The sequence below is a fragment of the Amblyomma americanum genome, chromosome 11 (genome assembly GCF_052857255.1).
Source record: "Amblyomma americanum isolate KBUSLIRL-KWMA chromosome 11, ASM5285725v1, whole genome shotgun sequence".
NCBI classification, from domain to species: Eukaryota; Metazoa; Arthropoda; class Arachnida; order Ixodida; family Ixodidae; genus Amblyomma; species Amblyomma americanum.
In genome coordinates, this window is record NC_135507.1 from 8,766,580 (window position 1) to 8,838,668 (window position 72,089).

The 72,089-nt window shown below is 51.9% G+C and overlaps 1 long non-coding RNA gene across 1 annotated transcript; it reads left to right on the forward strand.

Annotated features, from left to right (window-relative positions):
• The first annotated feature begins 14,278 nt into the window (after window positions 1-14,278).
• On the forward strand, window positions 14,279-51,518 carry LOC144109440 (uncharacterized). Its single transcript, XR_013309599.1, has 5 exons — window positions 14,279-14,819; window positions 18,656-18,772; window positions 35,084-35,182; window positions 37,678-37,836; window positions 51,079-51,518. It is a non-coding gene; the product is annotated as an uncharacterized LOC144109440 (long non-coding RNA).
• The last annotated feature ends 20,571 nt before the right edge of the window (window positions 51,519-72,089 follow it).

A 72,089-nucleotide genomic window follows, 5' to 3' on the forward strand; every position in this document is an offset into this window, starting at 1 on the left:
GTAGCTGTGTAACTGTCCTGAGGCAAGAGAATTCTGGAACACATTGAGGTTTTCCCCTGACCAATAGGTCTTCTGTCCTTGAACACACAACTTTCGTTCTTGCGCACAAAACGAAGCCATAGTTTACCGAGACAGTCATTTGGAGGCCCCGTGGCGCACGCTGCCGCAGACATCGACACAACTGGCGCGGAAACGTACGGCTTTATTACGCATCATTGTCCATATTATTTTGTGGTGCTAATTGGGGACACTAATTAGCTACGTGTTCCTTTAATGCAATTTGCCTACTGTGGGGTCTGAAGTGCTCGTACAAGGCTTCCACTAATACATCTTACGAACGTTCTTCAGTGTTGTAGATGTAACGTGCCGGCCCCCAAATCAAAAATTAACAGTTCTACTTGTCTATTTCTTTTTCTGTTCTGCGAAACTATTTCCTACGTCACTACTCTCACGACCACTTGGCATTTTCCACTTACTTGGAGAGCGACTCAGAAACTGGGCTATCCGCCGATCGAGTCATTTAAAGCTATCGCGTTACTAGAGAGGCGCAAGGTTATGCTTTGGTCAACGGCCAGTGGAACTGTCGCTCGTCGCTGCTGAACGCGGCAGAGTTTGCAGTTGCTCTGAACACTCGCAATATCAATGCGTGGCCAAAATAATATCCTTCGCGACATAGCTGCCACCGCCTAGGCCTCGCTCCCCAGTTCAATCGACGGTCCGCCAGCTTGCCCTGGCAGAAGCGAGGTGGAGGGGCAAGAAACGTCACTGACGTCACGTAAAATGCAGCCAATAGCTGCAATGCGGCGCCGGCCGGACCCGCACAAAAGTTGAAGTTGGCCAACTTTCCATCCGGTCGCCGGACGGGGCGGACGCGCATTGTCTGGACTGTGCACGCGTTCCGTCGTCTGCTCGCCGTGCGGAAGGCGCTAAACAGCGATCGTGCAACGCTCCTTCCTAAAAAATACTCCCATAACCTGCCACCGAAATCTGCTTCTAAGTGAGCAAACTGTAATACGAAAGTGAGAATACGCGCTGCGAGTGTTTCTGCGCGTATATACAGCTGGAGCGAAGCGGTACGGTGGATCGAGTACCCGCAACTCGACACGAATCTCTCCTTTCAGTACGCCCGCTCGTATAGCCCGCTCCAAATGTTAGCTCTCCGGAACCGACAAGCAGATTGTTCTCATTATTTAAATGGTGCAGGTTTGCCTTACGGATACAGCAAATCAAATATTTGCTCTATGACCGGCGGCGATGACCAACATGACGCGCTTGTCGAGGCTTGAGTCGATCTCGGAGGAGAAACTATGTGACAAACCGGAAATTGCTAGTGGGGCTCTGATAGCCTATTCGCGGGGGACTGCTGGGCGACGAGCGAAATTTTCTGTTGGTGCAGATCCGAGCGGCGAGGCCAGCAACACGGCAAAAGTGCTTCTCGCGACGGAGTCGCTCGTCGCATGCCGCCGTCGCATTCGCGTTCGCGTCAGCTTCCGCGTACATGGAGCTCAGCCTTCAGAGCTGGCATGAATGTCTGTAAACGAAAGGGCCCCTCGTAAAACTCTTCGCGTATCCGCATGTTTCCGTTGAAGTGGTATGCGGATACGCTGGCGTGGGAACACCAGACCGGATCGAGCGGCGCCGCCTGTGAGAGCCATGCATGCTTTCTTGGTGTCCTGGCGGATGCGCGCGGTAACCAATGCTAGGAATCCTCGGCCATCATAGCGACGCTGTTATGCCGCCAGTATTTCCGGGCTTTTGTGTATACATGCCGAGCACGTGCGGGCGGGAGCTCCTCGGAGAGTAGACCAGAGTCATACAGTAAACTCCAGCTAAAGTCATTAATATAAATAAACAAGGCCGTAAACGAGGCTTTATCGTCACAGTGAGTGCTGCAAGGAGAGTACTAACCGAGTATATGTGAGAATATATGACCGGGTTGGGAATGGAGTGTGTCTCTAGCCGTCGCCAGGCGACTTCCTGGGCTTTGGTTGGGGATCTGTAGGGGGTGGGTAAACATCCCTGTTGAGGCGAAGTGATGGGTAATCTCCTGAAATGAGATCAGTCTGACCCGCAGACCTCAGGTCGGAAGTGTCTACGGCGTGGCCGACGAATCCGCGGGCGCTAGCGTGGGCGGCCTCGTTCCCCGGGTTGGAGGAGTGGGCTGGGACCCAGATCAGGTTAATCTACAGGAGCGAAGATGGGGTGTGACGAAGGAAGAGGAAGGTGTAGGCGATATGCGGCCGTTCGGAAAGTTATATATGGTGCCTTTTGAGTTCCTGAAAATGGTGTCGGCGCGTTGATGCTGGCTATCACTAGGGCGACCGGTACTTCCTCCGCTGTTTTAGGGAAAGTGAGGAGACGGGTAGCGGAATCTGAACTTCGCAACCTTTAACGCTACAGCCTTATCCAGTGAGGCTATAGCCTAGCTGTGCTGCCCGAAGAATTAGCGGGCATTAAATGGGGTGTCGTAGGGCTTAGTGAAGTCAAGAGGACAAATTAGGCGTATACAGTACTAAAGGGCGGGCACATACTGCGCTATAGCGGTCACGGAGTGCCTGCTGACCTTGGGGACGATGAGCTGCCTTCAGCACTAGCAGCACCAGTGCCCATCCTGGGAGTCCGGCGCGGCCAGAGCACCGCCTTGCAGATCCGCTTTGGGGCGCCAAAGCCACCGTCCCATGTGGCTATCTACAAACTGCGACTGCCAGTGCGGCCAGCCCTGCACCGCCCCATACAGTGCGGCCGCTGTGGCCGCCTTGGCCACGTGACGGCCAGCTGCACCCACCCCAGTCGCTGTCGCCGCTGCGGACGACACCACCGGACTGGTGCCTGTGACGCCTCAGCAACACGGTGCATGAACTGCGGCGGAGGCCACCCATCGGACAACCTGGCCTGCCTCCGTTGGCAGGAAGAACGACGTGTGGCGGCTGCGTTTGCAGCCGCTGCGGAACCAGTGTCAAGGAGGGCCATCCGGTTGGACCACCCGAAAGGGCAGAAATCGTATGCCCAGGCCGTCAAGGCCACAGCGGCTGACCCACCCAGGCCACATCTGCAGGCCCCCCAACATGGCGCAGGACCTACCCATCCCCACGCTGGTACCGTTCCTCTCCTCCTGAGTGGCCAGTTGGAACAGCTGACGCGGAGCTTGGCGGCCACCCTCCAGGCCCGCAGCTCCTGCCAGCAGCCCACCAACCACCACTGGGCATGGCGCAGGCCCAGCAGAATCAGCCTAGCTATCATGGCTAGCACACCGCAGATGGTTCCCAGACCACGGGTCCTCCAGTGGAATTGCCGGGCACTTCGACCCCGTCTCTCCGAGCTACATGACCGCCTCCAGCTGGAGGAGTACGATGTCCTGGCCCTCCAGGAGGTGTACCTGCAGCGGGACAAACTACACCTGCCTGGGTACATCGGCTGTGGATGCAGGACCTCCTGCCAGCAGTCCTCCTGTCAGGCGGACCCATGCTTCGAGGACCGTCATCCCCGGACCTTCCCGCGCAGCCATCTTCATCCGCAGGATTCTGGCCCAGGCGGAGATTTCGGTGAGTGATGCGGTTGTGGCCCCCATGGAGTTCGTCTGTGTGAGGGTCAGGCTGGGTCGAGTTGAAACAGCTGTGGCAAGAGTACATGTGCGCCCCCAGACCCCTTGGGACGCCGAATCCTTGCCACAGCTAGTCAGTCTCATTGGCGGCGACTGTGTGCTCTGTGGGGACTTCAACGCGGCTCAACCGCGGTGGGGATCCTGCAGGACGGATCGTCGCGGCCGGGACCTAGTTGAGGCCCTTCGCCGGTACTAGGCTGCATGTTTTGAACACTGTGGTCCCCACGTTTGTCCGTCGAGAGGGCGTCCGCACATGCATTGACCTCTCCATTGGGACGCCGTGATGTGTTTATGGATACATACATACATACAGGAATTTTATTGCAAGATATGTATATACAGTACATAGCGTGTGCCCGCAGAAGCGCAAGCACTTGTGGGCGGGCCACGGCAGTCACAACAGCATGCGGTCAATACAAAACGCTGAAATTGCACAATTTACAATGCAAAAAGAAGAAAAAAAAATTAGCAATAACACAAAGCCGAAATATTACATATAGTTCAGTCAACAAATTTAGCGATTGATAAATGTAACGCAAAGGAAATCTGGAGTTAATAGAACGCCAACAAGATAGAAATGAGAAAGCAATTCAGTATTTCCTTTCTTTAAAACTTTCAAACCACGCTTGCAGTCCAGATTTAACAGCCGTCAATGAATCACAATCAAACATCTTTGCAGGTAGTTTGTTAAAGTGGTAGGGTATATAGAACTGTCGTGTCCTTTTACCATAATGTGTATAAACCCTTGGAACTTTATAACGCGCTATGTGCCTAAGCGACTCTGGTTTTTTATCTGGCTGTTTAAACTGTGCTGAAAAGTAGTTTCTCAGAACTACCACCTGCAAGTAGAAGTCATGCAGAGGAATAACTCCTGCTTTAACCATTCTGGTGTTATGGTCGGACTTCTCGTAAGCAGTGCCATACAATAAATTAGTGGAGATTCTGCACAGGAAACTATCTACCTTCTTAATCTTACAAGGTGCACAAGAACCATACACTGAAACACCGTATCTAAGGATAGATTCTCCTAAAGATCTATACACAGTCTGACGCAAGTTTATAGGTGTAGTGTATTTGATACGATAAAGCTGCACAGAAAGAGCACGGAGTCGTTTTAATAAATAGTCAATTTGGGAAGACCAACACATGTTGGAATCAAGATATAGGCCAAGATATTTAACACTGCTCGAGTAGGGTAGTGGCGAAAATTCGCATTTGGCACAGTTGCTACCATGCAGAATAACCGACTGGGTAAGATCAACATTCTTGTGCGGATTTCTGAAACACATTAACACAGTTTTGTTTATGTTTATGTATATTTGATTTCCAGATAACCAGTCTACTATTTTATTGATATCGTACTGAAGTAATTTCAGTGCGAGTGGGCTTGATTCATGGGATATCACTAAAGCTGTATCATCAGCATACTGAAATAATTTTGCATTTAATGTTAGATTAACCATATCATTTACATAAACATTAAACAAAAAGGGTCCCAAAACAGAACCTTGTGGAACGCCGTACTGAATATGAGAAAAAGTACTAAATGATTATTTAATTTTCACTACTTGTTTACGGTGCGAAAGGTAACTTGCAAAAAATTGTTGGTATGGACCACGGAATCCAATACTTTACAACTTACGTAACAAAACGGAGTGCTCCACGGTATCGAATGCTTTCGATAAATCCAAAAATAATCCAAAAACACATTGATTAACATCCAAGTTACCATTGATAAAATCACAGCAATCTTCGAGAAGCTCAACCGCACCAATATTACGACGGAAACCATGCTGTGTAGTGCTCAAACAAGAATACTTCTCACAAAAACATGTCATATATTGGTGCACAATTTTTTCCATCAGGATGCTAATGACTGGAAGTATGGCAATTGGTCTGTAATTTGTTTGATCTGTCCTTTTTCCCGATTTGTAGATGGGTCTTAGCACTGAGATCTTCAGACCTGATGGTATTTCTCCGGTCTTGAAACACCCATTAAGTATATGTAAAAGTACATCTTTAAGTTTAGAGTAATTGTTTCGCAAATCACGCAGTCTAATCTTATCGTAGCCTGGTGGTTTGCTGTCTGGTAGCGTCCTAATAAGGTTCCACAACTCATCTTGATCAACAGGAGGAAAAGCAGCAGAATTAATTGTTTTCTTGCCTTGGTATTGAATGGTAGAAACAACAGTTTGTTTTTTAAGTTTTCTAATGGATGATACAAACGCATCATTAAAAGAATTTGTAATGGTCGAAGGATCTGCTTTCAGAAAAGTACAGAGCAACTTCTCATCCAAATTAGATTTCTTCTGTCTACCGCAGAGTCGTGGGAAGGTATCTGTGCTTCCCTGGTGGCTGCCAGAGGGAGTGCCAGGGCGTGGCACCTGTTCCGGTCGCTACTGGAGCCTCCCATCCAGCGGGCCTCTTACCTGGCCATCGCAGTGGCAGGGGGAATCACTTACCAGGAGCTGGCTCACAAGCTAGCAGAGGCCCTCCTCCTACGGGAGCCTCCTCCTGCAGGGCTCTACCCAAGGCGCAACTACATGCAGCCAGCCTGCAGACATTGACATGCTGCGGACATCACGCCCGTCTGCTCCACGGCCCTCACGAGGGGGAACTCTCCTCTGCCCTGTTGCACTCCGAGCGCCGCAGTGCCCCTGGACCAGACGGCGTCACTTATCAGATGCTGCGGAACAAGCCTGCTCCAGACGTACAACGAAGTCTGGTCCACAGGCTGCCTGCCTGAAGCCTGGCGCACAGCCGTGGTGATCCCGGTCCTCAAAGCGGGCAAGCCACCTGCTGACCTGCTGTCGTACAGGCCGGTTTCTCTGACCTCGACCCCAGGGAAGCTCATGGAGACCATGGCCTTGGGGAGGCTGGAGTGGATCGCTGGGGCCACAGGCTTCCTGCCCGAACAGCAGTCTGGGTTCTGGAGGCACCGTTGTACTGCTGGTGCCATAGCAGATATCGTGTCCAGCCTTGAGGATGCATGTCACTCCCGCCACGTCATCTGCCTCACACTCCTGGATGTGAAGGGGGCATTTGACAATGTCTCCCATGAGGCAATCCTCGAGGCTGTGGACTGCCTTGGTGTCACCGCCAACCTCCGGGGGTACATCCGGGGTTTCCTGGAGTACCGCGCGAGATGCGTTCGGGCTGGAGGCGCTACCAGTGCCCCCCAGGCCCTCATTAGAGGGGTTCCCCAGGGCAGCGTGCTGAGCCCCGTGGTCTTCAACTTGGTTATGGCCCAGCTGCCTTCCAGAAGAACTGAAACTTCTTGTCCGCATTGCCATCTACGCGGACGACATTGCTCTTGGTACCGCGAACCACGGCGCCAGAGGGTTCAGGTCATCAGGAACGTACAGCAGGCTATCACCAGGGTCAGCTCCTACCTGGAACGGGTTGGCCTGAAGCTCTCCCCATCAAGTCCGAGGCCATGCTGCTCAACATCCGACCAGGAGCACGCCCGGGGAAGACCTGCGTCAGCGTCGCAGGACGGGAGCTCCCATAGCGGCATTCCTGCCGCTACCTGGGCCTCCTGATTGACCACCACCTCACCTAGCGGCCAGCTGTCAAGGCATTCTGCAGACAGGCAACCAGGGTCTGTGGCGCCATCCAGAGTCTCCTGGCCAGAGTGAACGGCATCACTCCACAAATGGGGCTCCGGTTCTTCTAGGCCATGGCAGGGGCTCAGTTCCTGTATGCCCTTTCGCTGGTCCAGATGACCATACACCAGGAGCTGGCTATCGAGAGCTCCCAGAGGGCTGCAGTCTGTCTGTGCCTGGAACTTCCCCGTGGCTCCCAGGTCCCGGCCACACTTGCAGAAGCCGGGATGTGGCCCATGGGGCTGCAGGCCCAGCGGACGGCACTCCGCCATGTTGAGCGTCTGCACCTCGCCCCGGACGGACGTCCCCTCCTGGAGCGCCTCCTCGGCCATCCTCATTCACGAATGGGGAAGGTTGCCCAGGAGCTCGAGCAGCTGGTGGGAGGGCAGCCAGAGCGCCTTCCTCCCCCTCCCCCTCCACGACCGGACATGGGCCATCTGTTCAAGGTGCTCATGCCACCACGTGGAGCCAAGCCGAAGCGCCTCACCCCTGCAGTTGGCCTTCGGCCGGAGGCAGCAGCGACCCTGGGGGAGGACTTGGCCGGCTGCACGCAGCTATACACGGACGGGTCGGTCCTTATGGGTGCCTGCCCGTCTGCCGCAGCTGCCTGCACTGCACCTTCATTGGAAGAGAGCCGGCAGGCCAGGCTCCCGTTCGTGGCCAGCTCAACCACAGCAGAGCTGGCTGTCGACATTCTGGAGTGCCACCCCGCATTGCAGTCTGCGGCCATTCTGAGTGACTCCAGGGTGGCCCACCAGCTTCGGCAAGAGCAAGGGGGCCGGCTGCCTGTTGTAGGCAAGTTGGCCGCCACACTCAATTGAATTCAATTCAATTCTTTATTTACCAGAAAACCAGAGTACGCTAACTATAATTACCAACACCTCAGTAGCAGAAGGCATCAGGAAATACAGACCTGCTGCATGATTTATCACAACAATAGATTCTTATCAATTACAATTGAGAAAAGTGTACTAGTAGCTCTTTTGGGGATTTGAAGGCTACCTGTTTGTGTTGATTTAATAAGACTGGCATATTGTGTTTTAATGATTGCAATTTGTACTGAGTGCGAAAGTATGGGACTAACCAGGGTTCGGAAATTCGAATTAAAGAAGGAGTAGCTCTAGGTTGCAGCAATGCCATCGAACGAAGGAAACTCTGGCTGTCATGCTGAGAAAAATAGAAAGCATGTAGCAATCGTTGTTCATAGTGATAGTCAAAACTAATAATTTTGTATTTTGCAAAGAGATGCCTTGTCGTAGAGTGATGACCAATATTGGCTAAGAGGTGAAGGCACCTTTTTTGCAGAACTATTATCTTCTCAATATTTGCTCTTGTGGTGCTTGCCCACAACAAACTGCAGTAGCTCACGTGCGGGGCAAATAATGCGTTATATAACTGATGTTTAACTTCTTGCGGCAGAACAGTACGACATCGCGACATAACTCCAGTCACTGAAGAGATTTTCCTTGCAACATAGTTGACATGAGTGTCCCAACTCAAATGGCACGAAAAATAGACACCGAGAATTTTGTGAGTATCGACAAGGTCAATATTTTTATCTTGAATCATTAGAGACTTTTCTGGAATGATTTTATTATTTCTGGCTCGAAATAAAATAGCTTTCGTTTTCTGGGTGTTTATTTCTATGCGATTTAATTGGGACCAGACAGACAATTTTTCAAGTACATCATTACAATGTGACACAAGGGCATTGGGATCATTACCAGAAATAAGCACAGTACTGTCATCAGCATATATAATGAATTGTACACTGTTGTCTATATGAACTATGTCATTTATGTATAAGTTAAACAGAAGCGGGCCTAATACACTCCCCTGTGGTACACCACAAGATATTGGAAGTAAGGATGACTGGTGGTTGCTAATACAGACACACTGGCTTCTATTGCTGAGGTACGAGTTAAGCAAATCATGAGATTTTCCGCGGATGCCATATGAAGTGAGTTTTTTAAGAATAATGTTATATTCGAGACAGTCAAAAGCTTTGCTGAAATCAACAAAAAGACCGAGCGTATATGTTCCCTTTTCAGTGTTCTGTAGTATATTTTCTTTTATTGCAAGCAGCGCCGTTTCCGTAGATTTACCTTTTCTAAATCCAAACTGATAATCGGTCAGCACCCTAGTTCTAAGAAATTTATTAGGCGTGAGTAAATGATCTTTTCTAGTCCTTTGGAGAAAACAGGTAATATAGAAATCGGTCGATAATTAGTTGCTTCATTTCTGTTTCCACCTTTAAAGATTACAGCAACTCTTGCTCGCTTCATGCCCTCAGAAAAGGTACCCGATTCTATTGCTAAATTATATAAGACATTACAATTATATAAGACATAAATATATAAGACAGTACTGGACACAGAAATTCAATCGCGTACTTTATTGGTTTTATTTGTATGTTTTCATAATCAAGGGCCTTGCTATTTTTTAAGCATAAAAATGTCCTGTGTACCTCAGTTTCGTCAGTAGGGCGAATGAAGATGGTTTCAGGGGGTTTCAGGGTTTCAGGGTTTCAGCTGTAGTTGTAATGATTTGAGACATTGGTAAAGTGGTGATTAGAATTATCAGCAAGAGCTTCACCAATTAGGTCGGTGCCGTTGACCGTTAAAGTTTCAGGAGACGAATCGGCTTTACCTCTGCCGAGTACATTATTTATTGTTTTCCAAATAATATCTGGCCGTTTTTTGCCTATGTTGGAAAAAAGATGCTCGTAATAAGCTTTATTTGCCTGCCTAAGCGTAGTATTTAGCTTATTTCTAAAGGTTTTAAATTCTTTAAGGTTTTCCTACGTCCGTGTGCGAAGAAACTGAAAGTACAGACGGTTTTTCTGTTTGATTCGTTTCAGATGCCCGCGTGTCACCCAAGGTTTCTTCGCCTTTTTAGAACGTTTTAGTATTCTAAATGGGAAATGTGCTGTATACACTCTCGTAGTTATTTCTATGAATTCGAAGTATGCTTCGTCAACTTTAGTTGACTTAAACACAGGGCTCCAGTCACACGTACTGATACTGTTTTTAAACGACTCGAGCGAGTCGTTTGAGATATGCTGAGAACTGAATGATTCTTCGAGTTTCTAGCTTAATTTTGTGTTTTTGACATATGTCATAAAAACAGGACAGTGGTCACTGATGTCACTGCTAACAATACATGTGACCGTGATAATTAGAAGGTCAAGGGCAGAGCAGCTTGAAACTGTAATACGGGTTGGCGAGGTGATCAAGTTTGTAAAGCCAGAAGCTTGAATCATATTTCTGAGTTCATTTGCATGATTGCTATCTGATAAAACGTTAATATTAAAGTCACCTCCAACAATTAAGCAAAACTTGTTTCTGCTGGCATATTCCAATAACTCATCAAGTTTATTTAGAAACGGTTTGATATTTCCTTGTGGAGGACGGTACAAGACGGAAACAACTTCATTATAATGACGCAAGGTGACAAGCTCATAGTCATCTGTTGTCACAGTGAAATTGGAGATTATTTCACAAGTTAGGCTATCCTTAGCATAGACTGCGACGCCACCTCCACGCCCACAAGACCGATTTTGAAGAAACCGGTTATAACCAGTAATATCGACTATTTTACTGTCACTGTGGTACCATGTTTCAGACATGAGTATGTAATCAGATTTAAATGAAAAATGATCTAGAAAGTATGATATCTCATCACCCTTGTTAGATGCAGACCGAGCATTGATATGCAGAACTGATGTTTGCGAGGTGTTTTGCAGTTTAAGATTGTGGGGCAACACAAACTCAAAGTATTCCATGTTTGAGGAGCAAGCAGCAATATCGAAAGCGTTCAGCATATTCTGTCAAGCTCATCCTCATGTCTGATTTGAATGATCGGCGCTTCATCGGTCTTCCGGGCAAGAATTTTTTCATTTTGTGTCCATACAGCCTTCCATTTGTGCTCTTTCTTTTTGCTGATAGCCTTTCCCAAAAGCAGTTTAAGCGTGGGGCAAAGGTGTTCATTTATGTATACGCCAGTGGTCCCGTCAAATCCAAGATCAGTGTTTTTAAGCCGAAGCTTCCTAGCCTTTATCAGTGCCCTGTCGCGCTTCGCACGTGATTTGAGCTGAATGATGATGTGGCTTTTATCAACATCTCGCGTAGGCACGCGGTGGCAGGCTTCTAGGTCAGACTCAGATATGCTTTCACTTATGAGCGAGCCGATTTGGGAGACGATGCTGAAAACGCTTTCATCTTCGTGCCTTTCTACTCCACGTACCTCGAGATTGCAGTTTCTTGAATACTGCTCTGAGTTTACCAGCCAGATTTCAAGATCTCGATTTTTGTTTTCAAGGCTAATGCACTTAGCATCTGCACAGCATCTGTTCCCGTGGCTGCTCTATCTCCCTGGCCTGGATTCCCAGCCACGTCGGAGTCTCAGACAATGAGGCAGCAGATGCCCTGGCCAAGGCTGCCCACGGAAGCCGTACCCCTGCTCTACTGCTGCGGCGTCCCTGGATGTTGCCAGAACCATTACGGAGCGGCAGCTGCTAATGAAGCACCCGGACCCCAGGGTTGCCCAAGGGATACCCGCTCAACGCTTGCCAGATAAGGGGATCATAGACGGCAGAGGTCCCTCCTCCTCCGGCTCCGCATCGGATTTTCTTGGACCGGGGCTAGGCTCCATCGCAAGGGTTTGGCCCTCACTGCAGACTGCTCTCGCTGCGGCCATATGGAGGAGACTACAGATCACCTCCTCCTCGATTGCCCCACCTTTGCATCCACAAGGCAAAGCTAGCTGCCTGCTACAGGGGCTTGAGCCTACCATCCGACTCGGCCAATGCCCTCCTCTTCCCCATCGGCCCCAACGCTTCCAAGGCGCTCCGGTCTCTCCTCATCTTCGTGGAAGACACATGGCCTGGACTGCTATTGCTTGGCTAAGGCAGCTGACTGCTACGACTGCGTCTCCCACATCTTTATACTCCCCTTTTCCTCTTCCCTCTGAATCTCTACCTATCCTTCTCCTCCCTATCTGCATGCCGGCAGTGGTGGTGGTGCGATAACATCAGTCACAGGCCCGTGCACTTTCCTTTCCTCTTCCCCTTTTATCCACTAACTACTTACTAACGCTATCGCGGATTAGCGGATAGACGAGAACTAGGCGTGGGAGCAAGCGCAAGTTCGCCGACATAAGGAAATTTGGTAGAGAATCGAGCATGCTCTAAAAAACGGAGGTAGCCTAAAAGCAGCGAAGAGGAAACTAGGCATAGGTAAAAACCAGAGACAAAGAGGGCGACGTCATAAGCAATATGCATATGAAAGATAAATTAACCGAAGATTTCCACGCTAATCTAAACAGTAGCGAATGTAATCAGGACGTTATTGAGGGAGACACTGACGAATATCAATGCGTCATCCCGCCTGTAAAGAAAGAGGAGTTAAAGAAACCCTTAGGAGCAATGCAAACGGGAAAAGCAACTGGTGAGCGTCAGGCAACAGCAGATCTGTTTAAGGACGGAGGGGAGATTGTGCCAGAAAAACTAGCCACTCTGTACGTACAATGCCTTATGACCTGGACTGCACCAGCAGCTAGAAAGAACACTAATATTATCTTAATTTATATGAAAGGAGACGCCAAGGATTTGAAAAACTACAGGCCGATTAGTATACTGTCCACTGCCTACAAGGTATTTACTAACGTAATCGCTAATAGAGTGAGGGAAACCTTGGACTTCTATGAACAAAATGATCAGGCAGTCTTTCGTCAAAGATATTCCACAATAGATCATATTCACACTATAAATAAGATGAGAGAGAAATGCGCAGAATATAACCACAGCCTGTATATATAGCCTTTATTGATTACGAGAAAGCATTTGGCTCCCTGGAAACTTCTGCAACCGTGCAGGAATTGCGCAACCAGGGTGTAGAAGAGCATTATGTGAAAGTACCGGAAGATGTCTATAGAAGCTGCACATCTACGATAGTCCTTTCAAGTCAGCAAAAAAATTCCAATAAGGAAAGGAGTCAGGCAGGGAGACACGATCTCACCAAGGGTATTGACCGCCTTTTTACAGGAGGTATTCCGAGGCCTGAATTAGGAACAGTTAGGAATAAGAGGTAAAGGACAATACCTAAGTAACCTGCGATTCGCTGATAACTGATGAACTGTAAAGCGTGATCGTTGAGTTAGACAGGCAGAACAGAACGATGGGTCTTATAATTAACAAGCAGAAAAACAAAGTAACGTTCAACAGTCTAGCAAGGGAACAGCAGTTCACAATTGATAGTGAGGTGCTAGAAGTGGTAAACGAATATGTCCGCTTAGGGCAGGTAGTGACCGCTAATCCGTATCATGAGAGGGAGGTAACTAAAAGAATAAGAATGGAGTGGAGCGCATGTGGCAAGTTTTCTCAGACCTTGAATAGCAGTTTACACATATCCCTCAAGGGAGAAGTGTACAACAGCTGTATCTTACCAGTACTCAGCTGCGGGGCAGAAACGTAGAGGCTAACGAAAAGGGTTCAGCAAAAGTTAAGGACAACGCAGCCAGCTATGGAAAGAAAAATGATAGTTGCAACGTTAAGAGACAGGTAGCGGGCCGAATGGGTAAGCGGACAAACTCGGGTTAATGACATCCTTGTCGAAATCAAGTGGAAGAAATAGGCTTTGGCAGGGCAGGTACTTACGGAGTGGCAGTGTAACTGAGAGGATTCCAAGAGAAGGCAAGCGTAGCAGGAGGCGGCAGAAGGTTAGGTGGGCGGATGAGATTAAGAAGTTTGCAGGCATAGAGTGGGCGCAGCTTACAAAGGACAGGGTTAATTAGAGACATGGGAGGAGACTTTGCGCTGCTGTGGGTGGATCACTCGTTAAACAAAGCTAACCACGCTGCGAAGTTTTAACGCCATAACGCTAAGGCTCCTGTTTTGCAGAAACGGGGTCGTCGTGGGCGTTGTGAGTGAAAAATCCCCGAAGAAGCAACCAGGAGTGCAACCTAGGTCACATGACCTTGTGACGTAATCATAATCTGCCCACCGGATTGTGGTCGCGCTCACCACAGTGGCAGGTGGCAGTTTTTTTAATTATCGGTCACTCGGGAATAGCAACCTGGGTCGTACAAAAACCACAGGTCACAGCACCTGCCATTGCAGGGCAGCAGTGGAGCATCGCTTAATCGCTGCACCACAACACCAGTAGCGGTATGATGACTCATAGGAATCTATGAATGCAAAGTCGGGAATGACCAATTCTGCATAAATGGATATTAATTGAACCCATTACCTTCTCGCGTCATACAATGAATGCGGAGCTTAAGTGTCCCCTTCAATATTTTATTAAATTTTTCCAGGGCAATGGCATCTCTTCCTCGAGCAGTGGTGGTGGTGGTGGTGGTACATGTGCATTGTCAATTGCGAATTCAGTTTTGGGCCTAGGGCGTGCGCCGACAGAACTGACAACGACATTTCATCACCTGCTGACAAAGACTGTTCATCATCAAGCAGCGTCTCCTGGCTTCGACGGATGACCGGTGCCAGGCTATGAACCAGGCGCCGTGACCATCTTATCATCCGCCTGCAAATACCAGGATTGGTGGGTGGCCTAAAGGAACGTGGAATCCACATGACAAAAGGAATGCTGGTCTTGCAGGTTAGTAACTCCAGCTTGCTTCGATCTTACTCGCAAATTGTTTTGCCGGTTCTACCCCGGGTGTTACTTGCTTGCCTTAGAACTCAGTCGCCGCTCATAGATTGCTTGCGTCGCCGTTTTCGTTTACTGCGTTGTTGTTGTTATATATTTTGCTTCAACTTTTATATTTTTACGTCGAGCTTAGCTCGAGGATATCAAGTTTAGAGATTTTGCTGGGGCTCCCAGTACGAAGAAAAATGTCATTAAGGTGAACCCTAATGTAAAAGAACTGACTGAAGTTGAAAGTAAACGTGCCGTTGATGACTTCAGAGTACGTGTCACGTCACTACAATCAAGAATGTCGAATCCTGACCAAATCGACAGCGCAGATGAATGCAAGAAGCGGTGAAAATAGTTGAAGCGCATGCTGGGTTCAGTGATGGAGAAGTTTGAACATCTGTACACCCAAAAGAACCGTTGCGATATGCTCTTCCGCGGTGCAACAAATACGATCTCAGTGAGACAAGTATCGGGTCGGAAAAATATGTACCCTATGCCCGTAAATCAGACTTGGGTGCTTAATTGGTAAATATGAAGAGTGCTCATAGGCTGGGCCTGTCCAGGTATTACAGGGATTGTCCTTTGCTAGGGAGTTTCGCTTTCTAGAGTGAGAACCACCTTTTACGGAGAACTGATTAATTAAAAGAAAGAAAGGCAAGCATTTCATACGAAGGGGTACGCAAAAAGCACACGCTTATGAAATTTATCGAAATTTAGAAAAACATAGTCAACAAGGTCAATATCAGGTGCTATAATGTTCACAAATAGCGAGAAGTACGTGTACGGTGGTAATACAAGTGTGGTAGCACCTGTCACGTGAGAGATCCAGCCTAATGCAGCGGTGGTTTTCTTTCTCTTATTTAACTGCCGAGACAATGAAAATAATATTAATGAATTTGGAACACTCTTAGATAAGGTTAAGCCTTCCGCTATTCTCAGCACCGATTCATGGTTAGCTAAGGAAGTTGCTGATGAGGTATACTCAGATTGGTTCGGATGTAACAAATAGGACGAACTTGCATAGAAGAGGTGCTTTTATTCTTGTGAGTAAAAGGATTTCTTCCCACCAGGTAAATAAAATACTGTAAATCGTCAAGTTTGGCGTCCCGAAGAGACACACGGGCAATGCGGAACTCTGTAGTGGAGTGCTCCAGGTGAATTTGGACCACCTTGCGTAAATTAACGTGCGCTAACATCGTCCTCTACATAGGAGTTTTCGTATTTACGGCCGGCGCGACCGTAAGAAGCGCTAACTAGGAATAGAATGACAAGCGCCGAAAAACGCATAAAGTTTTTTGACACTATTATTTAGCTGTAGGAATTCAACGATAAAAAAACGTGTATCAAGCTTCTTACAAATCTATCCGTTCTGATCATGATTCTAAGCTTTCTGAATTCGCTATGGAAAAACGCAATTGGTCGAGATGTCTCTACTTTCGAAGGCCATAAGAAAATGGTCTAGATTATGAAGACGTGTTGTGGGTTACGTGAAATGATGCTTTCTTGTCAGTGTTGTGAAATTGCATGCCTCAGTAGTATTTTCCTTGCGTTTCCTGCACCCCTATCATAATACGTTTAGCACGGTGGGTTCGTGGATAAACAAACAAATAAGGAAATAATGAATAATCACTGAATAAAAATAAAGAACACGTCCGACTATACAGCTTAAGTGGTATAAGACCTATGCGAACCAAAAGAAATGATAGACGCCCGACCGTGCACCTTGACGTGTGAGAACAAAAATACGCGGGAAGTGTGCGTAACGCAATTAAAAAAATTATCAATTGCGAAAATTTCTTAGGAGAAATTGAAAGCAAGTCTCGACACTGGTGCCGTCGCCGTCGTTTGTCGCTCCGTTTGCGCAGAAATCAGTCGTGGGGCCTGAATGCCTCGTGGCCGGGCGTGTAAATCGTGACAAACATGGATATAAACGGGATTTTTTCATCCCGCAAAAAGAACGAAAAACATTATCAGTGCAAGCAGTCAGAAAATGTCGAGCTTACACTCACTGGCCGACTGCAAAACATGCTACGTTTCATGTGCTGCGGTGGCGCTGTTATTGCTATGGACGGCATGCGTTTGTCAGGAGGAACGCTTGGATTGAAATTTTCCCCCAAATTTTCGAACATCGCCGCGCTTAGTAAATTCCAAACAGTTTCGTACGTAAACGCCAGCAATGTTTTTTTTTTGCTAGTATCCCGCCTGCAGTGAGAGGTTGTCTTCCCTTTTCTTTTTTTTAAAAAATTGGTTCTACTCAGTCTATTATTAATGCTTTTTGTTTCATAGACAGGTGTCAATGTGGCGATTGGATTAGGGGCATGCACAAAGTAAAAGAGTGTGCCTGCTGTAAACAGCAAGTAAATGTACAAAGTGTCGCTATAAATTATGCGTGTATAACAAAGCACCCTCCGTTCCAGCTGTCCTGCCAGTATCGGACATACTGGAATTTCCTTACTTACAAATTACATATTACTGCCCCTGCAACCTTCAACAGCAGGAAATGTACTAGTATGTTAACCAAGCGAACGGCTAAATTTAGAGCGTACATGTACTTGTTTGTGTGCACGCAAACACTATTACTCGAACGCAGCCACTGTTGCCTCTTCCCTTGCCTGGTTCTTAGGGTCATAAGGAACCAATATTCCATCAGAAAAATCCCACGCAGAGACAAGATATAAGTGGGCAAGGACTGCGCCTAGTAGGTTGTGCGTGATGATTTTTACGCGCTATACTTTACGGGGCGAACAAAGAAAAAAGAACGGACACTGGCATGAGGGAGCGCGGTCCGTTCTGTCAGTGTGTTTCCTTTCATCTGTGTTCGTCCCAAAACGTGCAGCGCATAATAAACATCAAGACATAAGTAGTAAGACCAGTGTTTGCAAAAAAAGAACTATATACTTATTAATTCCAAGCTGTAAACCTATTCTGCCATTAAAATTGCGCAGAGACTACAGCATGTCAAAGCAGGTATGATTTGTTACTCCTTCAGTCCTTCGGTGACTTTTCCGCAAACTCTATCGCCCTCAGAAAATTGAATATAAGAGAAGAAAAGCAGCTCGGAACGTCCAAGCGGTATCCGTGTGGAACTCGCTGGAAGCTGTGGTCCCTGCGTCTCCTGCGCTTCCTGCGGCAAAGAAATCGACGCATGATTGCTGTGGGGTCGGTTGTTCGCCACTATAGAATGAAATAACACGCAATTCTCTCCATCTGTTCTTTTGAAACTCACCGCTGATCCTATCTCGCTTGCACCTTCTTGAGAACATGGAGGCCCAGCATGAAGTTTCAGGCGGTGTCGTTTAATTCGTATCCAGAGGGTCCGTATCAGTGCGAGACTAGTCTTGCAGCCGCTGTCGTTGCAATAGTTCGAGCAGAGAAAATCATTCACGCAAAGTGTCCATGTTAATCGTGGTGGCTGTGCTTCACGAACCCATGTCCTCAGTAGATTGGTATCCTTTGGATAGGCTAGAACGGCTCGTCAGAAGCACAGACGGCGTGTCACAGGGAAGCAAACAGTGGAGGCACACACTATGGGAACTGCTTAGAGCCGAACAGTGTCCTGCTTCGCTGGTCACAAAACTACAAGCGACAGGTTCGAGCGAAGCAGATTTAAGCCACGAGGGTTCGTGTACAGCAAGCGACGATGCTATCCGCTCTTCCACTAGTGAAAAGAAGCGCCGACGCAGCTCTAGTAGGGGCATGGTGTAGCTGGCACCGGCCTAATTGGGTGCAGTAAAAGCGTGCGACGTCTCGACCACCAACTTGCTGCTGTCTTACACCCCCGGAACGAACTTGTGCAGGTCCCGACTGTGCTTCAGCGTGGCGTTCGGTGACTGGAGGTGGAGGACGTGTTGTCCAGGCAGCTCCATGAGAAGCTTTGGTCAACAGAGCTCACCGTTCCCGAGGACAGGCACACGGTGAGCACATCACTCATTTTAATGCACGGGAGAATGCCGCAGAATAAACTAAATGGTCTGTAGCAGCAGCATGGTGACACCACCTTGCTCTTTACCATACCCTTTTCTCGTTGTGGTGGCGCGAGACTTCTGGCTACTAAATCCTGGCAGACACAAATCTAGCCCAACAAATAGACCCCAACTTTGTATCTGTCCTACTTGTAACTTCCGCATGCCACGAAAGTTAAATAGACGTGATCGCAATTGGATGCACCGAATTCGCCTGGACGTCGCCTTCGCTAAATTTTATATTCACGAAATTTGTGCATCAAGTAGCCCTCTGTGCCCGACATGTGGTGTGCGCGAGAATCTTAAGCACTTTGTTTGCCGCTTCCAAATATTTATTAACCCTCGCAAGGCACTGTTAAGTGATTTAAGACTCTGTCAGGACTGCCCTGTGCACCCTGAACCGTGGAGTGGTGCGGCTTCGGCAGCGCGAGGACAAAAACATTATTAGTTTTTCTTAGCGACACGGGTTTGATGGACATGACCCTTTGACAATCATGTGCGTGAGTGTTGACTATGCTTGGTTTCACCTTTCACCCTTCCTTTTTTCAATCTTCCTCTTTTTTCACCCTCTTCTTCCGCTCCTCTTCTTTCACCCTCACCAGGAAGAGCATGCTGGGCTAAAAACCAGGCAGACCTCTCCTGTATTCCATAAAGTATATCGCTCTCTCTAGCAGCAGCACGATCATAGACAACTGGGCGGGATGCAGCAGGACTGCAGAAAGCCATATTTTCTTGGATGTTTAAGGCACGTGCAGTCCCCATACTGTCAGAGATGTGTTGTAGCCTTGAGGCTTATGAACTATTGCGGGCAAATCATTTTTATGCTAACGGCAAATCATGCTTATATGTGTGATCTCCAAAGTAGATTTTTTATGACTGCTGAACTGGGTTTACGATAAAGGCCAATCAATAATGAAACTCGCAGCAACACGATGCGAGGAGATGCGGAAGAGAAAACCAAAACGGAGGAAGCCTCCGTGGCTGTTCAGTGATTGTGGTGCTCGGGTGCCAAGCTTGCATTTTGAGGGTTAGCTTTCCTGAGCCATTAGTTTTTCATCACAGAGTGAACCTCATAATTAGAGTAAAAAAAGAAAGGAACGCGGTTTCCGTGTTGACTACTGGCGATATGCACAGACTTCGCAAATAACCCACAGCTCTATGGGGCGAAAGGTATTTCGGAACTGCTACAAATAACATCATCCACTCTACTAGTGTACTTTCTCAAAGGGCAGTTACAAAACTTAGTTTCTCAGATGTAGAGCGCGAGGTTCGCCATTTCGCCTCCTTGTTTTATCCCCTGCAATTGGTATCTATACTGCTGGATCCCGTCTTTCAGGTTCCGTTACCGTACATCGATTTGTTGGTAGACATCGACGACCCCACGCACACGTTCTTCCCAGTAATCAGGCTCATCTTAAGGTTCTTAGGTGCTTTCCGCGGAGAAAGAACTTCTAGCTGATGGAGGCTAAAAATACTGCATTTGGTAACTACTTACGCCGTGTAGGCACACAATTTCGTTAACTGTTGAGAGGGAACATTTCATAAACGTGCCATTCATTACCTTTGTGGCGCTCGCATGTGTATGTTCCATTTCGTGCTTCTCCCGTCAGGACAGCTGCACTGATGGATGGTGACTTCCACATTGTGTGCTGAAAGCTGATAACAAATCTGCCTCCTAGCGCCCGATGGTGGCTATTAGGGTGGCTCCTGTTTTTGAGGTGGCCTCTGCTGTACACCAGCTATTTCGCATATGATGTTCAATTTTATAAAGCAGGTTTTTTCGCCTAGAAAAATACATTTTGTGGCATATCACTCCGAGCGGTTTAGCGCATTAGGATGCGCTTCAGACGTGCTAATAGGTTATCAATGAATACTGAGTAGTTAATTTATGCAGAATTCTATAACTAAATAATCCCGAAGTCCATTTTGTATTCAGTCTACGTTGATGATATTCCAATAGCCTGCACATCCTCAAACATAGCAACATGCGAGAGGGAATACAACTACAGTAAACAAACTTCCGATATGGGCATATAAAAATGGTTTCAAATTTTCCACGCAAAAAACAGCACCTGTTCTGTTCTCGCCTAGAAGAGGGCTGCACACTGTACCCACCTCTAGCTATTTATTTTACAATACTGTCAAGGCGTGAAGAAATTACAGAGAGGAGCGGCATACAAAATCAGCAGTAGTCTTGAAATTTTCAGCACCGGTGATGGCAGCGATGAAGGCAGGGAGGTGGTTCCAGTCATTTGTAGTTCGTGGAACATATGACTTCAAGCATAGGATTGTTCTGCAGTGCGGGATTCTTACCTTAAAGCTGTGATCAGTGCGTGAGGATATATAAGATGGAAGAAGCAGTAACTGATGTTTGAGAATAGGGTTAGTATAATAAATCCGCTTGAAAAGGCAAGTAAAGATATTTACGGCACAGACTTTATTGGAGATGCGCTTGGTGTTCGTGTGTTATTTCAAAAAAAATGCGGGCGGTTCTGAACGGACTATAAAGAGTTAATTAGAAATATTTTATTAGGATTCCAAATAGAACATGCGTATTCTAGTTTCGGTCTTTTTAACGACCTGTACAGGTGAAGCTTAACGGAACTATTTGCAACAGTGAAATGGCGGCGTAAGAAGCCGAGTATGTGGTTGGCCTGGTTAGTTGCATAGTTCACGTGCACTTTCCAGGAGATATTGTGAGTTGTGTGAGCAGAGAGATATTTTTAGGATGAAACAGGCGAAACGGAGTGTTATTATGTAGATAGAGTGTGGCGTTAGCACGAGATTGGCTAGAAAAGCGCATGTGTTTGCACATTGTAGTGTTGTAACCAGGTCCGTCTGCAAACACGCTTCATCACAGGGACTAGTAATTATACGATATAGTGCAGAATCATCTGCAAAAAAGTTTAATGTGGAAAGAAACACTGTCAGGAAGATCAGTAATATGAATTAGAACCCAGAGTGGACATAACACAGCACCTGGAGGTGCTCCTGAGGTTACGGAAATAAGAGGCGAGTGTTAACCAATAACTAAGACATAAGAATTCTTCTGAATGAAGTCGCACTGCCCACAAAAGATGTGCACAAATTTTTAGGAGAAAGTATCAGCAAAAACTCACATTCCTGCCACGCATAAACATCCTGAAAAACAAAGCTTTTCGATCCCTGAATATACTAAAAGTACTCTCAAGAAAAAACTGAGGTTCCGATAGGACGTCTTTTACGAAATTATCGCCATGTACTACACTCTACCTTAGATTATGGATGTTTAGTTTATGGGTCAGCGAGACCATCGTACCTTAAGCAACTCGATCCAGTGCATAATTTAGGTTTACGTCTTTCCATCGCTGCATACAGGACGTCACCCATAAATAGTCTGTATGTAGAAACGAGCCATCACTTACCGACAGAAGAGGCAGGCTCACATGCTCGTTCATTCCAAAAATCTGCTCACTGCACAAACATGTTTGATATCCCAACGCTACAAAGTGCCCATCTAGAATACACTTTAGGACTAAACCGCAAGACACCCGGCCACTGCTCTTGCACTAGATATACTGCCAAGCATTGCTCGAAGGCGAGGTTCACTGCCGCCAAAATACAATTTTCCTAAAATCTGTGGTTTCAGTCTTACACAGTTTCGCAAAAAAATTACAGAACAAGCTGTAATACAAGAATTTCTTGCAGTGGAGGAAAAATACAGCACTTTCACAGCTTAGTATAAAGATGGTTCAAAACCAGATGTTGACATTGGAAGCACAGTGATTCAAGGAAATTGGGATGAAATAGTAAGACATCCATAGTGTGTATCCACTTCACTGCCGAATGTTACGCCATCTGTGCAGCCATAGAAACAATAGTGAATGAGAACCTCGCATACAGTATTATATACACAGAGTCAATAGGTGGGCTTACAGCCCTTCATTCTAGAAATGCAATCATTCCGCTGCTTTGCGACATCATACACAACATAACAGCAGCCATAGCTCAAAAGAAAAATATCTCAGCTAAGTACCAAGTCATGTCGGTTTAAAAGGCAACGAGAGAGCAGATTTGTGCGCTGCACAAGCTTGTGGCAAGCAAATCAACAAAGTAAATGTGCCCTACAAATATTGCAGTGCAGTTTAACGCAAGAAAAGAATGGCAATCCGCTTGGAACCCCAAAATAATTAACAAATTCTACTTGGTAAAGCCAGTTTAAGGTGAATGAAAATCATCTACCACCAGGAACTTTTCAAGGAAGTCATTAACCGCTGTCTGCATATGGCCACACGCATCTTACAACTTCCTGGTAGCGAAAAAAGACAAACCGGTATGTAAATGTGGAGTAAACATAAAGTAAATAATTATTTAATTTCATGCCCGAAGCTCACCATTCTAAAGAAAAAGTGATTTTCTTCGTTTTATAATTAATGAATCAATGTTTATCCAGCGCTGCTCATAGGTGATAAAGCAATTGTGGGCATGTCTTGTGTCAGAATTTTAACAGAAGCAGGTTTTCTTTAAAAAAATGTAAATCGGGACCCAGTGCATAGCCAGATGAACCTGAGCCACTTGGTCATTCCTGAATTATTGTCGTGAGATCTTTAGTTGATTTGTTGGGAGCATCGAGATCCTTGCCCTGGCAAGTGTTGCCGCCGAGGCTACCCGACCCACTTTAAGCGTTTTAATAGTACCCATTTCTAAACATTCTTTTTCTTTGTCATCGCGAGCAAATGCTCAGATTTTAAGCACTCTACACCAGCGACGATTGTTCACATTTGTATAAAATTGTGCGGAAAATTTCTCCTATACCTAAGTATATGTATGCTTACACAACCCAACACGAATGTTTTCTACAGCCGAGTCAGTGTGAAAGCCCGTATATCTGCCACGTGTAAGAGGACGATGAGCGGGCAGTGGCGCTAGGCCAGCGGCTCGCACGCAAGAGGTGATTTTGTTCGGGCCAGAACCATGGGATTCATCAACATTATCGTCATCGTCAGCACGGATACACACACTGCCGAACAAAGGCATGTCCAGACTCCCATATATCTCCAATTCAACCTGTCCTGGGCCAGCTGCGGCCACCATTTTCCTTTCGGACTTCTCAATCTCGTCCCCCCCCCCCCCAAGTATATTACTGCCACCCCTTGCTACGCCCCCATTCCCTTGGAATCCACTTTGTTGTCCTGAAGGACCATCGGTTGTTTTGATTTCGCATTTAATGTCCCGCCAAAGCCAATTTCTTCATCTTAATTTCGACTAGGATGCCATTAATCCGTGTTTGATCCTCGACCCACTTTGGCCTCTTTCTGTCCCTTAACCTTCCTCCCATCATTTTTCTCTCCATAGCTCACTGCGCTGTCCTGAGCTTAATTTAAACCTCCATGTTTCTTTGCTAGTATGGTAGTTGGTGTTGTAGCGGGAAACGCTGGCGGTCATTTTTATACGGACTAGAAGGACCGCGGTTCTTAATGCAATGTTTTGTTCGAGCCCTAGCGCGATTTTCGACCAGACCATTTCGACTACACTATGGTGCATATATTCTGTGTATAATCTGTTATGAGACCATTTGTGGTAGTTCTCTCTGTATATTTATTTGTTTTGCGTGTGGGCGTGTGATCGCAGTTCGATAGTCTCACCTCCTCGCAAGCACAAATTCTTACTTCTTATAACGATCGTATAGTTCTGATATTCGAAAAATATTTCCGCTGGTAATTTCGTACGCCTGGCTGATGTTGCGATGGTTTTCGAGGCCTTCACGAGAGCGGCTGCAGATTCCAGCTCTGAACACGCGCTCAGACGCGCGCATTCATCCATGTGACGAACGTGTTTGGCGAGTTGTTGAGCGCGGTACGAGTGCGTGGTCTTCGTTGCATTCTGCTCAGTGGAAAGGCGGATAGGCTTTGACAAATGTTTGATTACTTGAAACATGTCCTTCATCTAAAGCCCTCATGAGCGCATTGCTCGACGCATCTGCGCGGACCTACATGTGGCCGCACAGATATCACTTACGGCAGCCGAGGCGAGTGCTGCTTCTGTCGTCCAGTTTGATGCTCGGGACTTCTGCCACAAATGGTTAAAATATCTCAGAACTACCGCACACATCCACATACTCGGGATTGGCTCAGTAAAGAGATGAAGAGAAGAATTTCTCAGCCCGGAGCATCATACAAACACACGCGGTATGTGAGGCGCCGACACGAAAGGATCTATTGTAATGCCTTTCATTCGAGTTGCAGCCTTCTACGGTAAAGCTGTAACATTACAGGTACGAGACGCAGCTAAAATTGTACAGTACACCCAGTTGCTCTACATGAACGTTCATCTAGCTGATATGCACTTTCGTTGAGGTTTGCGTGCATTCCTTGCCGGCAGCAAAAGCCGGGGCCGATGGACTAAAGTCGAACGGAACGTCATCAGTATCATCAGCAACAGCCTGTCTACGCCCATTGCTGGGCAAAAACCTATGCCATCTCTCTCCCATTAACCCTGTTCATTGCCAGCTGACTTCTTTATCTCATCCGCCTACCGCTTGCCTTCTCTTGGAATCTACTCCGTTACCCTTAAGGAGCAGCGGTTACCTTGCCTTCGCGTTGCATACCCTGACCAAGCCCATGTTTTCTTTTTGATTTTTACTAGCATGTGATTAACCCGCCTTTTTTCTCTCACCTACTGTTTCCTGCTCCTGTCCTGTCCTGCTCCAGCTTCGTGTCTCTTAAGGTTGCACCTATCATTCTTCTTTCCATGGCTTGGTGCATTATCCTTAACTTAAGCTTAATCTTTTTCGTTAGCATGCACGGTTCTGCCACGTAGGTGAGTTCTGGCAAGATACAGCTGGTGTATCCTTTTCTCTTGAGGGATACTGTAATTAACTCAAATGGCATAAAAGACATTTCAGCCATATTCTCACCTGTTGTCTTGTGTAGATAGGGAACAGACCTAGATCCCCAATACAAGAAGCTGAGCTTTTACTTAAGACTAAATCTGAAGCTGTAGCAGCCACTCTGCTTACTCACAAAACAATGACAGTGTGTTGTATGTATATCGAACATCACGTTAGAGTGAACGTAGACCTTTTATACCTGCCACCAGTGCTATATTCAGTAGTTAGAAATTTTCACGCTCATTCATATTTTGTGAAGGGTAAAAAATTATTCAAGAGGCCAAACAATACAGGATTCTATTCTTTGTAATAATATTTGCTTGCTGAGCACTGGAAAACCTACATATTGCTCCCCAATCTCGAGGCTGTATGAGCTGTATATATGTATTTTTTAGCTTATCCCTGGGGTTTAGTGATTTCAAATGGGATGTCATTGACAACCATTATGGGATCCATCACCTTCCTGCACTAATCAACCTAAAAGCTGCACCTGAAGTGATTCCAACAAAACCACGACGTTGGAAGCTACATTTAGGAGACAGAGAAAAGGCCAGCCTAGATCAAATGGTTTCGTATAACATAAGTGTAGACGAACATAATTCCTCAGTCATCTCGGGTAGTGAAACAAAAAGTGAAAAAAGAAACTAAACAAAGTGGCAGTGCAAACATACCTTATTATAATTGAGTTACAGTTCAAGAAAATCATGCAGTATTTTCCACTGGTGAACAGACTGCAGCCAGAAAATGCTAGCTAATCTCTCTAAACCTACCGTAGAGGCTCTTCTAAGATATTCTAACCAAATTTGATTATAGGGAGAAATACCCGCAGCGTCCAACAACAGGGCAGCATGAAAGAACAGAACACGACAAAACAGCGGGCGTCAAAACAGCGCTCGAAAAACAGCACAGCGACAACCCAGCCCAGGCAGAAAGCAGCATAGCGACAAAACACCACAGGGAAAAAGCAGCACGCCTCAGAACACCACACCGGACAAAACGGAGTGAGGAAACATCACAGCCAAAAAACAGTACGATGAAAAAGCGCAGGGAAAAACAGCTCGACGACAGGACAACACATTGGAATACGGTGCAGCACTGCTTGAGGGGTGAGCAATCATCGCCATAAACGAACGGTAAATCACAACACATACGGCAGCGACCATTGGAGTTAGCGTGTGCTCGTTTAACAGATGAAGTAAGGAACAGGGTAGGGTAATATTCGCAATCTCAAATATTCACTTTTTCTGGTGGGTAATGGAATGAATAACGCTGAAGAAGTTGTTTTAGGAGCATCAATTCTCCGAGTTGACCATCCTGATGCTGATTTCTGGAAAAAAACGCCCGACGCACGGCTCTAGGTGTACAAAACTTCATATTCAAAGCTCTCGCTGCCGGCAGTTGAATCTTCAGCAATTTTGTTAGGATCGAGCTACAGGGTCTTCATACACTGCAAATATCCAGTATGCGATGCTTATTGTTAAGGACGGCAGTATTGCCCGAGTCGACAGTTTCAGGACGCTGCAGTGTGGTTCTCTGAGACTTGCCGGCGGTTATTTTAATTTGAGAAATGGCCTACACTGCTTACCTGAAAATTCATACATCAGCGTGTATTTATTGAGAGTAATTTTATACTGAAGCTGTTTTTTTTCACTTCGAAGAGGATTATCCCGAAAAATCAATTTTCGCGACGTTTTACCGAAGCTACTATTTTTCCCTTGGAACCCAGTTTTATTAACAGTTTTCGGCAAATGACCCTTTTTTTCAGAAAACACAAGAAAAACACAGGTGGGAGTCTACTCAAGATGAGTTGTAGAATGGATTAAGGAAATTTCGCTTCTCAGAATGTTTATTGTCCAATATGGCTTGAAGATTTGTAGGTTGCAGCAAAAATGAAACAGGAATAACGAATTGGTAATACACTATGTTATGCTTCGGTAAAGACAACATGAAAGGCTGCAAGAAACATACCTAGAAAATAACGCAAGATAAACTATCTGTGAAATTTTACCGCAGAGCAGATTACCGGGCCATTTTATCTCTTATTTGAAAGAGTCTTACATAATACAGAAACCAAATAGATAATTGAAGCCGAGCAATCAAGGACTGCATTGCCACTAGTTTTGTGAGATGCACCGTTGAAGCAACGCTCTGCCATATTGAATGAGCCGGCCCTGTTTCTTAAGGAACCAGCGAAACAAGCACTCGTTAACTCCAAAGGTCTTTGTCATATGTGTTGTGATCGTCCGTTTGTTTATGGTTATGACTGTCCACCCCTCAAGCAGCGCTGCACCGCACCCCGGTGTGCTCTTCGTGCTGTTTTTCCCTGCTTTCTTTGTTCATCGTGCTGCTTTTCTCTGTTCTGTTTCCTCGCTCGGCCGTTTCATCCAGCGTGCTGTTTTGACGCGTGCTGTCTTTTCCCTGAGGTGTTTCGACGCCATACTGTTTTGTCCCTGTGCTTTGTTGTCGCTGTGCTGTTTGTTGTGCTCGGTTCTGATGCATGCTGCTTTGACGTGCGCTGTTCTTTCGCATCCCCATATGCTGTTTTCGTGTCCCTGGAAGAAAGCCATTATAGTTGCATATTTATAAACAGAAAAACCACCTACCTCTGCTAGTAGTTATTGGCACATAGCCCTTACCAGCAGTCTTGATAAATTGTTTGAAAGTGTCCTGAAGAGACGATTACTTTTTGTCTTTCGATCCCGTGCACTTCTTCACTGCGGTTTTAAAAATCAGGCTCCACAACCGACCATCTTGTCGGTCTTGAAAACACAATCCGACAAGCTTTCGTACACAGGAAACACTGTCTTGCTTTTTCCGACTTCGTAAAGGCATATGAAGCAACCTGGATGTTAAGGATTCTTCAAGACCTTGCTGAACCTGGCATCCGAGGCGGCATGTTGAAATCCTTTAAAGAACTTTTGTCTGCTCTTTTCATATCCACCTTGGTTCAACCCTTTCGAGGAATTTCATTCAAGAGATTGGGGTTCCTCAGGTGTGTATTTAAGCACAACACTTTTTATTCTAGAGATCAATTCTTTTTGCAAAAAATTCATAAGGTCCATTATGTACTCAGTCTATGTAGACGATCTTCAGATACGAAGTTTGCATGTCCATCAGCATATCAACATGGAAAATACAGTCAACAATAAATAAACTGGCAACATGGCTCGCCAAAATATTTAGCGCTTTTCTCCACAGAAAACAGTGCCCATCGGTTTCTCACTCAAACGAGGCTGACAGTCAGATCCCACACTAAACCAGAACGAAACCATTTATAACGAATAAAAAATGGATACAAATTTTGTGGCATAAGTTTTGACAAAAAACTTACTTTCCTGCCTCTCATAAAAGCACATAAGAACAAAGCTTCCCAATCTCTGAATATCTCGAACTGCTTTCACGCAAACACTGGGGTTCTGATAGGGCACGCCTTTTGCAAATTTATCGCTTTGTTGTACGTGCCTGTTTACAGTATGATTGGATAGTGTATGGCTCATCGAGACCTTCATATTCTTTGCACTCTCTGCCTTCTGTATGTGACTTCACATTAACATCATTTCAAAATAAACAAACACCAAATGATAAGAAGTTTTGGCGCTGACGGAGAAGTACAGGGAGTACACTGGATTTTATACCGATTTTTCAAAATCTGACCGTTACGTTGGAAATGCACTATTACAAAACAAATTGGAGAAGACACTAAGGCTGCCGAAGTGTGCATCCATTTTCACAGCCCAGTTTTACACAGGATCTTTGCCTGTAGAAGAGAAAATAAATGAGATCATTGTGAACAGCATAATTTACACCGATATTTTAAACATGATACTTCACCGTAGGAATGCAGTTATGCCAATGATCGCCGATATCGTACGCAATATAACAGTAGCCACAACAAAGGGACCAGTCATAAAATTTTACTGGGTTAAGAGCCAGGTCCGAATTAGTGGAACTTAGAAAACGGATACCTGTACTGCACAGGCCCGGCACAAATAAGTAAAGAGTGTAACCATCCTCTAAAAAGATGATGCGAACTTGGTACGATGCAAGCTGGAAGATAAATGGCAGGCTAAATAGAATATTATTTTTTTAATTTTAAATTATAAACTACAGACAGTAAACCCTTCATAGCTGAGTGGAACAAGGCTAAACTCAAGAACATTTTATTGGAGTCATTTCATGTCGCCTCCGTATTAGACACGCACCTTACACACCGTTTTCTTCTTCCAAACCACGAAAATCTACATACGAGTTATGCGGAGAAGAGGTCACCATAACCCACATTTTATGTTCCTGTACACAGTTCGAGAGACTAAGAAAAAACATTTCTCGCAGTTTTAGGAAGAATATTCCATCCGAGATTACTCTTCAGACAAAATTAAGTTTTCTAAATTTTCTGCATTACATCTTTCATAATAAAGCTAAAGCTTTTAAACCAGTGGTGGTACGTTAAAACTTTTGAAGAAAGTGAAAACATCACACAGTACTTCATCGACTTACTGCTATTCGTGTCGCCATTGAGCATATCAGTGAAGAAGCACCCCAGCAATTTTTTGTTTTCACTGATTCAAATGAAGCCCTCCAAGCGTTACAATCTGCTGGGTCCCATGAACAACTTGTCGCCGAAATCCGAGAGTTCCACCACACATCCATCAACAAAGGGCCCGATATTGTTTATCAATGGCTGCCAGGACACAGCGGGATCGCAGGCAACCACCGCGCGGACGAGGCCGCGCGAACTGCTCACCATGAGGGTGATTGTGTGTCCATCCCCATCTCGAGAGCGACGCAGCGGGTAGGCTTAGACCACTATCGCGGGACATCACGTTTTCCGCGTGGAATTCAGGCCAGTTCTCGCAATCGCATTTAAAAACCTTAGACCCAGATCTGAAGTTTTGGCTTCCATCCGGCCTACCACGACGTGAAGCTCTTCTGTCTTTGTTCTGTCGCCTGTGGCTTGTGTAGCTTCCACCAAGCACTACTCCTTCTTAATAGGTATGGCTGACAGCCCTGCATGTGGCATCTGCGGGTGTGATGAGACATTCTTTGTGAATGCCCTGACGGAAGCATAACGATCTGACGGAAACGGAGATTGTCGGCCACTGGCCACGGCGGTCGTCGGCGGTGAAGGCCTCCAAGGCACTGCTCCGCTTTTTGAAGACGTGTGGCCTGCATGATAGGCTGTGACTTTACTGAACTCTGAGTTTACACAGTGACTAATTTCCCACAACTGTCTTTTCTACTTCACCTTTTTCTCCCCTCGCCCCTTTCCCCGCGTGCAGGGTAGCAACCGGCTAACCGGCTATTCGTCCGGTTCACCTCCCTGCCTTTCCTCCTCCTCCTCAGCAGCTTTTTTAACATCACTAGGCCCTATCACATCCTAGTTCCTCGAACAGCACTGCTAGGCCAGCTTGACTGGATAAGTGTCTAGAGTTACACATTGCCAGAATGAGTTTCCAATGGCAGCCTGTCCGGAGCCAGAGATACTTAGTACCATCCTTTTTATCATATGTTTGACCACCGCCTTGGTCAGTTACTCTGTCGTTTATATGTAAGAATGCCATTTAGGCATATTTTGTAAAGAATTGTGGGAATGCTTTGACAGCTACTATTGTAGCTTCAATACTGTCAATATTCTCTTTTCACAGTGTCTGGAGCCAGCTCTTTAAGTGGTGAGATGGAGCTCCCTGTCTTCAAGCCTTGTTCAAAAGACATGTTAACTAGGTTGACTATGGTATAAGCAAATAATATACAGCCTGCAATTAACTTTTCTAGTTTATATGCAGAAACCTTATACAGCTCAGCCTGCTAGCGAAAGCGCGTTCTAAAGAAGGATACCGGCCGACGCTCCGTCGCCCCGCATTTCAGCGCTTGCCCCAAGATGGCGCCCACGAAGGTCGTGTCTCCACCCTGTACGGCGCAGTGCTGGCATCGAGGCACCCTAGTCAACAGCGCGCGCTCCTTGCTCGCCGTGACCAACCAGCACGCTAGGAGCGACGAGCGATGGTTGGCGGTAAGCACACTTTGGCCAAAGTACTGTACGGCGCTTCCTCTCACTATCTGAAGACTGAAGACAAATTGAAAATTGATCTTCTTGCATGTTGGTGCCGGATTTCAAGAGCATACGTAATTTTCTCATTTTTCAGCCTGTGTGTATTAAAAAAAATTCAGCATATACGTTTCTTCCTTTCAGTTCAGTAAGTTTCATTGTGTGTGTGTAAGCATGACATCAATAAATGTATAATTAATATTAAATAAAGTTTGGTTCCTGTTAGGGTGTATAGATGGACAACAAATTATTCTTACCAATGAACCACTGCTGCACAAGGAATGTGAACATGTAGTCGATAATGCGTGGCAATTTGATTGTGCTTAATTAGTTCTGCTGCCTATAACAAATAGCTTTACCTTAGTTCAGTAGCAAGTACTCCAAGTGGTTGTGAGTGGTCGCCTTAGCGACAACCACTCATTGCTGTATTTCTCAGTTTTAGCGAAACCGGAAAACATTCATCATACAGTTGGGATTAGCAGTGAGGATGGACAGGTGGGCACAGCTTTCTATACATTACTTGTTTGTTCGTGCCTGTCTTTTTAGTCAATATCGAGGTACGCATGAAAACTGCATTAATTTTTTGCCAAATGTGTAATCTTGCCAGGTTAACTCGACATTTCGGTGCTTAAATGGTAGCGCAAAGCTGCCCAGAAGTTTTAATATTCATGAAAAAGAAATATATACGTATTGTAAAGTCATCTCAGCCCAGTATGACCAGAGCAGGCCGCAAACTGTGGTAGATTTGAAATAATCGAATAATTACTGATAAGCATATACCAAAGCTCCGCCATACGGATAGAAAGCAAAGCTGTACATATTCATAGCTTTCTTTGTGATGGCATGGCTCTGATAAGCTGTTTCCTAATGAGCAATAAATGCGTTATTTCACTATTAAGAAGCAATTGTACTTAAACAAATGTTATGACGAGTAGCTGGAAGAGCATCGGAACTGGTTGGCGCTCCTGTAGGCAACTTTAATGCAGCCTGAAACACATTTGGGACCAAGTTGTAAAAGAGGCATGCAATGATGCCTCTAGGAGAAAACATTTGCTATTGCAAATTATAAATGGTGTCTACAAACGAATAGCACCTTTACAAGAATGACAGGAAAGCCCCTTTATGTGATTCAGAGATTGGGTCCTCTTTCAGAAAGAAATTAAAGATGGCCAGATGTGACACTTGATGTTAAATGAGCCGCTAATAAACAGTGTGATGTGTGTTCAACATCTTTTGCATAAGTTTGGGCGACATCTAATTTCCTAAACTAGGTTAGCATTTCTGGTATATGTATCACATAGGTGAGATTTTATGATCGAAGTGGATTTTGATTGTTGCAAATTTGCCTGACTCCAGAATTGTTTATTAGAACTGATGCTTTCATCTTTTCAACATCAAGTGCAATGAAATCCGATGACTGTCTAACTATCGGGGACGGAAGTGATAGCAGGAAGGAACCTGATAGGAACGCTTTCAAAGCATTTTCCAAGAGCACAACTGAAGTGCTTCCTGTAAAGAAAGCACTTCAGATAAACAGATAAACAACGCTGTCAGATAAACAAAAACCTCAGTGTGCACTAGAGTGGGAATGCCATTTAGTTTTGCGCATGACAGAGATTCACCGCTGTTATCCAAGCATTACTTGCCAATGTTGGTGAGGCTGTGTCCACAAAACGTCCGCAGCTGTTGTGGTGTTGTGTTCTCAGTAGAAGTGGGATCAAACGAATGGTTTTAATCGATAGAGAATGACGTCAGGATGATGCGCAAAGAAAAATATCGATAAAATGATTAATTATGGGGATTATATCAGATGGAGATTAACCCATTTTATTGTTTCCGATGTACTGAAAGGCGGCATAGGAGAGGCCTTTGCCCTGCAGTGGGTCTAGTTAGGCAGGTTATTGGGGTGATTGAAAGGTGATAAAAATAATGAATTGTTCTATGCAATAGAAGCATAGAAGGTTCTATGGACTAGAAGCAAACGGTACTCTTCCGAGAACACGGCTGGCGTTAGGAGCACAGAGCAGATGAAGAACGGTGAGAGCAATGCATGTGGCTGACTGGCTGGCTGTGGATGTAGACCGGCGGGCAATAGCATTTGTACAGAACCAGAATCAGAAATTTATTTCAACATCACAGGGTGCATGCGCGCGGCTGTCGATGCAGAATAAAGCCTTCTGCAGGCTTGACGACCTGCATCTTATTTTGGTATTTGTTTGCTCACATTCGCATTCTCTGATTGGGTTGGTATAACTAAAGACAATGCAATTTAAGTATGTTCATATTTTTCCGCAAATCTCCAAGGACCGTCTAAATGTGTTCCTAAGTTGGAAACGCGGCTAATGTCTTATCATTATCAGCGCGAGACATGAATTTCAGCACTCTAACATGAGCGTAATGTAGGCGGTTCAGTGGTTTTCTTTCATTTCTCATTTTGGAGAATGACTTAATATTGTTGCGTCGTTGGTTGAGTGCGGGCGCCCGACTTCCTCAGCACACTCATTAAAGCAAGTGAACAGCGCCCCTGCTGAGTTGGCAGATAGTCATAACGTGCACGTAAAAAACTAGAGAACATTTAGTCGAACTAAAAATCAATCATCGAAAAACAGTTCCTGGTTCACTATGTGGAGTCTCGCACAACCGCTCCCCGAGTTCGGCCGCTGTGACGAACAGGATTCTAGGCAGTATTGTTCCTGTATGCACCGACGCGTCAGTATCCTGTACAATCATCCGGCCTACTGCCCACTCCGTAATGACAGCAGTGAGATTATCATTCACTGTTTGACCATTTATGCCGTCCTCCTCAGTACGCACCGAGGCGTCAGTCACTGCACCAGAGCACCTGTGTTAGAATGCCCTACGGCGGTGTCCCCAGCAGAAACTGGCACTATAGTTCAAGGTGGCAATCGAGCGTCTTCGCCAACAACCGGAGACAGAGTGCTCGGAGGAGCCGTCCCATTAAGCTTGCCCACGATGGCCCTTATGGTACACGATCCAAACGCGGCCATCCGGAAGTCTCGTCACTGCTGCAAAGCCTTGGTCCGGCTCCACTGTTGCTGGCACCCGACTGGTCCAGGCAGCAAATTCTGCACGAAAACCCATTCTCCTGGAGCCTGGTTAGCCGCCTTCATCGACATATATGCGAATATTTTTGGAGTCGGGCAGCACGTTCGTTAACACAACTGAGCCGCGCCCTTCTACTGGGTCATGCTTTCTTTTAAATGAAGGATTTCACGGGGCAAAATGTTAGGAATGGCGTCATACAAATCATAATTTTGCAGTTGTTCAGTGAGCCATGCAACCTTTAATAAAAAATATTTACGGCCAAATGATTTTTATACTTCTGCAGGCACCTTCTCGGATTTTCTAAAGGAATGCGGATGCAGCGAAGGAGAGATGGTGAAAAGCCACAAGCTGATGCCGTGATACCTGGACATTCGCGGCTAAAGTAAGTTTCGCATTTAGTGGAATGCTCTTGAGTGCTAGTTAGTTCAATTTGGAGGATTGATAACAAACTTAGCCTAAATGACGAGTACAAGAGGTAAGAGTACGAGTACAAGAGTACAGGGGCATTTTTGCAGCTACTTCCTTCTTGAATTACTTCTTGAGAGTAATTTCGTGCGTAGGTGTTTTATTTGGCGTGCAATTATGTTTGTTGTTATCCATAGCTACGCGGCAAAGGCCAGATGTCTCTCAGCTATCCTTCGCAGAAGCTAGAATAGCAAAAGAAAATTAATATCGATACAAGCTGCCCTTGGCTCACGGTGAAGAATATAATTTAGTGTTGATACTCCGCCCGACGTAGCGACCACATCTTGATCGCCGCTCCTCGTGCTTTATCTGGCGCCACGAAATGTAAGCTTGGCAAGTCTACGAGCAGAGGTCGAACTGCAGGCGTTGCTGAACCATTCAGTGCCTCGATGTGCACGTGCGATTGTTACACAGCAGGATGGAAGCTCATGGAACTGCTTGAATGAGCAGAACCGCTGCGAGGACGTGGCCCTGGGGTCCTTCAGCGCGCGTTATAGATATCGAAGGTTTTTATATTTTTGCACGTGTCTGCCGAAACCGTAGTTAACTATAGTCTTTTGAAGATAAACGGTCGGCCTCAACACGACCGCTCTCATATTTTGGACAGAGAGCCTACGTGCAAATTTATAGATCAGATGAGCAGCGTATTGAGCCGAAGATGACATGATATGAGCCTCTCCGTCCAGAGATCATAGTGAACTTCTGTGATCCGGGGTTTTTTCCCTGAGAAGTTCTCGCGCTAAAACACACTCTCCAACTGCAATTTTTTTTTCTTTGAATGAAGGTGTTCGTGCACACTGCTGTCCAATTAAAAAAAAACCCCAAGCGGCATCTGGGCGGTCTGTCCGTGCCGTCCTTTCCGGTTGTAAGAGTGGCGTGCAGACAGACTGCGTCTGTCTGCACGCCACTCTTACGACTGGAAAGGACGGCACGCACGGACTGCGTCTGTCTGCACGCCACTTCAGGTGCGACTGCACCAGGGAGAAAAAAAAAACGAGCGAAAGCAGAACGGGAGTGCCCTCCGGGAACAATTCCACAGGAAGCAGCGGCAGGCATCCGCCCTTTGGATGCCCGGGGGACAGCGAGAGGAGATGATGTGTCATAAAGACACACCACCTCGCCTTGTCCACCACACAGAGCGGCCGAGTGTACAGCCGGGCGTCAAATCGCCCGGAGCGACCCTAGACGAAATCTCAGTCCCCACAGCGGGTGATGCCAGCGATCGCTCCGCTGCAGACGCTGGGATTCGATCCAGGGTCTTCGCGAATGCGTGAGCAAAGCTCAGGCATGTTACCCACTCGGCTACCCTGCGGCACGGCTTGGTCGTGCTTCCAGCCAGTGCTGGAGCGAGAGGAACAAGCTCGGCTGAAACGGCGCATGCGCAGTGTCGTCACCCTTGGGCGACGGCGATGCAATCGCGAGATATGAAGTTCGACAGCGATAACGGCGAGCATAATGCGCTATTCGCGATATCGTGCAAAACCGTGGCAGGGTCTTTTCCGTTGCAGTCGTGTGGGACGCAAAAACATCGTCATACAATTCACTGCCAGCAGCGGAATCGGATAAGTTGACTGCTGATCTCGCCATGATTGAACGTTTTCAGTGGCAAGGAGATGGTATGAAATGTTTCTCGCCTACCGCAGGCATAGGTACAAGCACAACACGCTGTGGATAGTGGCGGCGGAGATTTATGAAATGTTTTACAAATTCCCCCACACCTTCCAAGCGCCTTCAATTTTTCAGCTGAATTAACACCGAAAACAAAATCGTGTCAAAGAGCGACCACCTCTAGCGAAGTTCCTGTCCTTCCAAGTGAAGGAACATCGCAGAAACTAGAATAGCCCTTTTTAAAATTCTGAACGAAACAGTTACGACCCTTTTGGACGTCCAGACTACCCTTAACTCTTTGCTGTTAATTTGGAGGAGTTCCTATAGGTGCATGCAAATAAGAAAACTTAAGGTCTGCCTGAAGGCCATCACGCCGCTACGTTAACGGTTGTTAGTGACTGTACTGTACGGAGAATTCTATTTATTCTCCTTAAAGTTAATGCGGAGACGCAGACATCAACAAAAGTGCGGAGACATTGCCAAACTACAATAAACCGATATAATCCAACGCATATGTAGTTCCAATTCAGTGCAGGGCCTTTTACATAGATAGAATATCGATCCTTATGCTCCCCTCCCTTCTGGAATCCTTATGCCTCCAAACGAGAACTCACGTTCGCATCCTTATCTACGCGAAAAAGGCGAGGACGGAACAACTAGATGAACACATGCGCTGAATTTCAACAAGAGATTTATTACTAGAGACGCCATTTCGCGCAAAACGAATGCACAAAAAACCCACTGAATCGCATCTTCCCTGGTATTCTTTCTGGAACGACAGTTGGCGTCTCCTCTCCTTTCCAGGCGGGGTTCAGGATCTCATGATTCGTCCATACACCTCTCCCTCAGCGTAGCAGCGCAAACCAGACAGACAGAACATCCCTGGTGGCGTGTACCAGCTGCAGATATGAGATGGAAATCAATATTATTGGAATCCGGAGAGGCCTAGAGGACCAAATCACGGTAGGATTTACCCACCCCACTTTACATCAAAATGTTCAAGCGAGTGTAATACTACTGAAAATCGCTGGCTTACATTGCGGGCATGGGGGTTGCAGTGCGAAGCCTGGTGACGTCTTAGCTTAAATTTCAGCGGGCGAGGAAAAGAGAAGTGTACCCTTTCTGTGAGGTAAAGAATACAGGGCGTTTCTTTCGTATGCCTTGTAAGCTTGTCAGCGCAAAAAATGGACGCACTCCAGCAAGACAACAGCTGTAGAACTTGGCAGAATCTGAATACTCCTCTGCAACTAGCTGAACTTTCTGTTGTTTGAGTTCGAAGCCTCGCTGCGCTTCCACGGATGTTGCAGACTGATGCTTCTTCAGTATGCATATCAACCAACTAGCCCAACTTTCTGCTCTCCTAAGTGCATTCTAACAGCCACACACCCACTATTACCCAAAATACGTCACCCGTCGACGCACGGGAATTGCGAAGATAAAAACAGCCTGCAGACCTTCTTAAACATAAACTTTCATACACTGCTTTTTTACCATTCTTTAATCTGCATTTCCTCCCCCGGCGGAAACCAGTTCCGTCCCAGGTACAAAGCCGCGCCATGTCTCCACGAGAGACACCTCTCCCGCGCCTCATTGGGAAGCACGCAAAATGTGGAAACCCTGAAGACGAAGCCTAAGACCTCCTCCCGAGTCATCGGATTTACTCACACAGGAGACACTAGGTCTGCCGGTACCGAACTGTAAGTAGACGATAGGGACGAATGTTACGGAATCTTTATTGCAATGCAATATGGACGAAAGGTGAGTACAGGTCGCCCGCCTTGCAGCTCGCCTGCAGTATAGGTCTCCCGAAGAACAGGCCACCCCTCGTCCCTACCTGGCTCGCAACAGGTCGGCGTCTATTGTTCGCCCACGAACACGTCGGAAAAAAGGTAGGCCTCCTGACTACGCGTCAGTCGTAGACGGTCATCTGCTCAAAAGGAAAGGTAGCGCTCTCCGTCCCCGCGTCTCCCATGCGTTGCCCGCGCGACAGGTCGGTCCCCGACCATCCGCGCGTCGCCCGCGCAACAGGTAGGTCCACCCGTCTGCGCGTCGCCCGCATGACAGGTCGGTCCCCGACCGTCCGCGCGTCGCCCGCGCAACAGGTAGATCCACCTGTCTGCGCGTCGCCCGCGCGACAGGTCGGTCCCCGACCGTCCGCGCGTCGCCCGGGCAACACGTAGGTCCACCCGCCTTCGCGACTCGTCCGTTCCTACCCCTGTCTCGAAGTCGCCCGCGCGTCACGTACCCTCCCCCGTTTCCGCGTCTCCCCCTTCCTGTCTCGGCGTCGCCCTCGCGAGAGGTCGGTGCAGCGTCTCCGCACGTCGCGCCACCCACCCCGCGCTCCGTGTCCGCGTCCCCCGCGCGCCACGCGCCCCCCTGCCCGTCGGTGCCCCGGCCCGTGTCCGCGCGCACCCCCTTCCCGTCCGTGTCCGCGTCCCCCGCGTGCCCCCCTGCCCGTCGGTGCCCCGGCCCGTGTCCGCGCGCCACGCGCCCCCCTTCCCGTCCGTGCCCCGGCCCGTGTCCGCGTCCCCCGCGCGCCACGCGCCCCCCTGCCCGTCGGTGCCCCGGCCCGTGTCCGCGCGCCCCCCTTCCCGTCCGTGTCCGCGTCCCCCGCGTGCCCCCCTGCCCGTCGGTGCCCCGGCCCGTGTCCGCGCGCCACGCGCCCCCCTTCCCGTCCGTGCCCCGGCCCGTGTCCGCGTCCCCCGCGCGCCACGCGCCCCCCTGCCCGTCGGTGCCCCGGCCCGTGTCCGCGCGCCACGCGCCCCCCTTCCCGTCCGTGCCCCTGCCCGTGTCCGCGCGCCACGCGCCCCCCTTCCCGTCCGTGCCCCGGCCCGTGTCCGCGTCCCCCGCGCGCCACGCGCCCCCCTGCCCGTCCGTGCCCCGGCCCGTGTCCGCGCGCCACGCGCCCCCCTTCCCGTCCGTGCCCCGACCCGTGTCCGCGCGCCACGCGCCCCCCTTCCCGTCCGTGCCCCTGCCCGTGTCCGCGCGCCACGCGCCCCCCTTCCCGTCCGTGCCCCGGCCCGTGTCCGCGTCCCCCGCGCGCCACGCGCCCCCCTCCTCGTTGGTGCCCCGGCCCGTGTCCGCGCGCCACGCGCCCCCCTGCCCGTCGGTGCCCCGGCCCGTGTCCGCGCGCCACGCGCCCCCCTTCCCGTCCGTGCCCCGGCCCGTGTCCGCGTCCCCCGCGCGCCACGCGCCCCCCTGCCCGTCCGTGCCCCGGCCCGTGTCCGCGCGCCACGCGCCCCCCTCCTCGTTGGTGCCCCGGCCCGTGTCCGCGCGCCACGCGCCCCCCTTCCCGTCCGTGCCCCTGCCCGTGTCCGCGCGCCACGCGCCCCCCTGCCCGTCGGTGCCCCGGCCCGTGTCCGCGTCCCCCGCGCGCCACGCGCCCCCCTCCTCGTTGTTGCCCCGGCCCGTGTCCGCGCGCCACGCGCCCCCCTTCCCGTCCGTGCCCCTGCCCGTGTCCGCGCGCCACGCGCCCCCCTGCCCGTCGGTGCCCCGGCCCGTGTCCGCGCGCCACGCGCCCCCCTGCCCGTCGGTGCCCCCTTCCCGTCCGTGCCCCTGCCCGTGTCCGCGCGCCACGCGCCCCCCTTCCCGTGTCCGCGCGCCACGCGCCCCCCTTCCCGTCCGTGCCCGCGTCCCCCGCGCGCCACGCGCCCCCCTGCCCGTCGGTGCCCCGGCCCGTGTCCGCGCGCCACGCGCCCCCCTTCCCGTCCGTGCCCCTGCCCGTGTCCGCGCGCCACGCGCCCCCCTGCCCGTCGGTGCCCCGGCCCGTGTCCGCGCGCCACGCGCCCCCCTGCCCGTCGGTGCCCCCTTCCCGTCCGTGCCCCTGCCCGTGTCCGCGCGCCACGCGCCCCCCTTCCCGTGTCCGCGCGCCACGCGCCCCCCCTTCCCGTCCGTGCCCGCGTCCCCCGCGCGCCACGCGCCCCCCTGCCCGTCGGTGCCCCGGCCCGTGTCCGCGCGCCACGCGCCCCCCTTCCCGTCCGTGCCCCTGCCCGTGTCCGCGTCCCCCGCGCGCCACGCGCCCCCCTCCTCGTTGGTGCCCCGGCCCATGTCCGCGCGCCACGCGCCCCCCTTCCCGTCCGTGTCCGCGTCCCCCGCGCGCCACGCGCCCCCCTGCCCGTCGGTGCCCCGGCCCGTGTCCGCGCGCCACGCGCCCCCCTTTCCGTCCGTGCCCCGGCCCGTGTCCGCGTCCCCCGCGCGCCACGCGCCCCCTGCCCGTCGGTGCCCCTGCCCGTGTCCACGCGCCACGCGCCCCCCTTCCCGTCCGTGCCCCGGCCCGTGTCCGCGCGCCACGCGCCCCCCTTCCCGTCCGTGCCCCGGCCCGTGTCCGCGTCCCCCGCGCGCCACGCGCCCCCTTCCCGTCCGTGCCCCGGCCCGTGTCCGCGCGCCCCCCTCCTCGTCGGTGCCCCGGCCCGTGTCCGCGCGCCACGCGCCCCCCTTCCCGTCCGTGCCCGTGTCCGCGCGCCACGCGCCCCCCTTCCCGTCCGTGCCCCTGCCCGTGTCCGCGTCCCCCGCGCGCCACGCGCCCCCTTCCCGTCCGTGCCCCGGCCCGTGTCCGCGCGCCACGCACCCCCTCCTCGTCGGTGCCCCGGCCCGTGTCCGCGTCCCCCGCGCGCCACGCGCCCCCCTGCCCGTCGGTGCCCCCTTCCCGTCCGTGCCCCTGCCCGTGTCCGCGCGCCACGCGCCCCCTTCCCGTGTCCGCGCGCCACGCGCCCCCTTCCCGTGTCCGCGCGCCACGCGCCCCCCTTCCCGTCCGTGCCCGCGTCCCCCGCGCGCCACGCGCCCCCCTGCCCGTCGGTGCCCCGGCCCGTGTCCGCGCGCCACGCGCCCCCCTTCCCGTCCGTGCCCCTGCCCGTGTCCGCGTCCCCCGCGCGCCACGCGCCCCCCTCCTCGTTGGTGCCCCGGCCCGTGTCCGCGCGCCACGCGCCCCCCTTCCCGTCCGTGCCCCTGCCCGTGTCCGCGCGCCACGCGCCCCCCTTCCCGTCCGTCCCCGCGTCCCCCGCGCGCCACGCGCCCCCCTGCCCGTCGGTGCCCCGGCCCGTGTCCGCGCGCCACGCGCCCCCCTTCCCGTCCGTGCCCCGGCCCGTGTCCGCGTCCCCCGCGCGCCACGCGCCCCCCTGCCCGTCGGTGCCCCGGCCCGTGTCCGCGCGCCACGCGCCCCCCTTCCCGTCCGTGCCCCGGCCCGTGTCCGCGTCCCCCGCGCGCCACGCGCCCCCCTGCCTGTCCGTGCCCCGGCCCGTGTCCGCGCGCCACGCGCCCCCCTTCCCGTCCATGCCCCTGCCCGTGTCCGCGCGCCACGCGCCCCCCTTCCCGTCCGTGCCCCGCCCCGTGTCCGCGTCCCCCGCGCGCCACGCGCCCCCCTCCTCGTTGGTGCCCCGGCCCGTGTCCGCGCGCCACGCGCCCCCCTTCCCGTCCGTGCCTCTGCCCGTGTCCGCGCGCCACGCGCCCCCCTGCCCGTCGGTGCCCCGGCCCGTGTCCGCGTCCCTCGCGCGCCACGCGCCCCCCTGCCCGTCGGTGCCCCGGCCCGTGTCCGCGTCCCCCGCGCGCCACGCGCCCCCCTCCTCGTTGGTGCCCCGGCCCGTGTCCGCGCGCCACGCGCCCCCCCTTCCCGTCCGTGCCCCTGCCCGTGTCCGCGTCCCCCGCGCGCCACGCGCCCCCCTGCCCGTCGGTGCCCCGGCCCGTGTCCGCGCGCCACGCGCCCCCCTTCCCGTCCGTGCCCCGGCCCGTGTCCGCGTCCCCCGCGCGCCACGCGCCCCCCTGCCCGTCGGTGCCCCGGCCCGTGTCCGCGCGCCACGCGCCCCCCTTCCCGTCCGTGCCCCTGCCCGTGTCCGCGCGCCACGCGCCCCCCTTCCCGTCCGTGCCCCTGCCCGTGTCCGCGCGCCACGCGCCCCCCTTCCCGTCCGTGCCCCGGCCCGTGTCCGCGTCCCCCGCGCGCCACGCGCCCCCCTCCTCGTTGGTGCCCCGGCCCGTGTCCGCGCGCCACGCGCCCCCCTGCCCGTCGGTGCCCCGGCCCGTGTCCGCGTCCCCCGCGCGCCACGCGCCCCCCTGCCCGTCCGTGCCCCGGCCCGTGTCCGCGCGCCACGCGCCCCCCTTCCCGTCCGTGCCCCGGCCCGTGTCCGCGTCCCCCGCGCGCCACGCGCCTTCTGCCCGTCCGTGCCCCGGCCCGTGTCCGCGTCCCCCGCGCGCCACGCGCCCCCCTGCCCGTCCGTGCCCCGGCCCGTGTCCGCGCGCCACGCGCCCCCCTTCCCGTCCGTGCCCCGACCCGTGTCCGCGCGCCACGCGCCCCCCTTCCCGTCCGTGCCCCTGCCCGTGTCCGCGCGCCACGCGCCCCCCTTCCCGTCCGTGCCCCGGCCCGTGTCCGCGTCCCCCGCGCGCCACGCGCCCCCCCTCCTCGTTGGTGCCCCGGCCCGTGTCCGCGCGCCACGCGCCCCCCTGCCCGTCGGTGCCCCGGCCCGTGTCCGCGTCCCCCGCGCGCCACGCGCCCCCCTGCCCGTCCGTGCCCCGGCCCGTGTCCGCGCGCCACGCGCCCCCCTTCCCGTCCGTGCCCCGGCCCGTGTCCGCGTCCCCCGCGCGCCACGCGCCCCCCTGCCCGTCCGTGCCCCGGCCCGTGTCCGCGCGCCACGCGCCCCCCTCCTCGTTGGTGCCCCGGCCCGTGTCCGCGCGCCACGCGCCCCCCTTCCCGTCCGTGCCCCTGCCCGTGTCCGCGCGCCACGCGCCCCCTTGCCCGTCGGTGCCCCGGCCCGTGTCCGCGTCCCCCGCGCGCCACGCGCCCCCCTCCTCGTTGTTGCCCCGGCCCGTGTCCGCGCGCCACGCGCCCCCCTTCCCGTCCGTGCCCCTGCCCGTGTCCGCGCGCCACGCGCCCCCCTGCCAGTCGGTGCCCCGGCCCGTGTCCGCGCGCCACGCGCCCCCCTGCCCGTCGGTGCCCCCTTCCCGTCCGTGCCCCTGCCCGTGTCCGCGCGCCACGCGCCCCCCCTTCCCGTCCGTGCCCGCGTCCCCCGCGCGCCACGCGCCCCCCTGCCCGTCGGTGCCCCGGCCCGTGTCCGCGCGCCACGCGCCCCCCTTCCCGTCCGTGCCCGCGTCCCCCGCGCGCCACGCGCCCCCCTGCCCGTCGGTGCCCCGGCCCGTGTCCGCGCGCCACGCGCCCCCCTTCCCGTCCGTGCCCCTGCCCGTGTCCGCGTCCCCCGCGCGCCACGCGCCCCCCTCCTCGTTGGTGCCCCGGCCCGTGTCCGCGCGCCACGCGCCCCCCTTCCCGTCCGTGTCCGCGTCCCCCGCGCGCCACGCGCCCCCCTCCTCGTTGGTGCCCCGGCCCGTGTCCGCGCGCCACGCGCCCCCCTTCCCGTCCGTGCCCCGGCCCGCGTCCGCCGCGCGCCACGCGCCCCCCTCCTCGTTGGTGCCCCGGCCCGCGTCCGCCGCGCGCCACGCGCCCCCCCTGCCCGTCCGTGCCCCGGCCCGCGTCCGCCGCGCGCCACGCGCCCCCCCTGCCCGTCCGTGCCCCGGCCCGCGTCCGCCGCGCGCCACGCGCCCCCCCTGCCCGTCCGTGCCCCGGCCCGCGTCCGCCGCGCGCCACGCGCCCCCCCTGCCCGTCCGTGCCCCGGCCCGCGTCCGCCGCGCGCCACGCGCCCCCCCTGCCCGTCCGTGCCCCGGCCCGCGTCCGCCGCGCGCCACGCGCCCCCCCCTGCCCGTCCGTGCCCCGGCCCGCGTCCGCCGCGCGCCACGCGCCCCCCCCTGCCCGTCCGTGCCCCGGCCCGCGTCCGCCGCGCGCCACGCGCCCCCCCCTGCCCGTCCGTGCCCCGGCCCGCGTCCGCCGCGCGCCACGCGCCCCCCCTGCCCGTCCGTGCCCCGGCCCGCGTCCGCCGCGCGCCACGCGCCCCCCCTGCCCGTCCGTGCCCCGGCCCGCGTCCGCCGCGCGCCACGCGCCCCCCCTGCCCGTCCGTGCCCCGGCCCGCGTCCGCCGCGCGCCACGCGCCCCCCCTGCCCGTCCGTGCCCCGGCCCGCGTCCGCCGCGCGCCACGCGCCCCCCCTGCCCGTCCGTGCCCCGGCCCGCGTCCGCCGCGCGCCACGCGCCCCCCCTGCCCGTCCGTGCCCCGGCCCGCGTCCGCCGCGCGCCACGCGCCCCCCCTGCCCGTCCGTGCCCCGGCCCGCGTCCGCCGCGCGCCACGCGCCCCCCCTGCCCGTCCGTGCCCCGGCCCGCGTCCGCCGCGCGCCACGCGCCCCCCCTGCCCGTCCGTGCCCCGGCCCGCGTCCGCCGCGCGCCACGCGCCCCCCCTGCCCGTCCGTGCCCCGGCCCGCGTCCGCCGCGCGCCACGCGCCCCCCCTGCCCGTCGGTGCCCCGGCCCGCGTCCGCCGCGCGCCACGCGCCCCCCCTGCCCGTCGGTGCCCCGGCCCGCGTCCGCCGCGCGCCACGCGCCCCCCCCTGCCCGTCGGTGCCCCGGCCCGCGTCCGCCGCGCGCCACGCGCCCCCCCTGCCCGTCGGTGCCCCGGCCCGCGTCCGCCGCGCGCCACGCGCCCCCCCTGCCCGTCGGTGCCCCGGCCCGCGTCCGCCGCGCGCCACGCGCCCCCCCTGCCCGTCGGTGCCCCGGCCCGCGTCCGCCGCGCGCCACGCGCCCCCCCTGCCCGTCGGTGCCCCGGCCCGCGTCCGCCGCGCGCCACGCGCCCCCCCTGCCCGTCGGTGCCCCGGCCCGCGTCCGCCGCGCGCCACGCGCCCCCCCTCCTCGTCGGTGCCCCGGCCCGTGTCCGCGCGCCACGCGCCCCCCTTCCCGTCCGTGCCCCTGCCCGTGTCCGCGTCCCCCGCGCGCCACGCGCCCCCCTTCCCGTCCGTGCCCGCGTCCCCCGCGCGCCACGCGCCCCCCTGCCCGTCGGTGCCCCGGCCCGTGTCCGCCGCGCGCCACGCGCCCCCCTTCCGTCCGTGCCCCGGCCCGTGCCCCGGTCCGTGGCGCGCGGACACGGGCCGGGGCACCGACGGGCAGGGGGGCGCGTGGCGCGCGGACACGGGCCGGGGCACGGACGGGAAGGGGGCGCGTGGCGTGCGGACACGGGCCGGGCCGGGGCACCGACGGGCAGGGGGGCGCGTGGCGCGCGGGGGACGCGGACACGGGCAGGGGCACCGACGGGGGACGCGGACACGGGCCGGGGCACGGACGGGAAGGGGGGCACGGACGGGAAGGGGGCGCGTGGCGTGCGGACACGGGCCGGGGCACCGACGGGCAGGAGGGCGCGTGGCGTGCGGACACGGACAGGGGCACCGACGAGGAGGGGGGCGCGTTGCGCGCGGACACGGGCCGGCGCACCGACGAGGAGGGGGGCGCGCGGACACGGGCAGGGGCACGGACGGGAAGGGGGGCGCGTGGCGCGCGGACACGGGCCGGGGCACCGACGAGGAGGGGGGCGCGTGGCGTGCGGACACGGACAGGGGCACCGAGGGGAAGGGGGGCGCGTGGCGCGCGGGGGACGCGGACACGGGCAGGGGCACGGACGGGAAGGGGGGCGCGTGTCCAGCGCGGGGGGACGCGGACACGGGCCGGGGCACAGACGGGAAGGGGGGCGCGTGGCGTGCGGACACGGGCCGGGGCACCGACGGGCAGGGGGGCGCGTGGCGCGCGGGGGACGCGGACACGGGCAGGGGCACCGACGGGGGACGCGGACACGGGCCGGGGCACGGACGGGAAGGGGGGCACGGACGGGAAGGGGGCGCGTGGCGTGCGGTCACGGGCCGAGGCACCGACGGGCAGGGGGGCGCGTGGCGCGCGGGGGACGCGGACACGGGCAGGGGCACGGACGGGAAGGGGGGCGCGCGGACACGGGCCGGGGCACGGACGGGAAGGGGGGCGCGCGGGGGACGCGGACACGGGCCGGGGCACCGACGGGAAGCGGGGCGCGCGGGGGACGCGGACACGGGCCGGGGCACCGACGGGAAGGGGGGCGCGCGGGGGACGCGGACACGGGCCGGGGCACCGACGGGAAGGGGGGCGCGTGGCGTGCGGACACGGGCCGGGGCACCGACGGGCAGGGGGGCGCGTGGCGCGCGGGGGACGCGGACACGGGCAGGGGCACCGACGGGGGACGCGGACACGGGCCGGGGCACGGACGGGAAGGGGGCGCGTGGCGTGCGGTCACGGGCAGGGGCAGGGGCACGGACGGGAAGGGGGGGCGCGTGGCGCGCGGACACGGGCCGGGGCACCGACGAGGAGGGGGGCGCGTGTCCAGCGCGGGGGACGCGGACACGGGCCGGGGCACCGACGAGGAGGGGGGGCGCGTGGCGTGCGGACACGGGCCGGGGCACCGACGGGCAGGGGGGGGCGCGTGGCGCGCGGGGGACGCGGACACGGGCAGGGGCACCGACGGGGGACGCGGACACGGGCCGGGGCACGGACGGGAAGGGGGGCACGGACGGGAAGGGCGCGCGTGGCGTGCGGACACGGGCCGGGGCACCGACGGGCAGGAGGGCGCGTGGCGTGCGGACACGGACAGGGGCACCGACGAGGAGGGGGGCGCGTGGCGCGCGGACACGGGCCGGGGCACCGACGAGGAGGGGGGCGCGCGGACACGGGCCGGGGCACCGACGGGAAGGGGGGGCGCGTGGCGTGCGGACACGGGCCGGGGCACGGACGGGAAGGGGGGCGCGTGGCGTGCGGACACGGGCCGGGCCGGGGCACCGACGGGCAGGAGGGCGCGTGGCGTGCGGACACGGACAGGGGACCGACGAGGAGGGGGGCGCGTGGCGCACGGACACGGGCCGGGGCACCGACGAGGAGGGGGGCGCGTGGCGTGCGGAAACGGACAGGGGCACCGACGAGGAGGGGGGCGCGTGGCGCGCGGACACGGGCAGGGGCACGGACGGGAAGGGGGGCGCGTGGCGCGCGGACACGGGCCGGGGCACCGACGAGGAGGGGGGCGCGCGGACACGGGCCGGGGCACCGACGAGGAGGGGGGCGCGCGGGCACGGGCCGGGGCACCGACGAGGAGGGGGGCGCGCGGGCAGGGGCACCGACGAGGAGGGGGGCGCGCGGACACGGGCCGGGGCACGGACGGGAGGGGGGCGCGTGGCGCGCGGACACGGGCAGGGGCACGGACGGGAAGGGGGGCGCGCGGACACGGGCCGGGGCACCGACGGGAAGCGGGGCGCGCGGGGGACGCGGACACGGGCCGGGGCACCGACGAGGAGGGGGGCGCGCGGGGGACGCGGACACGGGCCGGGGCACCGACGGGAAGGGGGGCGCGTGGCGTGCGGACACGGGCCGGGGCACCGACGGGCAGGGGGGCGCGTGGCGCGCGGGGGACGCGGACACGGGCAGGGGCACCGACGGGGGACGCGGACACGGGCCGGGGCACGGACGGGAAGGGGGGCACGGACGGGAAGGGGGCGCGTGGCGTGCGGTCACGGGCCGGGGCACCGACGGGCAGGGGGGCGCGTGGCGCGCGGGGGACGCGGACACGGGCAGGGGCACGGACGGGAAGGGGGGCACGGACGGGAAGTGGGGCGCGTGGCGCGCGGACACTGGCCGGGGCACCGACGAGGAGGGGGGCGCGCGGGGGACGCGGACACGGGCCGGGGCACCGACGGGAAGCGGGGCGCGCGGGGGACGCGGACACGGGCCGGGGCACCGACGGGAAGGGGGGCGCGCGGGGGACGCGGACACGGGCCGGGGCACCGACGGGAAGGGGGGCGCGTGGCGTGCGGACACGGGCCGGGGCACCGACGGGCAGGGGGGCGCGTGGCGCGGGGGACGCGGACACGGGCAGGGGCACAGACGGGAAGGGGGGCACGGACGGGAAGGGGGACGAGTCGAGCGGGGGACGCGGACACGGGCCGGGGCACCGACGGACAGGGGGACGCGGACACGGGCAGGGGCACGGACGGGAAAGGGGGCGCGTGGCGCGCGGACACGGGCCGGGGCACGGACGGGAAGGGGGGCGCGTGGCGCGCGGGGGACGCGGACACGGGCCGGGGCGCAGACGGGAAGGGGGGCACGGACGGGAAGGGGAACGAGTCGAGCGGGGGACGCGGACACGGGCCGGGGCACCGACGGGCAGGGGGACGCGGACACGGGCAGGGGCACGGACGGGAAAGGGGGCGCGTGGCGCGCGGACACGGGCCGGGGCACCGACGGGCAGGGGGACGCGGACACGGGCAGGGGCACGGACGGGAAAGGGGGCGCGTGGCGCGCGGACACGGGCCGGGGCACCGACGGGGGACGCGGACACGGGCCGGGGCACGGACGGGAAGGGGGGCACGGACGGGAAAGGGGGCGCGTGGCGCGCGGACGACGCGGACACGGGCCGGGGCACGGACGGGAAGGGGGCGCGTGTCCAGCGGGGGACGCGGACGCGGGCAGGGGCACCGAAGGGTAGGGGGAACGTGTCGCGCAGGGGACGCGGGGAATGGGGCGCGGCGTGTCACGCGGAGAGGAGGGGGCGGCGATCATGTCGCGGGGGCACCGACGGGCAGCGGGGCACGTGTCGCGCGGGCGGCGCGGAGACGGGCAGGGGGGCACGTGTTGCGACGCGGTGTCAAGGGGCACCGTGTGTCGCGAAGGCGGATGGTGCGACGCGCGGGGCACGTGTCGCGCGGGCGGCGCGGAGACGGGCAGGGGGGCACGTGTTGCGACGCGGTGTCAAGGGGCACCGTGTGTCGCGAAGGCGGATGGTGCGACGCGCGGGCGACGCGCGGACGGTCGGACACTGACCTGTCACGCGGGCGACGCGCAGACGGGTGGATCTACCTGTTGCGCGGGCGACGCGCGGACGGTCGGAGACCGACCTGTCGCGCGGGCGACGCGCGGACGGTCGGAGACCGACCTGTCGCGCGGGCGACGCGCAGACGGGTGGACCTACCTGTCGCGCGGGCTACACGCAGAGGGGTGGACGAAGCTGTCGCGCGGGCGACGCATGGGAGACGGAGAGCGCGACCTGTCCTGTTGAACAGATGACCGTCTACGACTGACGCGTAGTCAGGAGGCCTACCTTTTTTCCGACGTGTTCGTGGGCGAAGAATAGACGCCGATCTGTTGCGAGCCAGGTAGGGACGAGCGGTGGCCGGGAGACCTGCAGGCGAGCTGCAAGGCGGGCGACCTGTCCTCACCTTTCGTCCATATTATATTGCAGTGGAGACTCCGTAACATACGTCCCTCTCGTCTACTTACAGTTCGGTACCGGCAGACCTAGTGTCTCCTGTGTGAGTAAATTCGGGAGGAGGTCTTCCTGAGGAGAGCTTCTCTGTGGCGCGGGAGAGGTGTCTCTCATGGAGAATGGCGCGGCTTTGTGGATCTACCTGTGGCTTACAAGGCATTCGAAAAAAACGCCCTCCATTCTTTTCCTCGCCCACTGAAATTTAAGGTAAGACGTCATCTGGCTTCGCACTGCAACCCCCATGCCCGCAATGTAAGCCAGCGATGTTCTGTAGTATTACACTCGCTTGAACATTTTGATGTAGAGTAGGGTGGTTAAATCCTACCGTAATTTGGTGCTCTAGGCCTCTCCGGATTCCAATAATAATTCCAATATTGATTTCCATCTCATATCTGCAGCTGGTACTCTCCACCAGCACGGGTCTTCCTGTCCGGCTTTCGCTGCTACGCTGCGGCAGAAGTGTATGAACGAATGACGAGGTCCTAAACCCTACCTGGAAAGGAGACGAGACGCCAACTGTATTTACAGAAAAAAATACCACAGAAAATGCGATTCAGTGGGTTTTTGTGCATTCGTTTTGCGCGAAAATCTATAAACGTCGTCCCTAGTTATAAATCTTTAGTTGCCATCCTCTGCCTGCCACACTGGTGATAAATAACAATATCGAGGTGTTTAGGAAAAACCTATGTTTGCATTATAACGCATAGAAGTTTTTTTTCTAACTCCTTAAGTTCGACCGTTTTCAGTTATATTGTGTGTTTTATGTAGTTTCATGTTGCGTTCTACTCTCTTCGTTTTTAACGACAAACATTGACGAGTGTTGCCACTTAGCCACGTTTCCCAGGCGCTGTTAGTATTTTAGGTTACCGGTTTTCAGACGAGATTAATCCCCAGTTCTCTCCTGTATTTCTATTTTCCTGTTCCTTTCTTATTTTTTGTTGTTTTGTACTGTATCGCTCTCGGGGCCAAGAGGGTAACTGAAATAAATAGATAAATTCAGCGCAAGCGTTCGCCTAGTTGTTGCGTCCTCGTCTTTGTCGCGTTTTGAATAAAGATGCTAATGTGTGTTCTCCTCCTTTCCAGGCGTAAAAATTCCAGAAGGGAGCGGAGCATAAGGAAAAGATCGATATTCTATCGATGGAGAGAGGTCCTCTGCGCTCCGAAAAGGCCCTGCACTGAATTGGAGCTGCAGATGCGTTGGATTACGTCGGTTTATTGCAGCTCGGCAATGTCTGCTTTTCTTCGCAGTTTTATTCATGTCCGCGTCTACAAATTTACTTTAAGGACAATAAATAGTTTTCTCCCATGTACAGTACAGTAGCAAATAAAAGTTAACGTCGTCGTGTCATGGCTTCAGGGTTAGCTTCAGGGCGCCCTTAATTTATTCTTTTTTGTATGCGCATATGTATATGCACCTATAGCAACTCCTCCTAATTAACAACGAAGAGTTACGAATCGTCTGGACGTCCAAGACGATCGTAGACGATCGTTTTTGTTTTTGGTGTTTTTATTTCCGAAAATTGGAGGCGCTTGGAAGGTGTGGTGGAATTTGTAAAACATTTAATAAATCTCCGCCACCACTATCCACAGTGTGCTACTACCTGTGCCTGCGGTAGGCGAGAAACAATTCATACCATCTCCTTGCCGCTGCAAACGTTCAATCATGGCGAAATCAGCAGTCAACTTATCCTATTCCGCTGTTATGTGTGCTCCGCTGCTGGCAGTGAATGCTTTTGCGTCCCACACGTCTGCACCGCGACGCGAAAAGACCGTGCAGCAGGTGCGCACGATATCGCGCATTATGCTCGTCGTTATCGCGATTGCATCGCCGTCGCCCAACGGTGTAGCGACACTGCGCATGCGTGTCGGCCCAGCGTGTTCCTCTCGCTCCAGCACTGGCTGGAAGCACGACCAAGCCGTGCCGCAGGGTAGCCGAGTGGGTAACATGCCTGAGCTTTGCTCACGCATTCGCGAAGACCCTGGATCGAATCCCAGCGTCTGCAGTGCTGCTGATGCCAGCGATCGCTGCGCTGTGGGGACTGAGATTTCGTCTAGGGTCGCTCCGGGCGGTTTGACGCCCGGCTGTACACTCGGCCGCTCTGTGTGGTGGACAAGGCGAGGTGGTGTGTCTTTATGACACATCATCTCCTCTCGCTGTCCCCCGGGCATCCAAAGGGCGGATGCCTGCCGCTGCTTCCTGTGGAATTGTTCCCGGAGGGCACTCCCGTTCTGCTTTCGCTCGTTTTTTTTTTCTCCCTGGTGCAGTCGCACCTGAAGTGGCGTGTAGACAGGCGCAGTCCGTGCATGCCGTCCTTTCCAGTCGTGAGAGTGGCGTGCAGACAGACTGCGTCTGTCTGCACGCCACTCTTACTACCGAAAAGGACGGCACGGCAGACCGCAGCAGTGCGCACAAATACATTCAATGTGAAATTAAAAAAAAGATTGAAGTTGGAGGGTGTGTTCTAATGTTTCTTTAGCGCGAGAACTTCTGGTACAACCAGAGAAAACCACGGATCACAGAAGCCCATATCTGCACGGAGAGGCTCATACCGTCTCATCGTCCGCTTATTACTGCTCATGCGATATATAACTGCACACGTAGGCTCCTAATCCAAAATATCTTTAAAAGACGGTATAGTTAACCACGCTCTCGGCAGACACGCGGAAGAATATAAAAAACCTTCCATACCTAGGAACGAGCGCTGAAGTACCACAGGGCCACGTCCTGGCTGCTGTTGTACTCATTCAATCATATCTACCTAGCGCAATACGAAGTAGCGTAAAATGGCTTGATGTCGACATCACTATCTATCCTTCTCTGCGTTGCCATATTGGAACAATCGCGCGTAGACGTGGAGGCACTGAACGGTCAAGCAACACCTGCAGGGCGGCCGCGACTTGACAAGCTCACATTTCGTGGCGCCAGATAAAGCAAGAGGAGCGGCGATCAAGATGTGGTCGCTACGTCGGGCGCAGTAACAAAACCTAAATAAATTCTTCACCGTGAGCCAGGGGCAGCTTGTATCGATATTTCTATTCTTCTGCTATTCTAGCTTATGCGAACGATAGCTGAGAGACACCTGGCCTTTGCCGAGTAGCTATGCATAAAAATAAAATTTTCTGCACGCCAAATAAAATTCTTGCGACTGAACACGAAAGTAGCTACAAAACTGCGCCTGTTGGATCCTGTTGGTCATCAATCCTCTAAAATCAACCAACTAGCCCGGAAGGACGTTCCACTAAATGCGAAACTTACTTAGCGGCGAATGTCTCAGCACTTTTGTGCCAAGTATTGCGGCATCAGCTTGTGGTTATTCACCATATCTTCTTCGCTGCATCCCCGCTCCTTTAGAAGGTCCCAGAAGGTGTCTGCAAAAATAGAGAAAAAGAAAACATCCTTCGTTGTAAACATTCTTTATTTAAGGTTTCATGGCTCACAGAACTGCAAAATCATGATTTAAATGACACCAGTCCTAACATTTTGCCCGGGAAAACCTACCTTTAACAGAAAGCTTTGACTCAGTAAAAGGGCGCTGTTCAGTTTGTAGGCACCTCCCTTGCAGACCCATTTGCAGCCTTTCCCACGATGAACCGTGCAGAGACAGCATCGCCTCAAGGGAGGGGTGCATATCGTTACCGTGTTTACGTTACCGTTTACCGGGCCCGGCGAGCGACGTCTGCGCATGCGCCGCCACTTACCGGTCCGCAAGCACTTTACGGAATCTCAGCGTTGCGGTGAGTTAGCGTTCGCTCGTAAACAAACATAGCGGCGTCCTGCACGGCCGTTTCGGACCAAATATAGCACCGCCGCCACGTTCTTCGGCGCCATTTCTCGCTATACATGAAAGCATTCGCTTTTAATTTGCAAACTCTCACTCATGCGGTGAGGTTTGAGTAATAAAACAAGTCCGTGTTTTTGAGATTATTTGCCGATTTTTGAGCAGTTAAGCCTGAATATATGCTGTGTACATAGCCAAATAGCAACGACTACACTGCAGCTCTTCAGTTTAGTGCCCGATTTAACATTTTTCTATATTTCCATTATTTTTTCCTCGCAAAACAAAAACTGGTAATTCTCTTGCTATATTCATCAGTAATTGGAGAAAATAAAAAGTTTCTCCGGCCCGGAGTTTTCGCGCTTTAACTTACTGCCAATAGATGGCGCCACTGTGTTTACATCCAAACACATAAAGAAGCGAGAATGCGGCACGGCAAACATGTGTCGTAGTTGTGCTTTTTTTACAGCGCTCGCAACGCAATGTGCGCTGTGTATGTAAGCTTACTGAGGTCTACGTAGTGGAATTGTCTACTGGACAGGGTAGGCAAAGGTGTCTAGCTTTACGGGCACATTTGAAAAGCCGTTGAGTCGGCTGTTAGCTGAAGTGTCGTCGGTACGTATTTATACGCAGAGAAAAAGATTATTAAAGTGTACCATTTCACTTCATAGAAATGATTGCAATGCATCCGTATTTTTTATATAATTAAAAGCTGGGCATCAACCATCCTCATCACTAGTTTTAGCTTTACGGTAACTTGTTAAGGGAGATACAGTACGCTAAAACGTCTTCTGTCGTGCGCCATACCTATTAAGAAGGAGTAGTGCTTGGTGAAAGCTACACCAAGCCACAGGCGATTCAACAAAGTTGCTTCACGTCGTGGTTGGCCGGATGGAAGCCGAAGCTTCAGATCTGGGTCTAAGTTTTTTAAACGCGAATGCGAGAAATGGCCTGAATTCCACACGGCAAGCGTGATGTTCCGGGACAGTGGTCTAAGCCTACCCGCTGCGTCAACTCTCGAGATGGGGATGGACACACAAGCACCCTCATGGTGAGCAGTTTGCGCGGCCTCGTCCGCGCGGTGGTTGCTTGCGATCCCGCTGTGGCCTGGCAGCCATTGGTAAACAATATCGTGTCCTTTGTTGATGGCTGTGTGGTGGAGCTCTCGGATTTCGGCGAGTTGTTCATGGGACCCAGCAGATTGTAACGCTTGGAGAGCTTCCTTTGAATCAGTGAAAGCAGATAATTGCTGGGGTCCTTCTTCACTGATATGCTCAATGGCGACACAAAGCAGGAAGTCCTGCACCCGTCGATGAAGTCCGGTGTGATGTTTGCACTTTCTTAACTATGGTCCTTACGGGGATGACTACGGAGCCCGAGGAACTGGAAGGGGTCCCTGAGCCATAGGTATGTATTTGCAGTCGGTGTCCGTGTTTCTCATGCAAATTTTCTAGGGTGGTCTGTTTTAGTGTTTTGGTCGATAAATCAGCCCTCTTTTTTTGTGCCCGGTGTGGAAAGAAGCACACGAGGTTGGTGCAGACTCCATAATCTCCATAATGAAGACGACGGTCTAGAGGCTGGTGTAAGTCGCGATGGGCATCAATAATTTTTGCAAACGATTTACTCGACCGGTTAGCAGGAAGACTGGCAAGATGGTGTGCGGGAGTCCGTGAGAGGTTACGAATGTGTGCTCTCAAGGCTTCGATTGTGACATAGGTAGTCGTCACTGGATTCTCCTGGGCGATGAGTACTGTTGCGGCTGTAGACGCGCATTTTGGCACTCCTAGGCACGTCCGCAGAGCTTGAGCCTGAACACTTTGCAGACACCGTATGTTCGTTTTCCTCAAGTTTCCTGTGTAGGGATACTGTACCGATGGAATCCCATGAATAATGCGGTGTACAGCTGGAGCATCGACTGCACTGATGCCCCCTATGACTTTTTCTCCGAGAAAGGAGAGAACGTTAGCGATTGATGTCAGTCGCCTTTTAATGTACGAGACATGTGGGCTACATGTTAGATTACGATCGATGATTACTCCGAGGAAGCGATGGCTTATCTCGGAGGGTATTGTTGACCCTATCTATGTTTACAAGATAATGGGACACGTTCTTGTCTGCAAAGACAACAGAAGATTTTTCATTAGAAATCTCCAGGTCTTGCAGGCGGAGGTAGGCCGCAAGAATGCTTTCCGCCTTTTGACGCCTTGCTCGAAGTTATGGTCGCGTAACTCCTGATGCCCAGATACAAATATCGTCTGCACCGACTGAGACTCTCGCCGACTGTGGTAGTACATCAACAAGGCCGACAAGCGCAAGATTGAAAAGCGTTGGACTGAGTACTCAACCCTGTGGGACCCCACGGGAAGTGTAATCTCAAGATGTTGGTCCGTCCTCAGTCTGCATAACTAGTGACCGATTGGATAGATAACTGCGTATCCAGCAGAACATGCGACCACCAAGTTCTGCAGCTTCCAGAGAGTTCAAAATAGATTGATGAGCGACGTTATCATACGCCCCTTTAACATCCAGAAACAACGCCGCGGTCAAGCGCTTCAGATGCTTCTGATGTTGAATTGATGACACCAGGTCATTCACGCAATCAATAGAAAAACGTCCCAAACGAAACGCGGACATTACATCTAGGTATCTTTGATAGCGCTCCAGATACCACTCAATTCGCGTAAGTGCCATCCTTTCCATGAGTTTGCCCACGCAACTAGCCAATGCGATTGGACGGTAAGACGCTAGGTCAAGCAGCGATTTCCCTAGTTTAAGGAGTGGAACCTGACGACTTGATTTCCACGCGTCCGGAACTGTACCCGCACACCATGATGAGTTGAAATGGTCTAAAAGAACACGTCGAGCCTCTTGACCAAGGTTTGCAAGCACAGAGCATGTTACTCCATCGGGTTCCCACGGGAATCCCTAGATCTATGCACTTCGCAGCAATTCAGGGTTGTGGATTGGTTCGTGGGACCTGCTATTCTTGCTCAAAAATCTTCGCCAATTTCCGCTTCGCTTCGAGAGACTTGAATAGTTGGAGCTGCTGAGGAGATGTTCACAAATCGCGCACCACACTCCAGATGCGGGAGAGAGGCTGTCGAGGATTCAGTGATTCACAGAATTCTTTCCAACGGTCAGCCTGCATGATTTGAATTCTGCGCTGAATTTTGTTCTGTGTGCGCCTTGCACCCCTTAAGTCGTGGAGCGACTTTGTTCGCCTGTATCTTCTCTCTTCTCTTCGTCGAGGTGATCTGAGGCGCTGCAGCTCCACATTGAAGTCTGTGAACTTTGGAATTTAAGGGAAGAAGCATCTCGCGTGTTTCATAGCCTCTTTTATGCGCCCTTCAATGCATGTTGTAATTTCTTCTCTGCAGGCTTCTTCCATAAAGATTTTAAACATAGACCAGTCTATTGGTTGCAAACGTATGGCAGATCTGCATCCAGCGAGACCAGGAACAATAATATATGTGGAAATGTGGTCACTTCCATGCGTTTCTACGTCGGCAAACCACGGGACGCGTCACGAAAGGCACCGAGACACAAACGCCAAGTCCAGACAACTGCTGTAAGACAGCCCGCGAACGTACGTTGGAGAACTATCGTATAAGGCATTGTAGGTCGTGGTCAGATGCGAAACAGACAAGATTTCTGCCCTTCGAATTCATCCGGATGTCTCCCCACATGGCGTGATGCGCAGTTAACTCAGCAGTGACGATCGAAGGCCCAAGTCTTACAGCCAACAAGTCCCTCAGTCTGTCGGCGTCAAACCTTGTTGTTTGGGGGGGGGGGGGGGGGTTATATTGCTGGTGGTTTGGACGACCTCGATTCCTCAGCGTATTTTGGTGCTAGCTGGGATTATTGTTGTTGTAGCAATAAAGGCCTGTTTGTGTAAGCCAGTGTGTCGTTCCTTTGTTCCCTCAGAGCACGGCCCGCCGTGGTCGGCGAGCGCTCGGTGTTGTACGCGATCACGCGGTGGGGTGCGGGCGGTTTTGAACTGAAACAGCCGCGATTAAATGGAGGGAGAACGAATTATCTCCCCTACTCAACCCAGAAACTTGTATTCATTAACCCTATTATTCACCCCTGGGAAAAATATTCGCATATATCGGTGAAGATGGCTAGCCAGGCGCCAGGAGAACTGGTTTTCGCACGGAATTTTCAACCTAGACAAGTCGGGTGCCAGCAAAAGTGGAGTCGAACTAAGGCTTTGCAGCAGTGATGTGACTTCCGGAAGGCCGCGTGTGGACGAGACACCACGGCCGTCTTCAACAAGCGCCATCGCGGACAAGCTCAATGGGTAACGCCACATACGGCTACTCCGAGCGCTGTCTCCGGTTGTTGGCGAAGACGCTCGATTGCGACCTTGTGCTACGACGGCAGTTTCAGCTGGGGACACCGCCGTAGGCCATTCTGACACAGGTGCTCTGGTGCAGTCACTGACGCCTCGGTGCATACAGAGAAGGACGGCATTAATGTTCAACAGTGAATGGTTTGGTTTGGCTTAGGGGGTTTAACGTCCCAAAGCGACTCAGGCTATGAGAGACGCCGTAGTGAAGGGCTCCGGAGATTTCGACCACCTGGGATTCTTTAACGTGCACTGACATCGCACAGTACACGGGTCTCTAGAATTTCGCCTCCATCGAAATTCGACCGCCGCGGCCGGAATCGAACCCGCGTCTTTTGGGCCAGCAGCCGAGCGCCGTAACCACTCAGCCACCGCCGCGGCTCACATCACATGGAAAACTCTCAGTCGCGGTGGACACCTCAACCACGCTGCATGGTAATGTAGTAAGGCAGTGAGTGCACGTTAAAGAGCCCCAGGTTGACGAAATCATTCTGGAGAGTACTACGGCACCGCTTTTTCTCTTATTTCACTACCATGATAATCTCACTGCTATCATTACGGAGTGGGCAGTAGAAGTAGGAGGTAGTGTGATTCTACATGATACCGGCAAGCTATCTCAAGAGACAGAAGATCGGATTAAGAAACGCCAAAGCATGAAAGCGGCTAAGCCTATAGACAGAACAGAACTGGCAGAGCTATCAACGCAATAAATAAGCGAAGGCAACCGCAAATGAAAATTTAATATGGAAAGAATCGAGCAAGCTTAAAAGAGCGGAGGCGGCCTAAAAACGGAGAAAAGGAAACTAGCCATAGGTAAAAACCAGATGTGCACTTTAAGAGACAAAGAAGGCAGTCTCATAAGCAATATAGATAAGACAGTTAACAGACGCGAAAAGTTCTACAGAAATCAATACAGTACGTAATGTAATCAGAGTTAAGTACAGTTAGTATGCTTAAAAAATCGCTTTAATTATGCTGTTCACAATGTTCTAATTTATTATGTTCTCTACGGCCAAAGATCATGCGTAACACTCGGCTGTGAAAAAGGATGCACACTGTGGCAGCCTTAGTGTCTTCTCGAAATTGTTTTTTTATTAGTGCACTTCGTGCACTTCGAACTGAATGATCAGATTTTGAACCATCGGTATAAAATCGGTTGCATTACCTGCACTTCCCATCTGTGCCGAAAATTCTTGTCATATACGTTTATGTGGCATTTTTTGTGTTTTGTGCTGAGTTTTATGGCACATATGCAACTGATGCCATCATGCACCAAGAACAAGGTATAGGAAAAGTCTTTTGTTGAATATTATAGAAATGTAAAAATAATCCCTAGTGTAACGGCCATCAAACGTTACTACCAACTAGTAACACATACACAAATTGTAGAAATGGCTTAGTAAAAGCTTTAAAGACGGCTGGGTAACCTCAGTAGCTTTCTTTGGCTGTGCAAGGATATCGAGGCTCCCAACCAATCAATATAAAAGCCTCATCCTTCTTCTCATGCATGAGAAAGTGGCTGAGGTGTACTGAAACTCAAACAGACCAGTGGGTAAAAAATTTAGTCTTTTGATCAACTTCGGTTCGTTAAGAAAGCTAAAAACACGTGATACATCAACAATTGCATCATCTCCTAAAAGCAGTGCGGGATGAAAAGGAATGTATTCGTTACAAAACTGAGTGAAGTACTTTTTCCTTAGTTTTTTCAGCTTCGAACAAGAAATTAATATGTGGTTAACCGAAACTTCATGTCCGCATTTTTCGCAGACAGGTTGATCTTGTTTTGTCAGTAGGAAATTCTGTGTGAGGTGCATGTGTCCTATACGAAGACGGCACACAATCACTTCCTCAAAACGTTCCTGGTAAGTGCAGGACTTTCATTCACCTATAGCTGATTTTACGTTGTGTGATTTGTTGTTTACTTCGTTGTCCCACGCGGACTGCCATTTCTGTCTTATTTTACGATTAATTAAGCTAATGCAATCGTTGAACGGTACATTTACTTTCTTTACATGCTTATAACGAGCTTGAGCAGTACAGAAGTCCGCTCTTTCGTTGCCTTTAATTCCGGTATGGCTTGGTACCCAGCAGAGTTTTACGTTTTGTCCTTTAGCTGTGGCTATTACTATGTTGTGTATGATATCACAATGTATAAGAGTGACTGCATTTCCAGAGTGAAGTGCTGTAAGCACGCTTAGCGAGTCTGTGTATATGATACTGTTTGCGAGGTTCTCATTCACTATATTTTGCACGGCTCCAGAGATCGCGTAACATTCGGCAGTGAAAATGGAGGCACACTGTGGAAACCTTACTATTTCAATCCAATTCCCTTGTACCACTGCGCTTCCTACGTAGGCATCTGTTTTTGAACCATCTTTATAAAAGCTCTGAAAGTACTGTACTTTTCCTCTAGTGCAAGAAATTGTTATATGATATGTTGTTTTGGAGTTTGTTTCTTCCGGAAGCGTGTAAGAGAAAAATCGCAGATTGCAGAGAAATTCTGCCATGGAGGTAGTGCATCTCGTCTTTGCGCAATACCAGGTAATGTGTTTAGGACGCCAAGATTCTGGCACATCTCTTCAAATCGCAAGAGCAGTGGCCTGGTAGCTTGAGGTTTGTTGTTAAAGAACGTTCGAGATGAGCACTTCGTAGCTATATGGTAACATAGACGTTTTTTGTAGGGAACGGAGTTTCAAAATGTACGAGCAGGTAAGCATGGTTCATCTGCCTGTAAGTGATGGTTCATTAGTTTCTACATATAGGCTGTTTATGGGTGATGTCCGATATGCACCAATGGAAAGACGTAAACCTAAATGATTCACTGGATCCAGTCGTTTAATATACGATGCTCTCGCTGACCCATATACTATACATCCGTAATCTAAGGTAGAGCGTACAATGGCGCGATAGATTTGCAAAAGACATGTCCTGTCAGCACCCCAACGTTTGCTGACAGTACCTTGAGTATATCTAGGGATCCGGAGACTTTCTTTTTCAGTGTGTTTATATGGGGGCAGGAAAGCGAGTTTTTTATCAAAGGTTACCAATAGAAATTTGTGCTCATTTTTGACGGGTATCTGTGTTCAGTTCAGGTGTACGAATGGGCCGACTTGTGTGCCGCGTTTCAGCGAGAAAAGGATGGGTACTGTTTTCTGTGTGGAAAACTGGAAACCGTTCTGATCTTCCCATGTCACTAGTTTATTCATTGTCAACTGCATTTGTCTCGCCCATGTTGCAATGTATGAGAATGTGCAGGCTATTTGAACATCATCAACGTATACTGATTACAGGATGGACTATGGGATTATTTCACTTATGGAATTCAATTTTATAATAAACAATGTCGTGCTTAAAATACATCGTTGAGGAACCCCGTTCTCTTGAACGAAGCTCCAGGACAGGGTTGATCCCAGGCGTACTTGAAATGAGCGGTCGGAAAGGAAGTCAGTGAGGAAATTTAACATCCTACCGCGAATAACTAGGTCGCCTAGGATCCCAAACCTCCAGGTCGTATCATACGCTTTCTCCATATCGAAGAAAACGGCAAGACAGTGCTGTTTGGGTAAAAAAGCTTCTCATATTGTGTTTTCCAGGCGAACTAAATGGTCTGTCGTTGAGCATCCCTTTTTATATCCGCATTGATCGCCATAAAGAAGTTTGCGGGTTTCAAGGACAAATGTTAATCTTATATTAAGGACACTTTCAAAAGATTTTGAGACACAGCTTGTGAGGGCTATCGGCCTCTAGCTGCTTGGGGAAGTCGGTGGTTTTCCATGTTTCAGGAATAACACTATCACTGCTGTTTTCCATGCTTTAAGCATTTTTCCTTGTGTGAATATTTTGTTGAAGAAATTCAAGAGTGCCCTCATGGCAGGCTGAGAAAGATGCGCAAGCATTTCGTAGTGTATCTGATCGGGTCCTGTTGCAGTTTATTTTGGCAGACAGTACTCTATTTCTTGGAGAGTAATTAAATTGTTGTATTTCCCTTTACTTATTCGAAGTTTTTTTGTTGTATGGCTATATTTTTGTGTTTAGAAATGACTGCGTATAGTGCGAAGAACTGGAGATTGCAGCGAAGTGTTCCCCCAAAATGTCTGACAGTTCCCTTATGCTTGTTTGTGTGCCAGGTGCTGTTAGAAGAAAAACTGTGATAAGGTGCCATTTATTTTCGAACCTAAATCCCACATTTCTGTTTCTGATGTGGTTTGACTGTTTAAAGATGAAACGTAACTCTGCCAAGAAGCTTTCTCGGCACTGCGGCGGACGTACCGAGCTCTGGCTCTTGCCTTTTTAAAATGCACGAGGTTTTCTTGTGTTGGGTACCTGCGAAATTTACCCCAAGCACTATCATATGTTTTTTTTTTGCTTCCTTGCATTCTTTTGTCCACCACACTGTGTTTTTGCTGCACCATCTCCTGAAGACTGAGGAATAGCTAATTGTGCGGCAGTAATTATACGATTCGTGAACATTTCGTTTATCTCATCGATGTTGACGTTTTCTAAAACTATATCTTCTAAATTGGCTTGTGCTCTAAAAGTTCCCATTCTGCTAAATGCAGCTTCCAACGTCGCGGTTTAGTTGGGATGATTTCTGGTGCAGGTGTCAAACTTATTAATACAGGAAGGTGATGGCTGCCATATGGGTTGTCGATAACATCCCATTTAAAATCGTTAAAAACAGATGGTGAACTAAAAGACAAATATAAACAGCTCATATTGTCCGAGTTTGGGGAGCAGTATGTGGCCTTTTCCGTGTTTAAAAGACATATATTGTTTGTGAGAATAAAATCTTCGATTGTTTGCCCCTCAGTGTCACAGCGCTCGCTTCCCCAAAGAGGGGAGTGAGCGTTAAAAATTCCAACTACAAGATGTGGCTCTGGAAGATCATCTATCCGTTCTTGTAGATCATGAACTGTTATTGTAAAATGTGGATGTATGCATACGGAACAGATTTTTGGTGTTTTGTAGCTGACGATGCTGACTGCAACCACCTCAAGTTTTGTTTTGAACTTGATTTCTTGAGCAGGAACGCCGCTTTGAACGTTAATCGCGACACCTCCCGAGAGTCGATTTGCCTGCTCTCGATAGCATCTAAAAGTTTTATATTGTTTCAGGGTATGCACATGTTGTGGACCAAGATTGGTCTCCTGAAGACAAAACTATGGGTAACATTGACCCTAAAATATGTGTTATGTCGCTGTAATTCCGCATAAGTCCTCTACAATTGCAGTGAATTAAAAAAGCCATGTTTCTGCTTTTGAGAGGAAATGAAAGGAGATTTACTTAGGCGGTGGGGCCTGTCTTTTTTTCGCTCAAGAGAGCTGTTTCGCCGCTGCAGAGCGGGCGGACTGAAGGTTACATCAATCACCTCGCCAGAAGTGCTGGAGGACCGCGGAGAAGCCGGGGTTTGTTAGTTTCAATCCTCCCAAGAGGGGGGAAGTCCTGCGGAGTGCCGACCCATGGACCGGCGCTCCCTGCTGTGACACTGGCAGGACAACTTTCGCTGACCCTGCCTTGGACGTGGATGGCCCTGCCATAGGCTCGGTGGGAGTGGCTTTGGCAAGTGCCGGAGTGTGTGTGGTGCTACGCCCCTGCGCACCACATCAGCGAAGTTTTGTTTTGCTGTGAAAGAGAATGTGTTCGTAAGCGCAAAACGCCTTCTTGCTTCTTTCAAAAAAATGTTTTCCTTCGTCTCTATGGTGATTATCTCTTTCTTTCTTCCAGGACGGACACGCTCTGGAATATGCAGCGTGGTCTCCTTCACAGTTTGCGCAGCGCGGGGTTGCATCACATTCATCAGAATGGTGATCCTTCGAGGCACGTTTTGCGCAAGTTTTGAGACCGCGGTAACTCTGTGAGCCGTGGCCGAACCTTTGGCAATTGAAATATCTGTAGGGGTTAGGTATATATGGTCTTACATTACCTTTCAAATATCCCACATCGATGGTGTCGGGCAATGTGCTGGTGTTGAAAGTAAGGATTAAGTGTTTTGTGTCTATTTCCTTATTGTCCTTCCGGATCTTGATTCGGTGCACATCTATGACGTCTTGGTCGCTGAGCCTTTCGATCATCAGTTTAATAATAATAATAATAATTGGTTTTTGGGGAAAGGAAATGGCGCAGTATCTGTCTCATATATCTTTGGACACCTGAACCGCGCCGTAAGAGAAGGGATAAAGGAGGGAGTGAAAGAAGAAAGGAAGAAATAGGTGCCGTAGTGGAGGACTCCAGCATAATTTCGACCACCTGGGGATCTTTAACGTGCACTGACATCGCACAGCACACGGGCGCCTTAGCGTTTTTCCTCCATAAAAACGCAGCCGCCGCGGTCGGGTTCGAACCCGGAACTCCGGATCAGTAGTCGAGCGCCCTAACCACTAAGCCACCGCGGCGGGGTCGAAAATCAGTTTCTGATATTACGCCTCGGACAGTGTTCAGAGATCGATGTGCTGTTATGGAGAGAGAGAGAGAGAGAGAGACTCTTTAATGAAGAAACAGAGAATTTAGCCGGCGTTTCAATATCGCTGGCATGCTACTCTGCGTAGGGAGGGGAATTTGGGAGATAAAGACTGAAGGAGAGCAGCGTGGAAGAGGTGGAAAAAAAACGAAGATAAAATGCAGCCATGAAATGGGTACTAAGGATGCAGTGGCGAGTATTGATGTAACCTATGGAATGATGGAGTGCATAGTCCGACGAATGGGCTGACGAAGTTCACTGCAAGAAGAATGCATGAAGGTAACCTGCAAGTGAATTTAGAGCTAATCTAGATGTCCAATGTCTTTTAAATATGTAAAAAGAAAGTTCATTGCAAGTCTCTGTTGCCTGAAGCAGGCTAAGGGGCCTAAAACTTTGTCCATTGTTAGGGGCACTGGGCAGAGCTTCTGCATGCAATGTTCATAGTACGCACGCTCGTTAGCATACGCAGGGCACTCAAGCAGGATATGTTCCACAGTTTCTATCGAAGCACAGTTGTCACAATGCGGACTGTTCATTTGTCCAAAACGGTATCGCAGGCCATTTGTATATGCAGCATTCAGACGAAGTCGGTGATAAAGTGTTTCGAGTTGTCGAGGAATTCTGGGTGAGAGTCTTGATCTAAGATTTGGGTCGATTGAGTGAAGAAATTGGTACTGATGTGTCGGCAAACTCCAAAGCCGATACGTTTCTTCGTACGCAAAACTTTTAGCCATTTGGGACGCATCAGATTTCGTGAGACCGGGATGTCCCCTATAGAAGCAGTGTTTGAAAGTTTCGAGCGCTGGATGCACTCACGCAGATCAAGGAGAAGGTCACCGCTGGCCATTTTTGAGATCCCTGTTGCCAGGGCCCAAGGTATCGGCTAAACATTTAGACACAAGGTATGGAGATATTATTCTTGCTTGTTTTTCATCGCTTTGACTGCGGATTACGTGAAACTTGGTAAATGTTTGTTTCTTTTTTTAAAAAAAATCTGCTGCTTCATTCCGCCCTGTCTTGAGAAAGTGATCTGTTTTTGAAAGAAGGGGAGCCATAAAAAAATTTAGTTTTTCATTCATGGTGCCAGCCACCCACCACGGAGTCCAACAAGGGGACGGGACAGGAACTTGAAAGCAATTCCTGCCCACGCCAGCTGTACACCTCAACTATAACCAAAAATGGGGCAACTGAGGGTAGCTACTCTACATAGGGTTAACCCTAGCCGCCCATGAAGGAAGGAAAAAGCGGGAAACGAGGAGGAGACAGGACAGTAGTCAGAAAGAAGATAGAAAAGAAATAGATGGAGAGAAGGACAGGAAAAGACGACTGCCGATTTCCCCCGGTCGGGTCAGGCCGGAGGTGCCGTCTCCAGGAAGCTGGGGCCAAAGTGGTGTGTTGCCTCCGCCGAGGGGCCTTAAGGGTCCAAACGCTCGGCATCGGCTCAACCACCAGGATCCCCTTTTCACCGGACACGGCGATGCCACACACGGCTAGGTGCGGGTGCTCGGGTCCGTGGTGATGCACTGTTCACCATCATCCCCTTGCGGGGATGTCCCTGCAGATGCTCGGGAACCCGTTGTGTCGCCACTCACCAACGCCTGCAAGCTGCAGACGCCCCCCCCCCCTCCCTGCGGGGTGTGGCGTTTGTTTATTCTGAAATTATGTTAATGTGAAGTCGCGTACAGAAGGCAGAGAGTACAAAGAGTATGAATGTATTGCTGAGCCATAAACTATGCAATCATACTCTAAGCAGGAGCGTACAACAAGCCGATAAATTTGCAAAAGGCGTGCCCTATCAGAACCCCAGTGTTTGCGCGAAAACAGTTTGAGTTTGTTCAGCGATTGGGAAGCTTTGTTCCTAAATGCTTTTTATGAGAGGCAGGAAAGTAAGTTTTTTGTCAAAACTTATGCCACAACATTAGTGTCCATTTTTTATTCATAATAAATGGTGCCATTCAGGTGTAGTGTGGGATCTGTCTGGCAGCCTCGTTTGAATGAGACGGATGGGCACTGTTTTCCGTGGAGAAAAGCGCTAAATATTTTGTCCCCCACATGGCCAGTTTATTTATTGTTAACTGTATTTGTCATTCACACGTTGATATGCTGAAGGACATGTAAACTGCGTATCTGACTATCGTCTACATAGACTGACTCAATAATGGATCTTGCGAATATTTTGCGAATAAAATTCATCTCTAGAATAAGAAGTGTTGTGTTTAAATACACACCTGACGAACCCCATTCTCTAAGCAGTTCTCTAAAAGGGGTTCAATCTAGGTGGATATGGAATGAACAGACAAAAATTCTTTAAGGCATTTAAAAATCCCGTGGCGGATGCCAGGACCAGCAAGGTCTTGGTGAATCCTGAACATCCAGATTGTGTCATACGCCGTCTCGAAGTTGAAAAAGACAACAAGGTAGTGTTTTTTATGTACCGAAGCTTCCGGACTGTTTTTTTCATCACCAACAAGATGGTCGGTTGTGGAGCATGATTTTTTTAAACTACACTGATGGATGTCAAGAAGCTCACGGGACTAAAAACAAAAGGTAGTCTTATATTCGGGACACTTTCAAAGTACTTCGCAAGACTGCTAGTAAACCTACTGCCTATAACCACTAGGAGAGGTCTTCCAACTTTTAAAAAAGCAAAAATATTGGTTTTCTTCCGGGGACACGAAAGAACAGCACACATCAAACGAGCATACGACGAAACAGAACCGCAACAACATAGCACAGGGAATAAACAGCATGACGTCAAAACCCCACAGCGAGAAAACTGCACGACGAAAAAAGAAAGCAGGGGAAAACAGCACGACGACAAGACAGCACATCAGAGTACGGTGCAGCGGCGCTGGAGGGGTGAACAATGATAGGCACAAACGAAAGGTAAATCACAACACAGAGGCCTTTGTAGCTAACGAGTGCTCGTTTCGCTGGTTCATTAAGAAACAGGGCCGGCTCACTGAATGAAGATCACCGTGAAAAAAGAAAAAAAAAGTGGAAAAAAAAGCTTCAAAATAAAATTAAACTCCATAAATGCACGCTGATGTACGAATTATCAGGTCAGCAGTGTAGCCCATTTCGCAAAGTGCAATAACCGCCGGTCAGCCTCAGACAACTGCTGTGCAGCGTCCTGGTTAAACAGCAAACAACTTTTCCAAGGCATTCGACCGTGTTCCGCATAATCATCTGCTAGCTAAACTTGCTTTACTTGGAATCCCGCAAACATTACTTATCTGGCTCGAGCACTTTCTTAAAGGGCGCGTGCAATTTACATTCGCCAACTGTTGCAGCTCATCGCATACTGACGTCACATCAGGTGTCCCTCAGGGCGCAGGGTTATCACCGTTGTTATTCTTAATCTACATAAATGATCTCCCATCTAACACAATAACCAAACTTCGACTTTTTGCGGATGACTGCGTCGTTTATAACATCATCCATGCCCCTGAAGACACCATTGAGCTACAAAATGATATAGACACAATTGCATCATGGTGTGAAAAATGGCACATGCCACTTAACCTAGACAAATGCCAACTCATGTCCTTTTCTCGTAAACAAACCTCTATTAACTGCACATACCATATTAATTCAACTCCCATTGCCTGAACTTCCTCTTACAAATACCTTGGCGTTCACCTGACATCATCCTTATCATGGGTCACTCATATTAATTCAATATGCTCCCAGGCCTCACGCACTCTTGGTTATCTGCGACGGAACCTAGCATCAGCACCACCTGAAATCAGACAACTAGCTTATCAGACATACGTACGCCCAAAGCTTGAATACGCCTCATCCATCTGGAACCCTTCACAAGCATACCTTACAAATGAATTAGAAGCCGTTCAAAATCGAGCTGCATGGTTCATCATGTCACAGTACTCGCGTGATAGTAGTGTCACTGCACTAAAACGAGCCCTTTCCCTCCCAAGTCTCCAATCACGTCGCATCGTATCACGCCTATGCCTCCGTCATTCCTTTTTCTACCGCCCTATTAACAGGCATCCTTTGCTGCAGCCGCCATCAAGAATATCCCCTCGCCTAAACCACACTCATCCCATAGCTCCCATTAAAGGCCGCACATCAGCTATGAATGTTTCATTCTTCCCAGATGCAATAGCCCGATGGAATGCCCTGCCTGATAATATTGCTTCTTGCACAGATCGAGCAATTTTCCGCACTGAATTAGCGAATCACCTGTGTCTTACGTGATGTATTCGGCTTCATCAAATAATCTGATCCTGTGTTACTATCTCCTTTAATGTTTTTAATTTTAATGTTTTAATTTTAATGTTTTGCTTCGTTTCGTTTCATTGCTTTTTGTTTTTGTTTTTGTTGAGCTGGTACCATATGTTTCTTAGTGAAAAACAGCGCACAAGCAAACACAGACAGAAAGAAGGGGACAAGCGCTAAGATGCAAAACCAACTAGCCCATTCAGCTGCTTTACTACCATATGTTGTACACACTGTTCTTGCCCCCGCCTTATGTAATGCCCACGGGCCCTTAAGGCTTCAATAAATGAAACGAAATGAAAAATGTCGGCTCGCGCAATGCTGCCACCATTGAAAGTAAGCATCGCATACTGGATATTTTCAGCGTGTGAAGTGCCTGTACCTCTTAAAACATTGCTGAAAATTCAACTGCCTACAGTAAGAGTTTTGAAGAAAAAGAAATTTCTGCACCAAAAGCCCTAGGTCGGACGTATTTGCCAGAATTCAGAACCACGATGGTCAACACGCAGAATCGATGCTTACAGAACTTTTCCAGAGTTATTCATTCCATTATCCACCAGAAAAAAAAGTAAATATTTGAGATCGTGAATATTCACATACCTTGCTCCTTACCGAGTCTTTGAAACGAGCACTCGTTAACTGCAGTGGTCGCTGCCGTATGTGTTGTGATTTACCGTTCGTTTAGGGCTCTGATTGTTCACACCTAACGCAGCGCGGCAGCGTACTCCAATGGGTTGTTTTTACGACGTGCTGTTTTTTTCCTGTTTTCTTCTCTTGTCGAGCTGTATTTTCCCCGGCGCTGTTTTGTCGCTGTGCTGTTTTTTTTTTGTGCGCTATTTTGACGCATGCTGGTTTGACGTACGATGCTCTTTCGTGTCTCCGGTTCTCCTGTGTCGGGTACCTGGCAAATTTACCCAGGCTTTATTTTGGTTTGTTTTTTCGCTTATTTATTTAATTTTATCTTTCTCATTTAGAATAGAGCTATTTATTGGCGTACCGCTGTCAGCTATGCACCACATCACAATACACCTTAGACGCGCGAACAAGTTTGCTGGTTAAATAAAATTAGTGGTCTAATCAGTCCTACGCCCAGATTCTTCAACTACAGGAATGCATACATTCTGACCCATGTTCTGTTGCCGTAAACAAAGTACAATGCTTGAGAAGACTTACTTTTAATCACGTGTATGTTCTGTGCTACCGCGCAGAAGAGCGAGCAACAGCATGTGGTAACTGAAGTAAGACACAAAGTGCCAAGATACCGGATTTTCGGCCACCTCGCGGGCAATTCTTGTTTGAACGGCTAGGTAGCGTTCGGCGGAGGCAACCCTTGACGCCTGGGCGCACGCACTAGAAACTCTCCCAGACTAACAACCTGTTGCCTTCGAAATGTCGTTACATTGCGTAGTAAATTTAAAAAAAAAAATCGTTCGCAGTTAGTATTGCTTCACTTGACGATATTTGAAGTAATACTTTCAATAACTGCACACAAGAATTTTTGAAACTTCTCTGAACCTCACTAGGTCACCTATGGATATCCTGTAGCCTCGGTGGGTGGAATCATGATCGGTAATAGCAGTTCAAAATTTAGCCGCTAAATATATTCCTACACTAAAGTTGAGAAGTTACCTTTTTAGAAATTACTCGGTCTCCTTATTTATTGACAGAGAGGTGTGTATCCCACTTACGTGTGTAAGTAGTATCCATACCGGTCCTTGCAATTTCTATAACACAGTTAAGCTTAGCGCTGTGCCCTAACAAATTTCGTCTATATTGCGTCAAAATACATCCATATTCGAGAAGCCTGTGCGCTTTCATCGGACCCGCAAGCCCGCCTGTTGCTGATGCAGCTGCCCACCACAGAATCCTGACAGCACCAATTTTCCACTCGGCGGCTACACGCTCCGTGGGATGTGCGCATGACCCGTGGACAACACCCCCAAGCTGTCCCACTATATATTGCCCTCCGACAAGCAGCACGGCCACTGGGCACGGCGGCACTATGAGGATGCAAGTGTCTAACCCGTTCGTGTTCACTCCGCAGGTGAGGAAATGTTACGGAAAATGCTTTCGTTCCAATGACCCCTTCCTATTTGTGCTGCCGTGCCCAAGTGTCTGCTGCCAAGTTGCTCTGTTCCTCAAAGGACTGCTGTTACTGACCGGAGATGTCAAACTCAAACCAGGCCCCGAACTGTCCCAAATCGCGAAACAACTGAAAGAAATTTCAATAGATATAAAAGACATAAAATAAAAAAGACTCACCGACATTGAAGACAAAATAGACGCCCTGTCAGCGCTAGAATCTAAAGTCGCCTCCTGCCATGACCAGCTTGCTTCATTGAACCGCCTAGTTGCAGTCCTGGAGAACAGGATTGAAGACTTGGAAAATCGCAGCAGGAGGTCAAACTTAATTGTTTACGGCCTCCCAGAAGAGGGAGATGAGACTAGGGAATCACTGGAAAGCTCTATTAATGAAAAGATTATTGCAAAAACGCTCGGACAAAGCAAAGTTGACATAGAGTGAATTCACCGCTTAGGAAGGCCAGCACCGAAAGAAGATAGGCCAGTTATCGTTAAGCCTCTGGATTCGCGACGCAAGGGTGAAATTATGAAAAACGCTTTCAAACTTAAAAACAGCTCGCTTTCCTTTTGGGAAGATTTTTCACACAAAGTCAGAGGTATTAGAAAAAAGCTCTGGGACAGTTCCAAACCGAACCGTGATAAGGGTGATAAAGTATCTTTGTCCTTTACCAGGCTATTCATAAATAGTCAGTCATACATCTGGGATGACGATAAAAACGACAAGGTACCATTACAAAAAAAAAACGACGGAGAAGAACCGCTTCGCCCCAGGACTCGCCTTCAGGCGCAGTCGAAAACAGGTCCCCACTGAACTCATATGGCATACTGGCTCCCACTCCTACCTATTTGGTTGCGCAAAAAACGCGCATTCACGGCAGTAGGGCTCTTTTAAAGCCCGAAAAACAGTTCAGAATAATCAATGTTAATGCCCGAGGCCTTGTAAATAAGGCGGACGAATTTGAAACTTTACTGCTCGAATACGATCCCCACATATGCGTTATGACAGAAACTTGGCTACATAATGATATAGGTGATGACGCCGTATTTCCACCCTCATACAAGGTATTCAGGAAGGACAGGCCCTCAAGGGGCGGCGGTGCAGCTGTTATTGTCAAAAACCAAACTGAATCCGCCTTAATTGAAGACGTCCCCGATCTTGAATGCCTGTGTCTTAAGTTGTCGTGCTGGGGAC